Source organism: Carassius gibelio, chromosome B13, assembly GCF_023724105.1.
Source record: "Carassius gibelio isolate Cgi1373 ecotype wild population from Czech Republic chromosome B13, carGib1.2-hapl.c, whole genome shotgun sequence".
NCBI lineage: Eukaryota > Metazoa > Chordata > Actinopteri > Cypriniformes > Cyprinidae > Carassius > Carassius gibelio.
The window spans coordinates 21,884,379-21,950,141 of NC_068408.1; the positions used below are offsets into that span (position 1 = coordinate 21,884,379).

The window sequence follows — 65,763 nt, forward strand, 5'->3', positions numbered from 1 at the left end:
TCAGAGAAGGGAAAAAAAAACGGCAGAGCTGTAATGTTGGCACGGGACCCACACCACAACCCCATCCCCCTCACCAAGCACGAGGCAGCCTGGCACGGTGCAGAGCCCAGCCAAGAATGGAGCTCCTCGTCGCCTCACGCAATGTGGTGCACTGAAATTTCCTGCAGTAAAAGCCTGATTGGGAAGACACCCATTAAAAACGTGTAGCGTGCGAGTGAGAGGAGGCACGGGGCGCAATGAGGAGAAGCCAAAAAACGAAACCAATTCCAATCAAAGTTGACTGCTTATGCTGCCGCTGTTCTTTCGCCTTTCCATCTCACATTATTTCCTCCCTGCTTTTTCTCAAACCCTGTTTTGATTTAAATTGTGGCAGCGCTCCCTCTCGCTCTATGTGTTTCCCAAACCAAGAGCTATTTCCTGATTCACTCCCTCTTTTATATAATTATTCCACAGTCTTGCTTTCTTTTTTTTATTTTAGGTTTTTTTTCTGCACATTCACTTCAGAATGACGTCATGGCCTCCATAGGTTCCTTGTGGCTTGGCATGAGTCTGCAAAGGGCAAAGTTCAACAGGAATTTGGAAGAATGTGGCAGAGACAGAGATGAAGGGAGGGAGGGAGAGAGTTGGAGAGAGAGAGAGAGAGAAGCTGCCAATTCAGTTCTGGTTCATTGAGAATTGCATGCATGGTTGTTCTCTGCACCAGCGCCCACAGTCATGTCCTCAAACAGCTACCTAGTAACGGTTGCTACTCAAATCTATAATACATCAGAGCAAACCCAGAATTACATCATTTGGTAAGTTTTCTGTTATTTCAAAACACTCCTGTAGTAGACATTGACAGCTAGAGGTTTAATATATTCAGTTGTTTAATTACATTATTATTTACACACTGTTTAGCTGGACTGATATGAGGATTGTAGTGGCAGAGATTTTTACTGAAGCTGATTGCAACTTTATTTCTTAAAATTTAGACTTTTTTATCTCACAGTGTGACTGTATATTATAATTGCAACTTTATATCTCACAACTGGAGATTTATTTCGAAGAAATTTGCAACTTCATGTCTCACAGTATGACTAAATCTTGGAATAGTGTCTTTATCTCTCCATACTGCATTTTTTCATGTGGTGTTGGGTCTTACAGAGTGATTGCAGCTTTATATCCCAAAATATGTGACCATATTTCTCAAAGTGACCATATCTCGCAATCCCGACTTTAATTCTCCAAATTGCAGCTTTGTTTCTAAAAATACGTGACTACATTTAACAAAGTGACCATATCTCACAATTGCGACTTTAATTCTCTAAATTGCAACTTTGTATCTCAAAATATTTGACTGCATTTAACAAAGTGACTATATATCACAATTGCAACTATTTCTTACAACTAAGACAACTGACTCTACATTGCAGTCTTAGTTAGACGGGCTACAGTCACTGACCTGATTAATATAGCGCGTGAATCCAGAAAGCACAGTCGTCAGCGCAAATATTTTTGGCTAGCTGTAGCAAGTACCAGCAGTTGAGGTGTAAAAGTCTGTCTGGAAACGGGTCAGTATGTTGTGCTTACAAGTTACCAAACTGATTCAATGTGCTTGAGGGACTAATCAAGTGACATTAACAATGTTCAGAGTTTGTTTGAGGCACTTAATAGCAAGTGAACTAGGTGTGCAATTATTTAAATGAGTCAACTACTGACTGTAAACTATTTTGGATAAACCCCTAAATGGCATGTAAAAAGGAAACAAACTGCCTCTTCCTGTCTAAGAGGTTCTTGGCCGGAGTAAGCTGCAATGTGGACTAGATTTTATGATGAAATTTGAAAGTCTGGCTACACTAATCTACTGTCAAAAACCTGAAACAAAGGGCCTGTTGTTCTCATTTGGAAAAAAAAGGCTTATTATAAACATAATGACATTTGGATTATGTAATCAGGCTACAGAAAATAAGTACTTGTAGTTAATTGTATTACACTTTAAATGTACTATAGTTACTTTTATTGATTCCATGATTACATCGTAATCATTTATAACTGTCTGATTCTTCCTAATTCTTCTTTGTCATCATACAAGTGTTCCTTTCTAAAATATCCGACCAGTTTTCCGGTCTTCCAGTTTTGTGGACATTCATTCACACATTCATTTTTATTCCAATTATTACCCAGAAGACTATTTTACCATGAATTACTATGTCTTTGAAAGATTTTTGTCTTTCAAACACAATTATTTTAAAATGATTTGTTTTGAATATCGAAAATATTTTAAATTTGACTGATGTAATTAAATGTAGTTTCATAACAGGGTTCGGGGGGAGCACGTCAGATACTTAGCCTAATTAGCACAGGTGGAACCACTTAAGATAATCAAACTTAGGGTATAAATACAACTGAATTAGCCTACCAGTCTCCATTGACGGTTTATCAGCATCTCCCCTCCACCCCATCTCCTTCAGTTCATTTTACACTTTTATATACGGGGTGGTACTCTAGGTTCGGGCCATTCCCGAGCTTGGAGCCCCTTCCCCGGACAGCATGCCAAATATGCATTATAAAACTTCAGCTAATTATATGTAAGTGTGAACTCTTGAAATATTAGACAGATGACGTGTGTGTGTAAATATGATTGTAAGGCTGCTTGCTTTAGTTGTGAGGGTGCAGCTGTGGTGGTTGGCACGATGGGAGATTTGCACAAAAATGAAGATGCTGTTCTAATTAATCCTGCAACCAATGAGTACCCACAATGACACATTCTCTGTCCCTCTCATACACACAAACATCACACACACTCTTACTCACCGCAGAGGGCTGTGCTGTGGCTGCAGTTTAAAATGGCTGACAGTCACGCCATACCCTGGTCCTCTGGGCTGATTTCACTCTAATGTACCAAGGGCTTTTGAGGGTGGAAGAAATTATGGCCTATGTTCTTTAAATGAACTTTGTGTACTGGGAATGTTTTCACTGAGAAATAAACACAATTGCACACGTTCTGTGAGCTACGTGTCTGTGCGTGAACAAATGTAACACATGCATCCTGTGATTTTCTTGGCATGTCTTCATCATGCTCGGTCTTCTTGAAAGCCATTTCCAGTAGTGTTTGATATTATGTGTGTTTATGCATGTGAATATGTTTTGTGTGTGGTCGTGTTTGTGCGTGCTTCAGGCTAAGATCTGAGTCACAGCATGAAAAAATAAAATGTCCAAACAAGCAGTCCCTGATGGAGCGATGAAACAAACCTACAACGACCCACAGAGCAAGGACAAATGCTATCACAAGCAAAACTAGGACTTGCACAACTACTCGTTTTTACAAGTTCTGATTGACTAATTGCCCAGAAAAAGCCTGATCGGTTGCCAATCCTGTCAAAATTGTTTTAATGCATTTTTATGAACCTATATTATAAAACGTATTAGATGTCTAGACTGGGAGAAAATGTGAGCAAATTGGGACCAAGTTTTCAAACACAACTGAAATCATATGATCCATGATTAGTTTGTACAGACCCAACATGTTGAGCTGTGACAGAAACAGAAGCATCACCAGCATAAAACACTACATTTGTGAAACTTTGTTAGAAACGGAGGTTTATTTTCTGCAGAATATGAAGAAAAAACTAAATATACAGTACAAAGATAAAGACAAACAGCTTTACTGTAACCCAGAACAATTTAATAATCAAGCTTCATTCATCCACACAGGTGGCAGTATAAACACTAAGACCTCTAGGATGAAGAAGATCCAGCAAAATTGTGTGTGTGGTAGCACAGTAACTGCAGTGTACATCCCACAATGTGAGGAAACTGTCAAAATGAGAAAACGAGAGATCATCTCTCAGTTTATACAGTAGAACTGGTAACCACAATGTGAATTTTGGTCTTGAAGGATCCAATCGTTGTATTCTTCATTGCCTGGTAAACAAAGCATGCATTTTGACGCCGCAGTTTGAGGGTGACCTTTGAATTGGGACAGCATTTATCGTGCCACAGTAGCTTTTGAATGCATCCTTCAAAGGATGCAGCCCCTGAATTGGGACAGAGCTTATTATTGTTGCTAATGATTTTTTACAAAACCCTTGCACTAAATATAAAACGTTGATATGTAACTCAACCATTGTGCGTGCTATGGACAGAAATTGCTTGTTTAAAGAAATGGGCTTTTTACACAAGTAAAAAAAAAAAGATCTCCCCTTTTCTGTTTTGGAAAGTTCCTGAAAATGAGCCGGAGCTGGCGTGGTGTGTGTGTGCGAATTGTTGGCAAGTTTGTCTGGCAGGGTAGATTTGCTGCGGTGTTGTCTGAATGCCTGTGAGCGACGGTGGTATCCTGTTTCGTGCAGTCCCATCTGAGATCCCGTGGAAGCACCTGTGTTTCTCCTCTCTCTCCAGACAGCTTCAGACATAAACTGAGAGGTCAGCACCGCTGGGATGGGTGAAAATTCCACTATGCCACTCAATTACAGCATTTCATGCCCCAGACACAAGCATATGGACAACCCTAGCGAACCTCAGCAGACTATACATCTGCTTTCCCTCTCGCTCCAAGAGAAAAGTGTATACTTTGTGGGAGGGGGAACGCAGACAGCTGGATAATTGCCTGTCTAGCTGCAGAGGGAGCAGCTTTTATAGGCTAATAAAGTTCTCCTTTATAGATATAAACCTGTTTGTTTTCACACGAGTCTCCATTGATAAAACTTTCTCTTTCACCTTGCACACGAGTCTGTGTTCTCATACAAACGAATGGGAGAGTCACCAAGGAGATATATGTTGGCACGACACAAATCTGTCCAGTAGTTTAAAGATATCTGTCTGATGTCAGAGCACTGACGTCTTTCACGAAGACCATGTGTGCGAGACTGCACGAAAATGACATTTCCACAAACCACAAAAACAACTGTAATCAGTTAAGAACATTCAGTCTCCAGTGCATTAACAAGCCATTTTCTGTTTATTTTTTTGCTGGCCAATAGCAGTTTTCAAATATCATTGTAGAAATACCCTATTCTCCCAGGCATGTTTGTCTCCCTTGAGGAGTTTATTCCCCAACTCAAAGGGTGTGAAAATTGGGCGGTGGGGGGATTACCAATATAAAATGAGTGATATTTAGAGATGGTCCTAACTGCAGAACACAAGATAAACACAAGATAATTCCTCCCGCCTTACATGTACCTAAACCTACCAATCTCCACCCCCTAGATGTGGATCCAACCCCTGGATCTTGTGTTCTACAGAGGGGCTACTGGATATTTCAGTGGTCAAGTGATTTTAACATAGCAGACACCATAAGGGCCAACTAAGGGGTAAAGTTTGGCTGATAGCATTACTTAAATAAGCAAAATATATATTGTTGATATTTGATCAGATGTTTTTGTAACAAGTGATCAATTATTATAGTGTATTTTATTTTGTTACATTGGTATGATAGGAATCCATTGTTGATGGAATGAAACAATATTTTAGACACCATTTTAAACATATTTGTCAAAAGTAATTTACATTTGTATATGGCTAATATATTTTTTGGTAAATAATGTACTCTTTCATATCTTTTCAAATTGTAGCTATTTCCTTGGTAAATGGAAAAAAGGTAAATCTGTTTCTCCATCACCCTGTTGTTTGTGTGCGCGCACATATGCAGACATGCAAGGCACCAAGACAGGGCAGAGAGTGTTGGGTTACATTCCTTCCATCGGGGCTGAAGGATAGCCAGCCAGGTCACTCTTAGTTCAGCCACAGGAAAAATGGGAAAAGAGAAGTTCCTCTCTGAGTATCAATAAAATGTTACATGCACATGTATGCTTGTGTATTTGTGTATATGTGCAAGTCTGTGCTTGTGAGTGAATGGTTGTGGTTAAAGTATGGGCCTCACAGGCAGAACCTCCTCCCAGTTCTGTACCGGGACTAGTCTGAGTCAGAATTCCTCAGACTTTTGGAAATTCCCAAAGGCCTTTGGGGGGGGGGCGGGGGATGGGGGGGGTGGTGTTAGGGGGCAGGCTGACCACAGCGTTCAGGGGGTCTGCAGAGTTTGGCAAGTCCCTGTGATTCTCCAGCTCTGGGAACAGGCCCTTGGGCTGACCCTGCCTGCTCATACACACCCATCTGCTTCCTTTTCTTTTCAGCTCTTTCTTACACAAGGCTTGAATGCTTAACAGCAGCCATAGACGTTAAGCATTAGTACAGCAGAAGCCTTACTAATTCTACTCTGTATAAACAGCACAATGGTTATATATGACAAAAATAAGAACGTTAACGTGTGCTTTCATTGTTTAGAATTTACATGTAAGTATCTTTATCTTTCAACTTTAAAAGAAATAAGAAAATAAATTATAAGGAATATTTAAGATAGTAGCCAAATTTAGATCGATAGACGGACGGACGGACGGACGGACGGATGGACGGACGGGCGGATGGACAGACGGATAGATAGATAGATAGATAGATAGATAGATAGATAGATAGATAGATAGATAGCAGACAGACAGACAGACAGATAGATAGATAGATAGATAGATAGCAGACAGACAGACAGACAGACAGACAGACAGACAGACAGACAGATAGATAGATAGATAGATAGATAGATAGATAGATAGATAGATAGATAGATAGATAGCAGACAGATAGATATAGATAGATAGCAGACAGACAGACGGATGGATATAGATAGATAGATAGATAGATAGATAGATAGATAGATAGATAGATAGATAGATAGATAGATAGATAGATAGATAGATAGCAGACAGATAGATATAGATAGATAGCAGACAGACGGACGGATGGATATAGATAGATAGATAGATAGATAGATAGATAGATAGATAGATAGATAGATAGATAGATAGATAGATAGATAGATAGATAGATAGATAGCAGACAGATAGATATAGATAGATAGCAGACAGACGGACGGATAGATAGATAGATTTTATACTTTTAAGTATACTTTAAATATAAAAGTAGCCAACCTTGAGTGCACAACTAGTTTACCTCTGTATTTGTGGTTTGTACTGCAATTAAGTGAACTTTTAGGTATGCTGATAGTTTACTAATTAAATATTTTGTAAAAACACTTTAATGTGTTTCATAAAAAATAAAGAAATAACATTTTGAACTAAAAGCTGAAAAAAAGGCTATGAATTGGATTCAGAATGATAATCAAAACGTAGATGGAGTCGATCAACACCCCAAAGCTTGACTGTAATTATTACCTCTTCATAGGTCGCCATTTTATTTCATAACGTTACAGTTTTGATGCTGTTTCATGTCAGATGATCTTGTTACATGTGTTAGTATCTGCTGTTTCTTTTTTCTTCTTGTGGTTTGTTTTTGGAAATTCTGTACAAAAGATGTGTGCCAGCGCCCTCTACTGTATAATAATGAAAACACGAATTGTAGGAACACAAGTAAAGCTCAAATATATTTAGACTTTTTGTAAGTATATGAAAAGTATACTTAAATCTAAAATTAAACATTTAGCAGACGCTTTTATCCAAAGCGACTTATACAGTGCATTCAGGCTATCAATTTTAACCTATAATGTGTTCCCGGGGAATCGAACCCCCAACCTTGCACTTGATAAGGCAGTGCGCTACCAATTGAGCTGCAGGAATGTCAATTTAATTGAATGTCATTTTAAGTATATTTATTAGTAGTACATGAAGCCCATTTTGAAGAAGTGCATAAAACATAAACTAAAAGCATGCTTTGCTATTTTTAGTTTAAAATAAGTATATTAACAGCACACTTGAATAAACTTATTTTTTGTAAGGGTCTTCAGTCTGGTCTAGCAGAACCAATTTGATCCTTCATGCTTGACAATGCTTGTTTTCTGGAACACACTCTCATGGCAATTCATAACTATTTTACATTTTAGCCAAATGGAGGTGAAATTGTGTGAGTTTGTACATTTTGATTCATACAACAACATACAGCCTTTTGAGAAAAGTACAAGAGCTAATAATGATAATCAACATGACTCCAGTTCATCAATTAACACTGTGTACATTTGAAAGCTGTATGTTTGTAAGAAACATTCTGACGGCACCCATTTACTGCAGAGGATCCACTGGTGAGCAAGTGTGGTGTAATGCTAAATTTCTCCAAATCTTTTCTGATGAAGAAACAAACTCATCTACATCACGGATGGCCTGAAAATGAATTATTTGTGTGTGTGTGTGTGTGTGTGCGTGTGTGTGTGTGTGTGTGTGTGTGTGTGTGTTTATTTATTTATTTTAACTAATAATTTTACTATAATATGCAGCAAGCGGAATAAACTATAGTGGGCTATTTTGATCACTTTTAATTTTGTCTAAAATATGAGGTGATAACATAACACATCACATGTTCAAAACATAAAGTAATCTAAATATGCTATATTCCCAGATCCCAAATATTACTGAATATGTATAGTTTAAAATGAAACATCAGTTTGGTTGTACTGCTTTGTGCTCAAGAGGACCCAGAGACCGCCACCTCTTGTCTATTAATGTTTACTCCCTCTGGTGGTGGAAATAGTCAATTACAACTTTCTTCTCAGAATTCGAAGTCTAATATTCCAAAATTCCAATATTATTATTCAGTTGTCACTGCATCACTGAGAGTCAGATTTATTAGGAACATTTTTACTCACAAAGACTTATCCTTATTATGTCAGCAAGCTAAATTCATTACAGTTTTATTTTTACAATTCACACTGACAGTAACAGGTAGATAGTGGGCTTCAGCACAGGGTGAGAGGTGTGACCGCTCTATGATGTCACACTAGATATCAGTGAAAAAGCAGAGTTGGGTTAGGACGGGGGTCAAACCAGAGAGAGTTTGAAATGGACACAGACAAATCTCAGCAACAGTTCTCTGAAAATTACTCTGAGGTCACCGTTAGCTCAAGTGCAGGTAAGAACTCCTTTGAAATATTGAGGAAAAATATTTACAATTCAGTAATTTAGCTGTTAAGCTAAAGCAAATTACAGCGTCACAAGAATTTTGACATTCTGCAATGGCAACTTTCAATAGTAGCACAAAAACTAAAGCTGATATAAAAGTGTTCAAGAGAAACCAGAGCAGCAAGCGTCCAAGAAACTTTGTGGTTTTAATAAATAATATACTTATATCAGGCAGTACTTTTTGTTTAGTATTTAGATGTTTATTTTATTTTATTATCTAATTTATTTAATTATTATTTCTATCTGACGTGAAATACAATGTTTCAGTTACTCTTTTCGAGGTGTGTTTTTTAAAATCTATAGGTAGAGTCAGGGTTATTATCGTTTACAAAAAAAATTAAAAATGAAAATTATCACTTGAAATTTTTTTTTATATAAAAATAAGAAATGTTGACTTGGCAAGCAGCTTTAATAAAATTAAGTCATAAAAAAACCAATCAAAATGTAATATAAAACAAAAACAAACTAAAACAAAAACACAAAACAAATATATTATAGTCTATAAACTATATAAGTGATACAAAAAAAAAACTGCACAATATGACGTTCAAAAATGTATTTTTAAGGTAAGTTTGGTGCACTTCCTCTCTTTACCCTAATGTTCTGCATAGGTCCTGGAAACCAAGAGACCCACAATTTGACAAATTAGTCACTTTTTTGGCCATTGTTTGCCTAAGCTGAGTGTAATCCTCAGGGCTCTGGCATGCCTCTCTCTCACGATATTGAGTTTAGGTGGCAAAGCCTGCTGTCTTATGAGTTCCTGGACATTTGTATAGGAAGCACTAAGGCTCTTAAATCCTCCGTCTTCAGTGAACATCATTTGAGAGATGTTTACCTACGAATCCAACATCTCAGAGGTGTCAACGGTTGATGAAACTCTCACTGTCAGTAGGAAATTGCTTTGTAACTAGAGTGAGAGAGCTGAGTCAAGACTCTTTCTGTTCTTCTCATAATGAATGTGGCTCTTTGAATTTCACCCTATTTAATGCAGATGTTCATAATCGCCCAAGAAAAGAATCTGGGACATCTGAGAGCGTCCGGGGTGAGGGAGGACGAGTGAGACCGTACCCCTCACCATCCCGCAGGAGACACCGAACTACCTTCAGCAATGAGCAGCTGGAACAGCTGGAGCTAGCTTTCAGACAGAACCACTATCCTGATATCTACTACAGAGAGGAGCTCGCCAGAGCCACCAAACTCAACGAGGCTCGCATACAGGTAACTCAGCTGATTAACCGCTAACATGCTAATTAACCTGCTGAGAATGAAATATTCCCAGGCTTAAGTTACACTAACCAGGGGTGTTGAGACTGTTCAACACTGATTTACAGTGACACAGCAAACGTGTGAATGGAAACCCAGCAGAGACTTCATAATGCTTGCTTCATTCATGGACAGATTCACAACAATCTTCTTAAGACAGACATTTCTTGAGAAAATAGTAAGAATGTAGCTAAAAACGACATCCCTATTTGAGGAAATTTTTGTTTTGTTTTTGAATTTCAAATTTGGCAAAAAGTCACAAAAGTCACTCATAATAATAACCAATGGCCTACTTGTTTACAATACTGATCACTGGTTTTACTTTTGCCCATCCCTAGTAGACTGGGGGGGAAAATACTGCTGAAAAAAAAAAATTCAGAAATTGCTAGTAAACTTTTAATATATATATATATATATTTTACACTAATAATTACAAAGAATTGTCAAGTTACAAGTTGAACTGAACAGTCTTTTGAATTTTCTAATTTTGAAGTAGGAAGACAAAAATCTTTGTTTTGTTTGTTTTATTTACAATTTCCAGCAATTCACTTTTACAGAGTAGTAGTAGTATATATATATATATATATATATATATATATATGTGTGTGTGTGTGTGTGTGTGTGTGTGTGTGTTTGTGTAGCCATAGTGTGGTAATGCTTAGTAATAATAAGAAAATAATAAAAAAAATTATATATATATATATATATATATATATATATATATATATATATATATATATATATATATATATATATATATCACACACACACACACACATTATTTGACTCATTGATTTAAGATGAGTAGGCTTATTCGTTTCGTTTTTTTTTTTTGTCTTGTTTTTGTTTTTTACTTTTTTTTTAGGAATTTTAATTAATACAGTTTTGTTTTTATTGATCAAAGTCTTAAGGAAAAAATAGAATGTTCTTAAAGGGATAGTTCACCCTCACGTCGTTCCAAACAAGTAAGACCTCCGTTTATCTTGGGAACACAGTTTAAGATATTTTAGATTTAGTCCGAGAGCTCTCAGTCCCTCCATTGATACGGTCTACTGTCCATGTCCAGAAAGGTAAAAAAAACATTAAGTAGTCCATGTGACATCAGAGGGTCAGTTAGAATTTTTTGAAGCATCGAAAAAAATTCTAAATAAATCAGTTTGTGATATCCAGTTCGCGAACGAATCATTCGATGTAACCGGATCTTTTTGAACCAGTTCATCAAATCGAACTGAATTGTTTAAAATGGTTCTCGTCTCCAATACGCATTAATCCACAAATGACTTAAGCTGTTAACTTTTTTAATGTGCCTGACACTCCCTCTGAGTTCAAACAAACCAATATCCCGGAGTAATTAATTTACTCAAACAGTACACTGACTGAACTGCTGTGAAGAGAGAACTGAAGATGAACACTGTGAGGGTTAGAAAAATAAAAAAGCAGATATGAAAAATTTATTTGTTAACACTTTGTTGCTTATTAGCATGCATATTACTAGAAACTTAGCCATGTATTAGTGCTAATTAAGAACATATGAATGCCTTATTCTACTTGACCTAATTCTAAATCCCTAATCCTACCTAATACCTAAACATAACAACTATTAATAAGCAGCAAATTAAGAATTTATTGAGATAAATGTTGTAGTTAATAGTTAGCAAGTGTTACCTATTCTAAAATGTTACCATTTATTTATTTTTGGTAAAAACATTTTGCACCTACAGTATGAAAATTTATTGGTAAAGACATTTTGTAACTCCGAAAACTTTTACTCACATTTAATAATTTCTGACTGGCTGCAGGTGTGGTTTCAGAACCGGCGTGCCAAGCAGCGCAAGCAGGAGCGTGTCCCTCAGAAAGCGCTGCCGGTGAGCATGATGCCCGGACGAGGGCCTCTCTTCAGCAGCATGTGCGTGTCTCCCTCCGCCTTGAGCCGGCAGTACCAGTGCCCTCATTCACTGCCGCATCTGCCCCGATTCTCATCAGTGCTGCCCCCTGGAGGATACCCGCCCCAGCCGTCAACACACGCCTCCAGACAGCCTGAAGACTGGTACAGTCAACTGCGCAACATCGGACCGGCCACCACCACAGTGCTCTCTGTGTCCACACTGGAAACCGCTAGTCACTGGAACTAGAGCAAGTGCTGTTCTACCACCGGTTTATACACCAGAATGAATAAATCTTTTTAGTGACAAAGAAAGATTGTCTTTATTACTGTTGCAATCACACAGAACAGATTGTTTCAATTATTGCTGTATCTACCTAGGCAAAAATAACTACATTTATATTGATTTCCTTTGTTAACACTGAACTGTGATTATTAAACTAGATTCAGTTCATATCGACATACTGTAGACTTTATAGAAGGACTATTATGAAAATGTAATTCTCAGATCTCAGATGAAATGTACAGTAGACACTATGAACACTTGAATTACATTTCCATTCAAAGTCATCACTAACAATTTACAGATTTGGTAGAACTCAATTACACACTGTTTTTGTCAAGTGCTGTTTTACTTGCCATTTTATGTATGTTAAAATAACAGAAACGGGTCAGTGAAAGTATTTAAAAAAAAATTATTAGAATTTTTTTTTTTTTTTAGTTGCACCACACGATTTGATGGACATACTGTACGTTTTTCCAAATATTAATTAGCAGGGATTAATTTTTTTTTTGCTAAAGAAAAACAAAGATGATGCCAAAACATTTTTTTTTTTTTTTGCTTTATGAACTAAAATAAAAATAAAATAAAAAAACATCATGGTCAAAGAAGCACATTAAAGTTTGGAATCATTAGAATATGTAGTTTTTTTAACTTATGCTCACCAAGGCATTTGTTTTTTATTTTTTACATAAAGAAAACTAAATGCATTAAATTCTCTATATGGATAAATGACATTTTAAATGTATTTCCTAAAAAATTCAGGCAAAATTTGCATCCTCTCACTGACCCATATAACATTTTGTGTACATTCAGACTCTAATAGCAAGCTGAAAATCAGTGCACCATTATATTTCAGAGGACACAATTCCTATTCCTGTTTTTCTAATAATCTGGTACCAGTTTTTAATGTCAAGCAAATGAACATTAGGGCTACAGAGGGATTCATTAAGATGTACAGGTCCAAACAGGCATACGGCCCATTTATATATAAATCTAGATAATCCCAAATCTAGATCGGTAGATGCTTTGTGCTTAACAGTAAACTATTCAGTCACTGCAGATGATTTTGAATGGGTATTTTTGTAATGACAGTAACAGTAATAATCCCTTTAAGGCAGAAAAAGCACGCATTTGCCATCATTTATCAGCACAGCAGCAATTAATATTCCACTTTACCAATGTAGCTCGTTTACATTGGATACATTTGGCAGTTTATACATTAAGGTCCATTCTGACAAGACATACGCAGATGTGAGTGAAACAACTAATACATGTTACAATGATGGCATACATACAAAACATCTCATGTCACTTCATCATGACCCTCACCACTTGATCGTATGACATTTATTACAGGTTAGACTGAAGCACGAATATACTGTGCCTGTGAAAACACACACATGAAGGAATGTGCTGGAGATGTGTACATCAGAGGTAATCTGCATTCACAGTAAGGCAGCGGCTCTTCCTCTCCTCTTTTACTCCAGAGACCTCGCGAACTCTGCATAGTCAATGTAGCCATCATTGTTTTTGTCGTCGTCTCGGAGAACCTCATCAACGAGGTTAATGAGATGCTCTTCCTTCATTGGCTGGCTGTTATCTCCTCTTTCCTGGAAAACCAAGACCAGGTGACAGTATTATAGGAGTAATTAGGAAAGAAATACATGACGAATGATAGAAAGAGAGGTTGAAACAAGTGTACTTGTGATTATAAAAAGTACATTTAAATTCAAATCCCATAGAAAATGTAAAAACATTTACATTTGTCATTTAATATAATAATAAATTATGCGTAGGTGTGTCCGAGCGGTGAACTGGTATAAAGTGGAGCTCAAAGCTGGAGCCGTCACCTCTCTGTGAACATGAGTAATGGCGGAGGCCAGCTCGAGTCCGTCCAGCAGATTGTTGCCATCGTAGTCGTGCATCTTGAAGTAGTGAAGCTGAAGCTCTTGAGGAGTCATGTCCGACTCAGGCTTCTCAATCACTCCTTCTAAATGCTCCATGATGTGCCTACAACAGAGCAGAAGAAAGCTTTGATTAAAGACTCGTGGAAGAGTCACTATTCAACTCAGACCTCTGGTCGATTACAGTTAGTTCACTGGCGAAGCGACAGATCTTTTCTTTCGTTTTGTGACGTATACCCAAGGATTTGGTTCTATCCACTGATTTTGTGGTTTGATGTTGAATTACATGTATATTTCTAATTATTTCTATACAGCTTTGATAGAAATAAATCAGACACGGTTTTGGTCAAATGCTGTTCTTCTTGCCGTTTTATGGATGTAAGATTAACAGACATGACAATCTTTAAAATGTTTTTGTTGTTAGAAATCAATGCTCCCTGTCTGTTACTCACAGTTGTGAAAAATCTTTATACCATTTTCAAGAAAGATTTGTGTGTTTTCTGTATATTAGTTGCACCACACAATTTGACAAAAGTGATTCCAGATACTAATTAGCAGCAGTTTTGTTTCTAAAGAATAACAACTAAATATTATGCCAAACCACTTTCTAATGAAATTTATATTTTTCATATATATATATATATATATATATATATATATATATATACACACACACATACATACACACACACTGGTTATGGAAATAATTCAGACCCCCTTAAATTTTCACTCTTTGTTATATTGCAGCCATTGAAGTTCTTTTTTTCCCCCTCATTAATGTACATACAGCACCACATATTGACAGAAAAACACAGAATTGTTGACATTTTTGCAGATTTATTAAAAAAGAAAAACTGAAATATCACATCACATGGTCCTAAGTATTCAGACCCTTTGCTGTGACTCTCATATGTTTAACTCAGGTGCTGTCCATTTCTTCTGATCATCCTTGAGATGGTTCTACACCTTCATTTGAGTCTGTGTTTGATTTTACTGACTGGACTTGATTAGGAAAGCCACACACCTGTCTCTATAAGACCTTACAGCTCACAGTGCATGTCAGAGCAGATGAGAGTCATGAGGTCAAAGGAACTGACTGAAGAGCTCAGAGAAGGAATTGTGGCAAGGCACAGATCTGGCCAAGGTTACAAAAATAATTCTGCTGCACTTAAGGTTCCTAAGAGCACAGTGGCCTCCACAATCCTTAAATGGAAGACATTTGGGACGACCAGAACCCTTCCTAGAGCTGGCTGTCCGGCCAAACTGATCAGGGGAGAAGAGCCTTGGTGAGAGAGGTAAAGAAGAACCCAAAGATCACTGTGGCTGAGCTCCAGAGATGCATTCTGGAGGTGGGTGAAAGTTGTAGAAAGTCAACCATCACTGCAGCCCTCCACCAGTCGGGGCTTTATGGCAGAGTGGCCCGACGGAAGCCTCTCCTCAGTGCAAGACACATGAAAGCCCCCATGGAGTTTGCTAAAAAACACCTGAAGGATTCTCTGGTCTGATGAGACCAAGATAGAACTTATTGACCTTAATTCTAAGCGGTATGTGTGGAGAAAACCAGGCACTGCTCATCACCTGTCCAATACAGTCCCAACAGTGAAGCATGGTGGTGGCAGCATCGTGCTGTGGGGGTGTTTTTCAGCTGCAGGGATGGGACGACTGGTTGCAATCGAGGGAAAGATGAATGCAGCCAAGTACAGGGATATCCTGGAGAGGATAACCTTCTCCAGAGTGCTCAGGACCTCAGACTGGGCCAAAGGTTCACCTTCCAACAAGACAATGATCCTAAGCACACAGCTAAAATAACGAAGGAGTGGCTTCACAACAACTCAGTGACTGTTCTTGAATGTCCCGGCCAGAGCCCTGACTAAAACCCCATTGAGCATCTCAGGAGAGACCTGAAAATGGCTGTCCACCAATGTTTACCATCCAACCTGACAGAACTGGAGAGGATCTGCAAGGAGGAGTGGCAGAGGATCCTCAAATCCAGGGGTGAAAAACTTGCTGCATCTTTCCCAAAAAGACTCATGGCTGTATTAGATCACAAGGGTGCTTCTACTAAATACTGAACAAAGGGTCTGAATACTTAGGACCATGTGATATTTCAGTTTTTCTTTTTAATAAATCTGCAAAAATGTCTTAAATGATTTTAGCAAATGGCTGCAATATAACAGAGTGAAAAATTTAAGGGGGTCTAAACACTTTCCGTACCCACTGTGTGTGTGTGTGTGTGTGTATATATAAAACAAACCCTTGTTTCAAATTTCTGAAATATTAAAGTTTAAAATATTTTCTATATGAATATATTTTTAAATGTAATTTATTCCTGTGATGTAAAGCTGAATTTTCAGCATAATTTCTCCAGTCTTCAGTGTCACATGATCCTTCAGAAATCATTCTAATATGCTACCTGGTGCTCAAATTTTATCAGTTACTACTAGTGCTCAATTATTAATAATTACTAATAAGAATAATTATTAGTTATTCTTTCTCAATATTGAGAAAAGCTTTTCTGCTCAATTTTTTTTTTTGTGGAAAAACAGTATACATGATTATTCGATGAATGAATAGAAACTAAAAGAACAGCAATAATTTTTTTAAATAATATTATAAATGTCCTTACAGTCAAATTTTTTTTAAAAATCATTTTAAAGACTTCTTGCTAAAAAAAAAGTAGGCCTATTAATGTTTTTTTTTTTTTTGTTACACAAGTTATTGAATGGTAGTGTATGATGATTTCTGAAGACTGGAGAAATTATGCTGAAAACTCAGCGTTGTCATCACTGGAATAAATTCCTGGAAAAATACATTACAAAAAATAGAAAACAGTTACTTTAAACTGTAATAATCTTTCACAATATTACTGTTTTTGCTGTATTTTTGATCACATTAACAGCGTTGGTGAGCGTAAGAGACATCTTTCAGAAACATAAAAAAAATCTTAATCTTTCTACACTTTCTAAGTTCTGAGGATGGTTTCCGTATGAGCTTTGTGTTCCTGGCATGTTGTTAGCTGGACGACAGACAGACAGGTGGAGATCAGGAGTGCATTTTAGAAAACAATCAAAGCTAAATCAATGAATACTATCGACGTATGTATCAGATGAACAGCTTCACCGATCTGGATATGAGCACAGGTTCTAAAACAAGTTTTGAAGTCATGAGGAACTAACGTTACTCACTCTTTATCCTGAACCATATTCCTGTCCAGCCGGGTGATTGGGGGAGGCTCTTGATCTGAAGCAGCTGGTTCTCCATGCTGTCCTCCGTGAGCACATACACACAGCAGACAGCTGGAGCACAGCAGGAACCAGCTCCACAGTCTGAGCTGCCCAGAGCTGTCCTTCAGTCTCATCACACTGAAATCACGCGAGAATTAGAATGACGACTCCACTCATTACAACCAAAACTGTCTCTTTTACTACTGACGAACATTTGACCAATGACAGCGCAAACACACGAAAAAAAAAAAACACAATGATTAGATTATACAAAATACCTATAATTACAAAAATCAGTACATATTTATCCACAAATCTGATGGTAATGAGAGATGGGCGCATGAGGCGTGACATATGGAAGAACTTGAAGAATGAAAGAAATCAAAAGATAACATAATTACTAAATACAATCAACGCTAAGCATGTGAAAGAATAAAAATAGATAGATATGAATCCTGCAGTATTACAGGAAGACCAGTCTAGACGCTCAAACGACGGTTGTAATATTAAACGTTGCTCGTTACAGTAAACTGAACGCTTTTCTGCGTTCCTCCTAATAATAATTAATAATAACACATCTTACAGCGATATAACAACACACACCTGCAGATTTCCTCACCTCCTGTGGATCAGATCTGACGGGGGAATATTCGATCTATTTGTCCAGCCACAGAAGAATAACAGTGAACTCCTGCTGATGTTTACTCAGCGCCGCTCTTTCTGTCCGCCTCAGCTTGCCGTAGTGACCTTTCACCTCATGGACACGACAGCTAAACTCTGATTGGACGCGACAGACACACACACACACACACACACACACACACACACACACACACACACACACACACACACACTGTTTTATTTATTATTATATTATTATCAATCAATTACTATATTAACAATAATAAAATAATATGAACAATCATAACGTTAAATTATGTTGCTTTTATGTACATTTACATATATTCATTTAGCAGACGCTTTTATCCAAAGCTACTTACAAATGAGGACAGTGGAAGCAATCAAAAACAGCAAAAAAAAAGAGCAATGATATATAAGTAACATGTCTCAGTTAGCTTAACACAGTACAAGTAGCAAGTGCTTTTAAATAATATAATAAATAAAAAGAAAACAGAGGAATAGAACAAGCTAGTGTTAGAGATCTTACACACACACACATAGAATACAAAAAGATTAGAAAGGTAGTTTGATTTTTTTAAGAATATAATTAGAATAGTAAGTGCTAAAGTTAGAGGGTCAAATAAAGATGGAAGATATGGGTTTAAATTAAGCCGATTCTTTGAAGATGGCTAAGGACTCTGCTGTAAATAAAAACTTTTTAAAATGCTTTAATTTAATTGAAGTTTGTTTTATGTGAACACAGTAAAAATACAATGTGTTACATATTAGGATGGAAGGAAAAGTGCACTATATTAAAAACTATGGAGAGTAATAATAAACGTTACAGTATATTTTGTCCTGATTAAATTATTCTTACATGTAAAATCTTACTGAAAAGTCACACACAGACACACACACACACACACACACATATATAGTGCTGTCAATTAATTGCATATGAAATAACAGCTTTTGTTTACATAATACATGTGTGTGTACTGTGTACTATAGCCTATATGTGTGTATATATATATATATATATATATTGTATGCATTTAGCAGACGCTTTTAACTAAAGTGACTTACAGTGCATTCAGGCTATCAATTTTTACCTATCATGTGTTCCCGGGGAATCGAACCCCCAACCTTGATAACGCATTGCTCTACCACTTGAGCTACAGGAACACTATATATATATATATATATATATATATATATATATATATATATATATATATATATATATAAAATATGCACAGACACACACACAGTATGTATTTTGAAAATGTTTAAATGTATTTAAATGTATGTGTTTATATTCATGTAATTTATATTACATATAAATATATCTAATATATAAACATATTTCTCTTAAATATATATATGCATATGTGCATATTCATTTATACATAATAAATATACACGGTACACACATTTTCATTTTGGATGCAATTTATCACGATTAATCATTGGACAGCACTAAATATGTAATTGATATAATATTTTTAATATATTATTTATTATATATTTATATTATGTAATTATTTATTGATCATATTAAGCCTAAGAATAACCTTTTCAAATTTCAAAGCGATATCAGAGCCTGTCTATGGACATTAGACATTCTCTGGCAATATCAAGAATAAAAATAAATTAGAAATTAGATTCATTTTTTTTCAGGTCAGGAGGCTGCACACTGATTGGATGAGATTAGCGTGTCATAAAGCCGAGTCTAGCGCACTGGTCAGTAATACCAAAATCCTTTATAGAGCATCACAGTCCCGCCCACAGCCCGAGAGAGCTTAGGTGCCGGAAGTAAATTTCCCATTCATTTCTCCCATTAACTTTCGGAAAAATCCATATCTAAAGAGTTTTAGAGCATGTCTGAGGATAATCAGCTATGGCTGGACTCATAAGCATACAACATATCATTTCGAGTGAAAAAATTAAGAGAAAATCCAAAAAAGGTACAAGACTGTACATATTTTCATTTCGAGGGAAGGAACTACTCATCCCATAAACCACCGCGCCTCACTGAATTCGACTGAAGCCACAACCGCGAACGAGCCTCTTGAGCGACTTCCAAATCTGATGACGGCCACACAAATTTTTTTCCTCCAGTGAATTTTATTTTATTTAGTGAATGTGCAGTTAATAGCAGTTCTTTCAGTATTAATCATGTAAATAAATAGTGTTTTATATAGGTATTGTGTATTGATTTTTATATTTATCATCGTGTATTTTATATATTGTTTGCGTGTGTGAAAACGGCTAACGATAACATCAGCAACATGGTGCAGTGCTTTGTTGAGTCAATCACCGATTGTTGAGTTTGTTGAGTCAATCAACACATGTCGTTGCCATTACACAAATGTTCAGTACTAGTCCTAGGCTAAATATTGTTTTGACAGTGGCATCATAAAATGCTTGATATGACGCTACAGTAGCCTAGCTAAAGTGGATGGTAATGCTAACTAACGTTACCAACCTCCCTGCAAAACTCACCAAAACTTTGTAGGTCTTGTCCCTCATATTGGCCCTTACAAAACCCACAAGCTGACCCTCGTACACACTACACTGAACTAACGTTACATGACCCTATCTGAAGTGGTTTTCACCCCTTTGAACACTTTTGAAAAAAGCCATCATGGCAGCCATGGAGATCCTGATTGCACTGATAAGTCTACTGTGCAAAAGCCCAACACAGGTTTTTAATTTATTTTATTTTTTTATTAATGATCTTCAGTCTTCACGGACCTTGGAACTTTTACTGTCTATGGGTTTAAGTGTGAAGTGTGAAAGTGACATTCAGCCAAGTATGGTGACCCATACTCAGAATTCGTGCTCTGCATTTAACCCATCCAAAGTGCACACACACAGAGCAGTGAACACACACACTGTGAACACACACCCAGAGCAGTGGGCAGCCATTTATGCTGCGGCGCCCGGGGAGCAGTTGGGGGTTCGATGCCTTGCTCAAGGGCACCTAAGTCGTGTTATTGAAGGTGCAGAGAGAACTGTACATGCACTACCCCCACCCACAATTCCGTCCGGCCCAGGACTCTAACTCACAACCTTTCGATTGGGAGTCCGACTCTCTGACCATTAGGCCACGACTTTTATTGTGGGACAGTTATTGTGGGATTGTTCAGGATTGTGGGTAATGAAGTACTTACCCAAGACATTGCGAATTAAAGGCATTTATCTCAAAGCAAGGTTAGTGCCCCATGAACCGTTGGCGTTTATATGAGCATATACTATCCTTTAGTACAGCCGTAGCTGGTTTTAAGCCTACCATGTATGGTTAAGTTTTTATGGCTTATACCCCAACTGTCAATACAGAAATTGTATTGAATTTTTACTTCAGGCACTGGCTGTGGGCGGGACTGTGATGCTCTATAAACTGTCTCTGCACAGCGGAGGAATGAACGAGCTCTCAGACCTCTCAGATGAGGATGATTCTGACTGGGCCTCGTTAATCAGTCACCGCGGTCATCAATATGGCAAACTTCTGCAAAAAAATGAGAGAGCCAAAGCTATTTTCTGACGGCTGGTTCGTTCTTGGTGTCGTACAAATGATACTTTAGGACAGCCAATAGGGCATGATGTTTCCTAGCAGCCGTAGCACTCCAAGTATTGAAGTAGCGTTAGGTGGATAATGGAGATTTTACAGGCGGACGATGAGTGATTGATTCATTGTTGTACTTTATGGGGTTTATAAAACCCGTGTTATTTTGATAGCTGGAAAATAAATATATACAGTTAATGCACCACTTTAAAAAGTACTCTGAATGTGTTTTTGGCATAAGTTGTTCCTCATATAAATAGTGGAAAAAAGTAGTCTTATGTCAAATTCAAGAGTTACGCTACAAGCATGCAAATTACTTCAAAGCTAGCAGGTGTGACATTAAGGCAGTAAATTAATAAGTTAGTAAGAACATTCAAATGCAATCCATTGTGGGTGTACAACACCATACATGGTGTACACGTGTCGCTCAATCCAAGCGTTGAAGCTCAGTTTTTTCGTTCACTAGATGGAGCCACTGTTTCGGTGGGTTGAGGACTGGCGTCTATTTTTATTACCATTTGCATTCTGTGGCAGGTGTTTGCATCAAATTAGTCAGTATTTTCATCTAACCAGACCCATGACTTGGTCTCATTCCAGACTATGATGGAAGCAGCTCTCTCTCTTGATCTGATAATTCAATTACAACAAGCCCTGCAAATAGTTACACAATAAAATTGGTTAAATAGATTTAGTCATCCAGCAGTGGAAGGATTTCAGGAAAATAGCCATAGGACATATGCTAGTCATCAAGGACAAGGCCTTGCTTTGAAAAAAAAATGGATTTGAGACCCTGGACCACAAAACCAGTCCTAAGGAGATTTATACATCATCTGAAAGCTGAATAAATACACTTTCATGTGTGGTTTGTTAAGATATGCCAATATTTGGCAGAGATACAGCTTTTTGAAAATCAGGAAACAGAGGGTAAATATATATATTTAGAAAATCTCCTTTAGACAGGGACAGAACATGGAGTTAGACTTTTCACTAATCTGTGAATATATGAGGGAATATTAGAAAAGGAATATCCAGGATTGAAAATAATAATAATAATAATAATAATAATAATAATAATGGAGAGTAGGCAATTTTATAGAAATTTTCCTCGGCTCTAAAATTATTAAAAATAAAGGCGCTTGAAAGGTTCTTCACAGCAATGTCATAGAAGAACCATTTTTGGTTCCACACAGAACCATTCAGTCAAAGGTTCTTTAAAGAACCATCTCCTTCTCACCTTTTTGTTATTCAGATGTTAAAGGTTCTTTATGGAAACATTTGGGGGAAAAAAAGACTCTTCTATGGCATCAGGAAGCACCTTTATTTTTAAGAGTGTAGCCTATTTGTCAAATGCCGGGACGTAGCCACCACATGCAAAAACAAAAATTTTGCATATCCTTAGTGAAAATGGGAAAATTGAGCTATTTGCATAAAACCAAACTGATTCCATTAGCTAGGTCTGCATGTCACCGACACGTTTTGATTCCGCAAATCAGTTCATTTGATCGAAAGCAGACAACTTGATTAATATTTATGAGCTCAACATACTTTTGAATATTAGATAAGACATTATACTCATTTCTAGGCTATAATTTTAATAATATAGGCTATTTCATATTTTGTTTTCACAGATAGTAATATGAATTGAGACTTTTCATTCATAGCCTACTTACCTAAACATTTTTAAAAACGTGAATGATGTTCAGCTATGCGATATAATATCACGATATATTCTTAAAGTTCTTTCAAATGTACTGTGTACTAAATAGAGACTGATGATAGCTTATTAGAATAGGCTATAATAATAATAATAATAATAATAATAATACTAATAATAATAAAATATATAAATTCAGTCATGAGGGAACGCTGAGTAAAATTGTATGTGTTTTACAAAGTTTGGTGCAACTGCTGGAAAACTCGACTAAATGTAGCGTTAAGAGAAATGATAATATTCCAACTTGTACTGAATAATTACAGGCGAGTGATGAATATTCTTCAGTCACTGATATGGGCAAAGCTCTGTAATGTGTGTTCGCACATGCTCAGTGAGTTTGTCGCTGTCAGTCGGCTCGGCAGTCAGTGCTCTGCTGTCTGCGGAGCGTGGTCACGGAGACGCGTTCCGACCGGGATGTCCTCGCGGCTCTCCTTCTCTCAGTACCGCTTAGAAGCGGAGGTCGAGCGCTGCCGCGCGGAGTGTCAGTGGGACAAGATACCGTCCTTACTGGAGCAGCTCGCTGCCGCGCGCCTGCATGACGACGGTAAGTGCGCGTGCCACAGTTGAATAGAATAGAAGTGAATAGAGGAGAGCCAGAGGAGAGCCAATAGTGATGAGTGTGAGAGAGTTTTGTGTGTCTTGTTCCGCATGAACTTTGCACCTTGCTGTTAAAGTCTACCCATGTTTACTAACGTGCTGATATCAGGTGAAGAAACTCACATGCTCTTATTGAAACTTCAGTTTTTTCGTTTAGATTTGGTTTTTTTTCAGTACTCTCTTAGAGAGATAGAGAGAGACTAACTGACTGACTGTGTGTGTGTTTGTGTGTGTGTGTGTATAAAGCAGGTTACTCATGTGAATCAGAGATGTAAATGCATGCACACACCCTTCAGTTAATACTGGTAGAAGCCACTTAAAGCAGTAGTGTCATAATTTACTCACCCTCACATTATAGGGCATGTACTGAATTTGATTGTGCATCGGTCCTCCGGTTCATCTAAGACCCTTATAATGTAACAAAAGATTAGTCTTTTAATAAATGCTGTAATTGCTTTCTATTGATCAAAGGAATATTAGAAATTAATTTTAAGAATATATATCTTTTTTAACATTGATGATGAAAAATCATTATTGAGGACCAAATCAACATGTCATAATCATTTCTGAAGGCTCATGTGACACTAAAGACAAAATTCAGCTCTGCATCACAGGAATAAGTTGTATTTAAAAAGAAAAGGAGAAAGTAGTGAGCAATTCTTTTAAATTGTAACGCGATTTCAAAATAGCTGTTTTACTGAAAGTTTGATCAAATAAATGCAACCTCGGTAAGCATAAAATACTTCTTTCAAAACTTTAAAAAGAAAATCTTACCAACCCAAATATGCTTTCATTGTAAGGAAAACTGTCTGAGAAGAAAATCTCTCAGTTTGGTCTACAGTTGCATTTCAAGTGTAAATAAATGTTACTTTTTAAAAAAGTTTTTTTACTTTTCTCTTTAAGATTTTAGAATTCAAAACCCAGTCCTTTCACTTTCTCAATTTCACAAAGGTGGTAAAAGATAAACACGCTGCCTAAACAAGTCTCATGTTCATTAAGTCAACAGCAGTAATCTAGAGGTTAACACACAGCACTCCCAAGAGGTGTGTCCACCACTGTCCAAATCCGATCTCTGACCCAGCACGCCTCGTTTCGCCACTGCAAACACTCAACTCAGTCAGTAAAAGGTGGCCACAGAACACAGTATTGAGTGTATTTTTCAAATGCTACCAAGGGTTTTTGAGTGATGTACTGTAATTTTATCCAGTAATTTTATACTTTAAGAATTTTATCCTTAAAGTTACCCAAAGGAACGAGGTAGTAGGTACCTAATCAGCCGGCATCAAGCATGCTCTTTCTTCAACCTTTGCCCAGCTTCCCTCTCTGTTTGTCTGTAGATGATTACAGGACGCTGCTGCTGGCAGAAGCTCTGCTGGAGGAATGTCTGCTGGAGAACATGACCTTGCTGAAAAATTCTACGTTTCTGGCTGAACAGTCACAGCCCAAACTAGCCCGAGCCAAAGCTCACCTCGACAGCATCCTTAGCAGAGGACGCCTGGAGGTCTGGCACAGCACCTACCTCTCTCTGTCTGAGTCTCTCTGTCAAATAAGCATCACTGAGATAGAGAAGAAAGGGCTTAATGACTGCAGAAGCACTTTTGGGGATTTAGTTCAGTTCTGTGTATTTAAATTCCATCAATGTTACTAACTTAGATAACAAAATCTTAAACCAAAAAGTATCTGCAAACAATGGGTCAACAGTTTTTTCCCCCAAAACAGCACTTTTTTTTCTTGTTGTGCTTAAAAAAGAACTTTATTTATTTGTACTGTATTGATTTGTACATTTATTAATATGATATTCTTTGATATATTATAATTTAAATAAAAATATTCCCTTGTTGTTTGAAGAAAAATTTGAAGGATGCAAAAACCCTAGCGTAGTTCATGCATGTCATCTATACATTTATTCTCCATTTAAATTGTCAGTAGGGTTGTGCAATTAATCAAAATAAAACCGAAGTCGTGAAATGGCTTAATGCAATTCAGAATTTCCTAAGATTGGTACCTAATTAAATAAAAATATACATTGTTTTTCAGAGTGAAGTATGGCACTGTGTTCATTTATACGTGAGCAGCTCATGATCTGCTGTTTTCAGCGTCTCAGAGCAGTTCAGTTCCACACAAACTCATCTCTCTCGCTTTAATGCACATTTATGAAGCGCCAACCATCTTCCCACACTTATAATGAGAAATACTGGTTAACAAAAGAGAAGCTTTGTTTTCTGTCCAAACAAAAGTTTGGTAAATTCATAACTTTTTTTATTATACATTTCATTTGTATTTAGTCATGTATATATTTTTATACCATTTTATACTTGTGACGAGTGGGGCGGGGCAGAGGGACGTGGGAATGAGGTGTGAGGCCGTTGGAGTGATTGGAGATGAGCTACACCTGTGACCCGCCGCCGGTCTCAAGTCCCACATAGGAGATGGAAGGATATAAAACTGGAGCGACGATAGTGAAGGACGAGAGAGGACCAGGCCTGGGCTTTATTTTATGTTTGCTTTTTATTTGTGCGCATCAGTCGTCCGTGAGGGGCTGATGCGCTGTTTTGTGTTAATTTTGAATTATTAAAGTTTCATTTTGATTGTCCGCCGGTTCCCGCCTCCTTCTTCCCGATGATTATGGAGTTTTTATCATTACAGTGGTGCCGAAACCCGGGAGAAGGAGGGACGTGCTACTGAAGATCCCTCGCCGCTGTGGTGAATCTGCGGTGCCCTCGAGCTGGCGAGGAGCTGATGCGCTGTTTTGTGTTTATTTTTGTAATTAAAGTCTTCTGTTTGATTGTCAAAAAAAAAACAATTCCGGTTATAAAAAGCAAACATAAAATAAAGCCCAGCCCTCTCTCGTCCTTCACGGTCGTCGCTCCAGTTTTATATCCTTCCATCTGCTATGTGGGACTCTAGACCGGCGGCGGGTCGCAGGTGCAGCTCATCTCCAATCACTCCAACGGCCTCACTCCTCATTCCCACGTCCCTCGGCCCCGCCAACTCGTCACAATTCTATATTGATTTATAATCACAAACATTTGGCAATAAAAAAATAAACAAGCCCTATAAACATTTTTAAAGCGCAATAACAATTTTGTCACGAAGGCACACAGGAAACGAGAGATCCAATAGCAGTGTTTAAAGGGAAATCCAAAATCAAATCCAAAACAGGCAGGAGGTCAAAAACAATGAAAGCAGTCCAAAAAACAAGAACATGAAAAACACTAGGGAGCACGAGAAGCAGGGTGACATAAAACAAGGACTTCATGAAACTGATAGAGACAGGCTGGTTTTTATGGACAGGTGAAAACGATGAAAGTGGAGACAGCTGAGTGCAATTAACAGGTGTATGAATGGGACAAAGGCTTGTGGGAAATGTAGTGCCTGCAGTGGGGTGACTATGGGGAAGTGAGACCACCAGTGGACACCCAGGGAAACACAGACCAGACACTGTGACAAATTGTTATCATAAAAATCACAATTGGATTTTTACCTCAATCATTAAGCCCTAATTATCAGTGATTTTCGGTGTCTCTTCCCCTGTAGCCGCACTACCTGAATGAAGCGCTGCTCCTGCTGGCTAAAGTGCACTATGTTCAGGGACACTACAGGGACGCCCAGGGCATGTGTGCCAGAGCAGGAGTGGATGACTTCACCCGCAACGAGAAGCCCGTCTACCAACTACGCATGCTGGCGGAGGCCTTTGTCATCAAAGGTATGAACAACTGAGAAATCACTAATAGCTCATTAATCCTCCCTCATTATTATATAATTAAGTCATGATGACAAAGTAATGAATGAACATACTGTATACAGTTATATGTGAAGTCTAAATATTCAGCTAATTATAGAATGTGTTTGAGCTTCCTGCAACCGTTCAGCATTGACACAACCTTTTTTTTAAATGTTGGCAATATTGAGGTGTAGTGGCTCTTAATTGGAAAGAATACTTAAATTATTATTTAGTCCATTAGATGCTTAAGTTAAAAGATTAACTGCCAGAGCGTTTTTAATGTGTATTTATAGAGCTATTAAGTAACTTCCATTGCTCCATTCCACTGAATATTTGCTTCAGGCGTGCTTTTATTGGATTCATACACTGAAAGAAAGGTTGGCATTTAAATCATAGAGAAGTGTGTGGATAGGAGTGTGTCTTTTCTTTTATTATGTCCTTGGACAGAATGTAACCAAAGGGAAAAAAGAGGCAGTTTTACGTCATTGTCTACAGGGAAAAATCCCCAAACCAACAGGGTGCTGTCAATTATGTAATAATTATGTAGTAATTGTTGGAAGTTTCAAGTTACTTCCACAGTCTTTCTGACTGCTTTTTATATGTACCCTGCCATCTGAAGCCCCACTACAGCAGGTTCACACACAGACACATATTATCAGAGCGCAGGCCGGGAAAGTGTAATATTAGCTTCTCTAGCGCAGGAAGCAGAAGCCACCCAGAATCAGTCCCTTGAGAGACTCACCAGCCACAGCTTGTGGCAGCCGTTCCACGCTGACAGACCTATTATGAATATCACAATAACGCACTGTGTTTACTAATAAGTCAATGATGTAGTTCCTTATACAGTTCAAAAGCCAGTTTCACTTGCATTAGGCACTTGTTGAGTGTTAATTATGGTTGCTGTGTACAACTCTTCTCTTCAGATTTGTATAGACGGGGAACTCTTTTTAACAGTAGTGATGTGGTAAAGTTACACCAATTGCATAGTTCCTCATTTTTAGTTCTCCTCTGTGTACTTCCTTATATTTGGATGGAACTAGTGAGTTCTGGGAACACTCTAAGTCTTGGTAAATCTGAGACATCAAAGCATTTTCTAGGAGGTTCAGATATGTTTGTCCATGGCTATTTTCTGCGTCTTGCCCCGCCGAAGCTCTGGATGAGACCCAGACGCAATGTTCTAGACGGACTGGATAAATGATGAAAGTCAAGCTAATGTCATTTGAAAAGACCTGTTTGTTTGATTAACAGATATTTGCTCTCATGGTGTTTCTCAATTATATGTATTAATTGGCATATACTGATTACGAATAGACTGTACCAAGAGATCCGTTCTCGTTCCACATGCCTAATTAAGTCTGATCTGCAGGACTGTAATTGGATATGTAGTGCTTTGCTGTATTCGTTTTGCATGTCTTGGCTCCATGCTTAAACTATATTTCATTCTCTCTAAGTGAATAAGTGAATCTTAACCTAATTGTTCACCATGAATGTTCAGGCTTGTCTTTGGACCATCAGTCTATGTCAGGTGCTTCCCGTGTTAGACTGTCCGAGAGAGAGGAAGAGTGCCTGTCCTGTTACCTCATGGCCTGTGATGCTGGCCTGCTGTACCTGCAAGAACTTGACAAGGTCTGTGTGTGTTTTACATCTTGTTGTGGGTCGGTTCACTCAGAACATGTTCATCTGTGTAGACATGTCTCTAACATGCACGTTTTTCGTGCATGATTGATTCAAATTTAAAAAGACATTTTGCTTCTATAAGCACTGACTGTATTATATGTTGTATATAAAATCTAAAATTGGTACATTTTTATATTCATCTGTGTTCATTTCCAGCCATCATTACCTTGCATTTGCGTCTTGTTCACTAGATTGTTTGCACACCAAGTTCCAAAACTGCTAAAAGCGGTTCACCTTCCCCAAATTTGGACTTGGATCCAGGCTTCTTTCTGCAGGCAGCTCTTCAGAGCGCATACCTGTCACTGCTGAGAAAAGGGTGAGTGTGTATGTTACCACTCTCACAATCTGTTCCCACAATTCTCTGCCTTTTATATTGAGAGCCCATGCAGCCATGCACACACATAGTATTCACCGCACAGCTTGATTTAATAGATTTCTGGACTCCATGTGAATAAACTGTATGACTTGGACTGTCTAAACACACCACTGGGATTCTTGTCAACGTGACCAGTGTGTGGTGTGCCAATCATGTCCAGCAGGTGTCAGTGTTATAAAACAAGTGAATTTATATGAGGTCTTGTTTTCATTCACTCCAAAAATTGCTATGTTTGAAATGGCATTCTGACATACTAAAACTTTATGACTGTTAGTAGGTTAAATGAGCAGATCATAAATATATTAAACAAAATTATATTTTCAGATCCAAAAAAGAAAAGAAAATAACATGTAAATTGCGTCAGTTTGTATGTATGATATTGAATACCTGTGCACATAGCTTTTAATATGTATGTGCAGTATAGTCTATAAAGACACTGAACAGAGGTAGATTTCTGCATAGTGTTCTTTAGTTGTCTCAGCTGCCCTTCTCTCTTTTTCACAACAGTCCAGTGCTCAAATAGAAATCTGTGACTGTGAATGCTATACAGGTGCATCTCAATATATAATGTTGTTGAAAAGTTCATTTATTTCAGTAATTCAACTCAAATTGTTTAAAAAAATATTAAATAAACTCAATGCACACAGACTGAAGTAGTTTAAGTCTTTAAGTCTTTAATTGTGATGATTTTGGCTCACATTTAACAAAAACCCACCAATTCACTATCTCAACAAATTAGAATATGGTGACATGTCAATCAGCTGATCAACTCAAAACACCTGCTAAGGTTCCCTGAGCCTTCAAAATGGTCTCTTAGTTTGGTTCACTAGGCTACACAATCACGGGGAAGACTGATCTGACAGTTGTCCAGAAGACAATCATTGACACCCTTCACAAGGAGGGTAAGCCACAAGCATTCATTGCCAAAGAAGCTGGCTGTTCACAGAGTGCTGTATCCAAGCATGTTAACAGAAAGTTGAGTGGAAGGAAAAACTGTGGAAGAAAAAGATGCACAACCAACCGAGAGAACCGTAGCCTTATGAGGATTGGGCTGAGTCTGGGGTCAAGACATACAGACGTGTCAAGGAATTTGGCTATAGTTGTCGTATTCCTCTTGGTAAGCCACTTCTGAACCACAGAAAACGTCAGGGCGTCTTACCTGGGCTAAGGAGAAGAACGGGACTGTTGACATTGGTCCAAAGTCCTCTTTTCAGATGAGAGCAAGTTTTGTATTTCATTTGGAAACCAAGGTCCTAGTCTGGAGGAAGGGGGGGAGAAGCTCATAGCCCAAGTTGCTTGAAGTCCAGTGTTAAGTTTTAAAGCCGGTGATGATTTGGGATGCAATGTCATCCGCTGGTGTTGGTCCATTGTGTTTTTTGAAAACTTCACCCATTTACAAAGAAATTTTGGAGCACTTCATGCTTCCTTCTGCTGACCAGCTTTTTGAAAATGCTGATTTTATTTTCCAGCAGGATTTGGCACCTGCCCACACTGCCAAAAGCACCAAAAGCTGGTTAAATTACCATGTTGTTGGTGTGCTTGAATGGCCAGCAAACTCATCAGACCTTAACCCCAGAGAGAATCTATGGGGTATTGTCAAGAGGAAAATGAAAAACAAGAGACCAAACAATACAGATGAGCTGAAGGCCACTGTCAAAGAAACCTGGGCTTCCAGACCACCTCAGCAGTGCCACAAACTGATCACCTCCATGCCACACCGAATTGAGGCAGCAATTAAAGCAAAAGGAGCCCCTTCCAAGTATTGAGCACATGTACAGTAAATGAACATACTTTCCAGAACAACAATTCACTAAAATGTTTTTTTGTTATTATTATTTTTTTATTGGTCTTCTGAAGTATTCTAATTTGTTGACCAAAGACTTAAACTACTTCAGTCTGTGTGCATTGAATTTATTTAATACACATGTTTCACAATTTGAGTTGAATTACTGAAATAAATGAACTTTTCCACGACATTCTAATTTATTGAGATGCACCTGTATATTTATCAAACTGAAAAAAAAAAAACAGGGGAAAAGTGCACACACACACACACACACACACACACACACAAAATCAATCAACAGCAAATTCACAATAATAAAATATAATATAACTAGTATATATAAAATATAATAACTATAAAATCTAGTATAGTGTTAATGTATCACAATTCCGGTATAATATAATGTGAATGTAAAATAATTCATTCAATTTTTGGTGCTGTTGAAGAACTTTAGCCTATGGAGATATGTTAGACAAAAAAAATTAGATACCTGCTGTTTCTTAAAGTGTAATGCAATGGACATGACTTGATCATGCATTTGATAATCCACAAAATAACCTGTTGAAAAATCAGCTGTGAATTTTGAAATCTTCATGACATTTTTCAGTTGTCAAGTTATCAAGATTTAAGAACAACTTTAAGGTCAAAATAAAGTTAATACTTTTGTTTCGCAAGGATGCATTAAATTATGTAAAAACAAAAATGTGTGTGTGTAACCTACTATAAATGTGTGTAACCTACTATAAATAGTCATACTGTAACATATTACCAGGGTTGCCAGGTCTACATAACAACTATTGATGCTCAAAACTAGCCCAGTCACATTTCAGAAGTGAAATGGCTATCAAAATGGCATTTTTTTTAAATAATAATAATAATAAAAATAAAACACACACATTCCTGGGGGTTTCATTGGGTCAAAATTACATACCGGGTGGTCAGAAGATTACACGTCAACCCCAGGACTGAAAAAAACAGTTATAAAAGTATAAAAGTATAAAAGTGGCCTAATTCCTGTACTATAAGAAATATTGTAAGCAATATCCACTGTGTACTGTAGAGTCTGCAGTGAGCAGGACACTGACACGTCATTAAAAACTAAAGTTTGTCACAATCCATCATCATCATCATCCACCCCTTCTGTCTCTCTTATTAATAACTGGAACACACTCACATGTACAGTAGTTGTGATATAATAATCATTAGTGTTATAATGTCCATCTGTTATCCAGGTGTCAGTTATCTTATTTTTCAATCATTTTACTTCCCACAATCAATCGTGCCTATTTGTGTTTTAGTCACTTGGCTCAGGGCACTCAGCAGCTGCGGCGGGTCATGAGGGCTGTGGAGAGTCGGGGCTCTCAGAGTTTTCGTAAGGTGAGATCTGGGTAAATGAGATTTTTGATGCTCACAATCACACAGCAGGAGTCGGAGGTTGTTGTCTGTTGTGTCCTGTTGTTCAGACAGTAGCGCGCAGACTTGCAGAAGTGTTGCTGGGCTCAGTGTGTGAGGAAGCGTACTGGGGTCCACTGTCTCCTCCACCACCCGGCTGGCTGAAGAGAGAAGGAGCCACACACCCCAAAAACACCATCTACCCCTCGTCCGGACCGCCACAGCACTACAACACTGAGGGGTCAGACTCTCTCTTCAGTCCCATTCTCTGTATCTTCAAACTCGTTTATCATGTAGAAAACAATATATCTAAAGCATGATCAGAATATAAAAGCATAACAAAATTATTTTTAATGACCTGACAAATTTAAAATAACTTTTAAAAGCTTGAAGTTTAAATGTATTAATGAGATAAGTCATGAAAGTTAGGACAGTAAAATAAAAACTAATTAAAAAAAAAAGTTATTGTTAACATACAGTTGCCGGCATATTCTTAGTTTTTAGTATTTTTTTTTTTATCATGTTTAAACATTTTTTTACACATTACCATGTTTATAGCATGTTTTAGCATGTTTCTAACACATTTTAGCACATGGTTAGAATTGTTAAACAGCACGTTTTAGCATGTTGATTGCAAAATTTATCACATTTTAAGCATTTTCGACATGTTGCTAACATGTTTTATCATGTTAATATATCTCTAGTATATCCAGTCACATTGATAGCATGATTTAGTATGTTGCTAATATGTTTTAACATGTTGCTAGCATTTTATCACATTGCCATTATGATTCAACAAGTTAGTAAAATGTTTTAGCAACTTGCTAGCATAATTTAGCACATTCCTTGTATTTTTTAGCATGTTTCTAGTATGTTTCTAACATTTTTAAACATTTTGACAGTTTACCATGTTGCTAGCATGTTTAAGAACTGCTAGCATGTTTTAACAGTAGCCTATGTTATTTTTCACCACATTGCTAGCATGTTTTAGCTTGTTACCAACATGTTTTAGCACATTGCTAGCATGATTTAACACATTGACAGATAGGTAGACAGATAACGACACAAATACAGGAGAACTGTAAGCCTGATCAGTCATAAAAAAAAATATAGCATACCATCAGAACATCCTGAAAAGTTGTCAAAAGAGAGTTTGACAGATGAGTTACTTTTAGAACGCATGTCTCAAACAAAGAAGAAGAAAATCTTAAATAGTAGATCATCAGCATGCTTTGTCAAGCTAAAATAATAACTGTTAATTTTAGCATTTTAATGTAAATTCAACTGGACAAGATAGACAACTAGAATCAGAGAGCAATGAACGAGGAGACGAGCAGAGGACAGCGCTGGGGTTTGTTTGCCTGCTTTAATATTCAGGACACGGCGGAATGCTGTGTTGTGAATAAAACATACTGTAACTGTACCTGTGGGTCTGCAGACGCCAAGCAGAGAAAGGAAAAATACAAGAGAGAAAGATGGACCGACTGTTGACAGTCCGTCTGAAGAACAGAAAAGAGAACAGATGAAAGGAATATTCTAGTTTACCATTCCTGGTAGAGTTCAGTAACACACTGGGATGGGACTCCAGATGCTGGAGGGAAGAAGGATAAAGTAATGAGAGAGGAAAACAGGGATGAGAGAAAACAGAGCCTGTAAAGAAAGACCAAATTGTTCAGAATACCAATAAAACATGTTTAAAATGAGACCACTGTGAGAATGGATGTGAGTACAGAGAGCAGACTGACATATGTAACTAGAGACACACACACACACACACGCAAACACACACACACACACACACACACACACACACACACCTTGGTGACGTGTTTTTTCCTTTTCCTGTTGCCACCCTGCAGAGCTTTCTGTCCACAGGACGTGGTTGAAGAGGCGGTGCTGGTGCTCCTCATCACAGAATCAATGGTGAGACAGTCTTCCTCACATTCATTCTTCATTAACATGCGTGACGGATCTTCTCTTTAACTGCATCTTGAGAACTAGAGCAGAACTATATTATGAAGTAATAGGAAAATTCGCCAAACCTGTGGTTTTGTTATTTGTTTTGTGGAACACAATAGGACGACTTCTCTCTTCCACACTAAGATTAGAGTGACCTCTAAATTGTCCTTTGGAGGTGGGACTATTTTTCTAGGTGGATGGATTTGGATGCCCCAGTATTAGAAATATACTTAATTTGGCATTGAAACAGTTTGACACATAACAGATCATCTTCTAAATTTCTCATGAGATACACTACTGTCCGAAAGTTTGCTTTGTTTAAAGAAATTAATACTTTTATTCAGCAAGGATACATTGAATTGATCAAACATGACAGTAAAGACATTTATAATAACTTTTGAGCATTACGTTCATCCAAGAAACCTAAATATATGAAGAGTTCAGATGCAAAAGCCTCTAAATGCCATCTGAAATTTTCATCTAAAATTAGGATTTTTATCAAATTTCTATATTTATGTTCAGTTATTTCACTTTAATAGCCTGGAAAAGGATCTGCACATTGCCATTAGAGTAAAATTTCTCAACCAAAGCATAGGAGCTGGTTAAAAATCGTAATTTTAGATGAAAATTTCAGATGGCACTTAGAGGCATCTGAACTCTTCATATACAGTATATATCTCGGTCTACACAAAAATATTAAGCAGGACAAATGTTTTCAAGATTGATTATAGGAAATGTTTCTTGAGCGGCAAAACAGCATGTTAGAATGATTTCTGAAAAATCATGTGACTCTGAAGACTGGAGTAATGATGCTGTAAAAATGATGATAGTTTATGTTGTTTATCAAGACATAAAGCACATTTTGAAACATGCAGGATTAATTTATGGCCATTAGACATTCATTTGTGTGGTTTTTGCTAGTTGTTACTGACCATGGTAAAACTATGCATTTATTTGACATTTTCTGGTAAAACCGACCCTCACGTTTTTACTAGAATGTTTTAATATAGGAAAATGCAGAAATTAAATGACAGGAATGATTGTTTAATAAGTTAAAACAACAAAACAACCATCATACAGGTTTGGATCACATAAATAATACATTTCCAAGATTTGGACATTTTAACTCAGGGCTTCTGAAGGCCCCTCAGAACTGCATTTTGTGCCTGTCCGTATCTGACACCCAGTTCAGTTCTCGAACACTTTACTAATGAGCTAAAGAGCTGAATTAAACATGCAAGGTCATATTAAATGTGCCGTGCTGGAGGTTCTCCTGGACCAGGAGCGGGACACACAGCTTTAACACATTCCTAACCCTATCTCTGTTGTCCGCTGTAGGCCAGTGGTGAGGCGGTGATCAGCCGCACACCGGAGCATCAGGAGGCGAGGGAGAGCAGCATGCAGGACGCCTCCTCTGTCTATGACCTGCTGAGCATCGCCATGGCCAGGAGGGGGCAGTACGCCATGCTGTCAGAGGTGAGATGATTCAAACCCAGATCCCTCTCGACCCCCGCTTTGCAAACATGCAAGTGACCTGGATTTTACGTAGTAGCTTCTTTCTCTTTCTTTGTCACAAGTTTCCTCTTTCAGTCTGTTGATCTCTCTCTTCTCTTCTCCCAGTCGTATGGGTGCTTATGTCCCCTTCCTTCTTCGTCCTGTCAATCAGGTTGTTTCGGTAGTTGGGCCGTTGTGTGATGGTGAGACTTTCTCAGGTGAATCTAGATCTTAGTTCAATGGTTTCAACTGAATCCATGTCATTTCACTGGTAACCCACTGCCTTTACTTGTTTTCGCCAACACATACCTGCTTGTTTGTCGAATATAAATCCCTTTCTCATCAAATTTAGGCTCACTTTCTTTTGCATGCGCCATTATGTTTTGTGTACAGGATACACACAATCCCCGATCTGTGCTGTAAACAACAAGATCCTTCCTAGAAATAACTGGTTGTGCTCAGCAATGTCAGCTGCATTATCTTTTTCTAGGAAGGCTGATTCCCTGATTCAAAGTTGTTTTCTGACTGTGATGTGGTGTGTGATTGTTTGTCATCAGTGTTTGGAGCGGGCAATGAAGTTCTCCTATAATGAGTTTCATCTTTGGTACCAGCTTGGCTTGTCTTTGATGGCAAGTGGGAAGGTGAGATTCAAGTCCTATTGTCTTCATCATTGTTCCTTTAATTTTTTTAGTCCTTAGTCAATATAATCGGCTATATATTAGTTTCAGTTAAATAAATATGTTTAGCGAAGAAAAAAGATAGCGAAGGTTTTATCTAAGTTAAATATATATTTAAAAATTGAAAAGGCCTATGGTATTTCACCCAAAAATTAACAATCTGTCATTATTACTCACCCTGAAGATGTTTCAGACCTGTATGAGTTTCTTTCTCCTGTTGAATAAAGAAGGTATTTTGAAGAATGTTGGTAACCAAAAGGGTTAGTTCACCGAAAAATTAAAGTTAGTCCATGAATTAAGGCATCCTTTGTGTATATGACTTTCTTCTTTCTGACAAATCCAATCGGAGTCATATTTGAAATGGTCTTTGATCTTCCAAGCTGTTTAATGGCAGTCAGTGAAGTGAAATAAAGAGCATCCATTTATTATTAAAAAAAAAAGTGTCTCACATGGCTCCGGGGGGTGAACAAAGGTCTCCTGTCGATGTTAAGCTACATTAAAGTGATTGTTACATTTTGAATATGGATATTTTCTTACAAAAACACATCAGTTCGCTACAGGAGGCCTTTTTTTCAGCCCCCTGAGCTGTGTGAAACACTTTTTAATATGAATGAATGCTCTTTATTTCACTGCAGTTAAGCAGCTTGGAAGCTCAAAGACAATTTTTTATATTATTCCGATTGGATTCGTCTGAAAGAAAGAAGTCCTATACACCTAGGATGCCTTGAGGGTGAGTAATTCATGGCCTAATTTTCATTTGTGGGTGAACTAACACTTTAATGTGGTATTTAAAAGCACAGCGCTGCTTTGTTTACAGCAGTAACCAAGGAACTGCTTTATCGCTGCTGCTCCATAGGCGCCACCTGGTGTCAGAGAATGAATTTGCGCTCTCATTTAGCCCGTCTTCTGTTTCTGTTTTGTGCAGACATGTTTTATGTAGCATTATTTGACAAAGCTGTGGACAGACCATTGTGTTTTTGCTTCAGATTTTGAAATTATACAGTTTAATTTACATCAAAAACTGTTTAAGCTACATGTAGTTTATATAGTATAGTATGGTTCTTACATGCACCTATTGTTGTGAGACATTGATTCATCTGCTGGGGTCGTATGGATTACTGTCATGATGACTGGATGTGCATTTTGAGGAGCCAACATTCTGGCACCTGTCACTTCATGATCACAGAGATGGATTATTTGCCTAAAAATCTTCATGTTCTGTTATAAGATCAAGAAAAAAGAAAAAAACATACATCTGGGACAACACGAGGGTGAACAAATTTGAATAATAATTAAAAAAAAAACATTTGGGTGGGCTCTCCCTTTAGAATTGTGTGAAATAATGCAGTGCTGCAAAGTTAGAACAAGTGGTGTTGTAACAGACCACCAATCATAAACTGCCTCTGCGTCTGCCTCATTGAATATTCATGAGCTTTGTACAGATGCTGGGGCTTTAACATGCTAGATTCAGAAATTGGTTAAAATATCAGAAGGTGATGGAAAATCCCCAAAAGTGTTAAGTCATTGTTTTGTATTAAGTCTTACGTTTAACCAAAGCAAATACTGTATTTGTGACAACATCTCCACACATAGACAAGCAGTTATTAAAACAGGTCATGCTCTTGTTGTGTAATCTGCTTGAACAGTCAATGTTATTAACCTTGTGAATATGCAAAAGAGAATGTTCATCCAGGGTTTACGGATGTGATAAGCCAAAATGGCCCTGCAGGTTAAAGATTTAGGTTCATGAAGTGAAGGTTCATGCTGCTTCTATTCTGCATGTCAATGGATGCCGAATACTTATATTAACAGGGTTTGTGTCACTGCTATATTTTGAATTACTCTGCTATCTTAGATATGTGTTTGAAAGCTGTATTATTAATGATATTTTTATTAATGATATTTTACAGAACGAGAGTGCAGTGTCAATGCTTAAAGAGTGTGTAGCAATGAAGCCACAGGACCCGATCCCACCTCTGCTTGCTGCAAAAGTGTGCATTAACCAGCTGCACTGGGTGAGAGAAACACAAAAAGCAGCACATGTGCACAATATGCACATTCATTCAGCAAAAAATAAAATAGAAAATAAAACACTATTTATATTCATAGCAGTTACAGCCTGTAAAAAACAACAACAACAACTAAAAAACCAAACAAATATATATAATATTAAATAAATTAATACTTTTATTCAACAAGCGTGCATTAAATTTATCCAAAGTGTCATTAAATACATTTATACAAAATAATTATTTTAAATAAATCTGTTCTTTGGAACTTTTTATTGAACAAAAATCACCAAAAATATGTCTCAAATTCTCCCAAAATATTAAGCAGCACAACTTCAACGTTGATAAGAGAAAAAATGTTTCTTAAGCATCAAATCAGTATATAAGAATGATTTCTGAAGGATCACACAGCACTGAAGACTGGAGTAATGATTCTGAAAACTCAACTTTGCATCACAGGAATAAATAACATTTTTAAATATATTCAAATAGAAAACAGGTGTTTTAAATTGAATTAATGTTTCACAATATTACTGTTTTTACTGTTTGTCTGATTAGTGTAAGAGACTTCTTTCAAAAATATTAAGAATCTCATTGACCCAAATTTTTTTAACCAAAGCGTGCAACATCCCAGCAAAAGGAATAAGAATGCTTTATGCTATGAATGAAACAAGCAATATACATTTCAGGAAAATTCATTGGAAATATTCACTTTGGCATCCTTAAATAAATCCATAAATCTGTAAATCCTAATCCCAGAAATCCTGTATAATCCTAATGTATTTATATTTAAACTAGCTATGCTCATAGCATTATTAATTCAGAAGTGATTTTTGATCCAGATCAAACTAGAACTGTACGAGAAACATTAAATCAGTTTTTTCAGACTTTTTTATAATACTCAGTCTATAGTATATACATCGCTCAATCCTAGAAAAGATCTAGATTCATATCTCTAATGAACTTATGCATTAGTAACATTGCTATACTAGTACTATACTAATAAGACACAATGCAATGTACTGTACAGTCACAAGACTATCAATCAAATACACACTGCAGCAGTTGCCAGAGATTATGGCACATCTGTTGGAAGCGCAGCGCTGAATACAGACAGCACGCCATAAGAGGCTTATAGCACAATAGAGCCGTATAGCCACAAAAACGTAATGCACAGGCTTTGATGTCAGATAGCACGCCATCCCACAGTCACATTTCAAACCGGCCCAGTTTCAGCCCAGCATCAAAACAGGGCATGCAGGGATTTGTCCTCTAACAGTCGTCCTTGATGCTGATTCATGTCAACATGTCTGGCATTTCAATTGAAGAATATTATACAATATTAAATCATGATTAAAAAAAAAATATATATATATATATATATTTGTTGCAATTTCACATGATATGCTTGGCCATTTGACATGAACGTTTTCTGTTTATACACTACCGGTCAATTTCTTGTTTTTGTTTTTTACGTTTCTCTTTTCTTGTCAAAAATTAATACTTTATTTGAATATATTTATACTTTATACCTGTGATGGCAAAGCTGAGTCTTCAGTGTCACATGATCTTTTAGAAATCATTGAAATATGCTGATTTAGTTCTGTGAACACAGAAGAGACTTCTTTAAAAACATCACAAAGACTTAATTATTGAAGACTATTGACTAGTAGTGTACATGCAATTTTTATGACTTTATAATAATTGAGCATCACATTTTAATCTAAAATCTTATTATATTTTTTTTTTCTACAATTGCATGTACATTTATTCTTTTGGCAGATGCCCCCCCCCCCCCCATTTTTAATCAAAAGTTTTTTATTTAGCTTAAGCTTTTGTTCTAAGTGAATGAATTGTTCTTTGTTGGGTTTGATCCCGTAACCTTTCAGTGTCCAGCTCAGACCTTTAAACCTCTACACTACACCAGCAGTATATCTCATTGTAAGCTGAGAGCACTGATAATAATCATCCAAACATCTGATGCATGTGTAAATGTGTGTGTGTCAGCTGGAGGATGCAGTGTCCCTCTCAGCAGGTGTGGTTGCTTTAGGAGGGGGTGCTGGAGAGTCCCTTCCTCGAGCTCATCTGGCCATCGGACTCTGCCGTAGTCTGCAGGCCTCTGACGGTAAGCCCAGCCTTTAACCGCGGTTATCCTTCTCTGAACCTTAAAAATGATCCAGGCCCCCAGCTGTCCTCAGCTGCTCTCTGCTCCCTCATGTCTGCGGTGACTCAATCTTTAACTGTGTGTTTGCAGCTACGCTGAAAGCCGATCGCGATGAGTTCAACAGAAGAGCGCTGCAGTCACTACGGAAGTACGCTTGATGTTAACCTCTTATATTTCAGCATGTGTACTTATCACAGATTGTGTTAAGGAGGCTTCAGCCACCCACTTTGTGTGGGAATTGTTTCAGTTGACCCTTTGCTAAGTCTGGCTGATGTCAGACTGGTAATAAGGGGATGAAAACGTCAAACAGATAATTTTTTGTCTTTAGAGCACATGCACTGGACCCTGGGGACCCTCAGATCTCCTTCTACCTCTCTCTGCAGCTCGCTCTGGTTCGACAGGTTAGCATGCTAACACATCAATCTCACTGGATGCAGATGTCTGTTTGAAAATGTACATTCATCTCTCTTCCTATTTTGCTTGCCTGTGGATTTTTGTAGCTTTTGTTTACACATATGACTGTCAGGGTCACATGATTGTGTGAACAGTTCTTTATCTCATCATGTTCCTACCCAGAGCTCTTGTGTTTGTGGTAGGTGTCAGAAGCGATGGAGCCATTGCAGTCAGCTCTGAATATTTGTGGGGATGATCTTCACTCTCTACATCTGCTGACTCTACTGCTCAGTGCCCAGAAACACTACCAACACGCCCTTGATACTCTTAAACTCACCATTAACCAGCACCCGGACAACTTTAAGTATGTTTAATGTGTTTGTTCTACTTCAAACTTGATAGTTCTCCCGAAATGTTAAATTCTGTCATTGTTTACTGAACCTCATGTCATACTAAGATTACACTTGATAGTCCACTTTCGACTAATTGTAAGTAACTTGGCAACTACATGTCACAGCTAACTCACATTAAAAGTTTAGCAGACTGTTAGGTTAGGGTTAGTAGATTAAGTATTGGACGCATTGGACTCTTTTAGGATCGGAAATTTTTAGGATGACGAATACGAAAAAATGCATATGAAAATTTCGGACTCAGTGTGCAATGACCTTAAGGCTGTGTTAACGCTAGTGCATTTTGAGTTTAAAGAGCATGCATGACTTTTGCTACGGTTATGCCTGTTGTTTACACTCTTTTGACACTGCAGACCCCGTTTTAGTTTGAAAACTCCAATAAACAATAACATCATGCTCATTGTTGTGTCCATAGATATGTATAGGTAGATTCCGCTACAAGCGCACAGACGCGTCCTCCATCTAAATAATAGGGAACCTACCTATACATATATCTATGGTTGTACCTCCATGAATGGTCACGTGACATGCGTTTTCAGTTGTGTAGTGTGGACGGAGATAGTTTCTGAAATGTAGTAAAACACCTGTGTAGTAGAGAAGGATGTGTAAACAGTGTAAAGAGGGCCTACAGTTCATTTAAAGTGTTCTAAAGTTCCAAAACATTCTAAAAAGACATGCTCTATAGTTCCAAAATGTTGGTGGTAGCATTGACTTCCATTTGTATTCTTTCCCTTACTGTGGAAGTCAGTAGCTACCGGCAACTTGAACATTCTTCTGAATATTTTCTTTTATGTTCCAGACTAGAAAGAAACCTGTACAGGTTTGGAACAACTTAAGGTTGACCCTATAATGAAAAGATTTTATTATTATTATTATTATTGTTATTATTCTTGGACTATCCCTTTTACTGCATTAGTAAACAAAATAATCTGTAACCTTTTAGCATAGGGACCAATTCTCACTATTATCTAGTTGCTTATTAGCATGCATATTATTAACATATTGTCTGTTTATTAGTACTTAGAAAGCACATATTCTATATCCCTAATCCTACCTTAACTACCTAAACTTACAGTTTTTAAACCTTACTAACTATTAATAAGAAGCCAATTAGGAGTTTATTGATGCAAAAGTCATAGTTAATGGTTTGTTGATATTGAAAATTGGACCTTAAAATAAAGTGTGGCTAAAATATCAAACCTAGTGGCATCTGAACGTGATTGCAGAATTTTTCTGATGAACTGCGTATTTCTTTTTTTTTAATCAGCTGTGGTTGAAGTGATGTTAGACTTGAATGCATTGAGTTAGTTACTACATTTACAGCTTATCACATGATCCCAAACATTTGACTTAATTCCCAACTTTATCTACTGTTACATAGTTTTAAACCTAAATAGCATGAAATGTGCACACAGTGCTAATTGCATTCAGAATATTTCGGTTTTTACATCTCCATGTGGGGTCAGTGTTGCACTCGAGACGAGAGTGGAGAGAAAATAATTAATGGAGTTCATATAGCAGAGTAACACCCAGGCTCTTACACACAAACACACTTCACACACTTCACAATGGTTATATTGTCACACGTCTCATTTCAAGAACCTCTGTCTTTAAAGAAAACAAATCATCGCTTTATCAGTGGAAAAAGTGAACTCAGCTGTCTTGAAACGGTGTTTGTTGACATATGGGAGGAGGAAAAGTGAACCATGGTGTATGTAAACAAATCACATCTGAGGATCTATTTTACTTAATTAATCGGACAAAATTTCAGTATACTTTGTATATTCGAGTTTTAGTACTTTTAAGTGATCTGAGGGAGTATAGTGATTTTAAGTGAAATGAGGAAATGTTCTGCCCTGCCCTGTTTACACACACACACCTTCACATTCATCTCGCTTCACTCCTCCACCCTCCAGCACACACAGACGTCCACCCACTCACGTAACCTTGCTAAAGAGAGGGACAGGTCAGGCGAAGACAGCCCCAGACAACAAGAATTGCTAGTTTGTGTTAGAAACAGCTGAAGCATGAAGAGTTAGGGCTAGGGCTGAAAACTGCTATGTGTTAGCATCAATGTCAGCAGCTGGTGCTCGTCTGTGCATTCATCTCAGGAATTAGATACATTTCCATCAAATCATGGAACACAAGTAGATGAGCATTGCTCATGCAAGAACAACAAAACAGTAAACCATATAACATGTATTTTGTATAAACTACAACATTTTTAAATGGCAATTTATATATATATACAGTACAGACCAAAAGTTTGGAAACATTACTTTTTAATGTTTTTGAAAGAAGTTTCTTCTGCTCATCAAGCCTGAATTTATTTGATAAAAAAAAAAACAGAAAAAAATTTAATATTGTGAAATATTATTACAATTTAAAATAATTGTTTTTAAATTTATTATACTTTAAATTATAATTTATTTCTGTGATGCAAAGCTGAATTTTTAGGATCATTATCACATGATCCTTTAAAAATCATGCTAATATGATGATTCATTATCAAAGTTGGAAACTTTATATTTTTTCAGAACATGTGATACTTTTTAATGATACTGTGATTAATAAAAAGTAAAAAAAAAAAGAAGCTATGTTTTTAAAATATAAATATTTTGCAATAACAATATACACTTCTGGTCAGTAATTTAGGGGTCAGTAATTTTTTTTCTTTCTAATTTTTAAATAAAATCAATACTTTCATTCAGCAAGGATGTGTTAAATTGATATAAAGTGATAGTAAAGAAAATATATTATAAGAATTTTTTTTATTTTTATAAATGCAGTTCTTTTTAACCTTTTATTCATCAAATATATTAGACAGCAGAACTTTTTCCAACACTCATAATAAATCAGAATATGAGAATGGTTTCTAAATGATCATGTGATAGACTGGATGTTACACGTGACACTGAAGGCTGGAGTAATGATGCTGAAAATTCAGCTTTGCATCACAGGAATAAATTATTATTTTAAAGTATATTCAAATAGAAAACTATTATTTTAAGTTGTAATAATATTTCACAATATTACTGTTTTTTCTGTATTTTTGATCAAATAAATGCAGGCTTGATGAGCAGAAGAAACTTCTTTCAAAAACATAAGAAATAGTAATGTTTCCAAACTTTTGGTCTGTACTGTATATATACTGACAGTGTTATTTTAGTATCATTAATATACTTTATAGTATTTATTATTATTTTGTATGATTCTAGTTTTAATTTGAGTAATTTTGCTTTATGCTTTTGTCATATTTGTACTTTTTTCAATACTTGTATCTAATATTTATATTCTATATAATTTCAGTTTTATTTCAAACAACAAAAACAACTGATTAATTTACGTTTTAGTTAATAATAACACCACATAAAAGTATTAATAATAATTTTAAAAAAATCTTACTGGCCCCAAACGTTGGAATGGTAGTGAAAATGTATTTAACCCTGTATTATCAGGTTTGATCATATTCCATCAAATATACAAAGCAGAGCTGTTATTGTCTTTGTGTGTTTTAGTCTTCTCTTTACCAGAGTGAAGCTGGAGGAGGTTTTGCTGGGACCCGCTGCAGCGTTACAGACCTGTGCAGAAATGCTGCAGCTGTGGCAGAGCCGCTATGATCCGACCCGCCTCAGGTAACGTGCTGCATGAACCGTGTGAGAGTGAGTCAGTGTTGTGTGCTGTGATTTCATGCATTCTGCTTTCTGTTTCAGCGAGGAGGATGACACTAGCAGCATACCTCCTGATCCCGGGCCGCTGAGCAAGAAACCCGGCAGCGGCCTCCATCTCACGCTCCCAGACTTCCAGGAGACAGAGACCGGTGTGTATCACGAGTGTGTGTGTGACTGTGTGTGTTTATGTGACTGAGATGCGTGTCGTGTTGTGTCAGGGTCTCAGAGCGCCCCGTCTCTAGCTGTGTCCCGTCTGGAGCAGGCCATGTCAGAGGTGTCAGCCATCAGCTCCGCCCACAGGCACGGCCCCGCCTACATCTGGACCACTCTGGAACGCATCTGGCTGCAAGCGGGTACGGCTTAACTTCTTTTTTGAAAATAGTATTAAAGCCTATTATTTCTGGAACTTTTATTAACATTAACCAGGATTACATATATTATTATATATTTGTGTTATATTTTAGAAAGGCATACATAGCCATTTTTCTGTTCGCTGACATTACTTTTTAGTTGTTGACCTTAATACATTTGGGAAGTCCCTGACGTACTATGATAGTCTTTGGATGTCATTTTTGTGTTATTTATATGCTGCGCTGCATGAAATGTGTTTCCCATGGATCTCATACTGGGTGTTTGTGCCCTCTTGTTCCCATTCCCAGCATTCCTCTGGCATGGGTTAATTTCCTGTCTAAAATGGGACACATCCTGATTCTGTACAACTCAGTGAATGTGAGAGCACAGGCAGAGCAGCCCATTGACATAAAGAATGGGCGTGATGTCACACTGAGAGTTTAAAATAGTGAGGGCCCACCGAACGCATAATATAAAGTATTTTTATATGTATTATGTATTTATTATATAATTCAAAATGTGAAATTTATATTTTTAGATAAAATTAAATTTTTAATTTCATTGTTGTCATGTCTCAGCGTATGTAGTCTTTAAAGAATCAACACAACGCAAAATCTTGCAGCTATGCATGGTTAAATACATGCAATAAAGGCAGCAGGTAATTATTGGAAAGATGACCAAATATTACAATAAAGCCTTCATTGTCTGTAACATTTTGAATGATACACTGCAGCAAAATCAGTGGGACATTTGCAGCTTTCACTCTGAAAATCCCAAAAGTATGAAATGTGTTAATATTTGCGAAATTTTACAGGCAAGAAAGGTCCATTATTTATTGTCCGTAGTGTAGCAATGTCACCTTCAAACCAGTATTATTTTAGTATTAATGAAATACTATTATATTATTTAATAATATTTTGAAATGGCTTTTATTAAAATAAATTATGTTTAAGCTATATTTGTGACCCTGGACCACAAAACCTTGTCTTAAGTGTACATTTTTCAAAATTGAGATTTATGCATAATCTCAATGCTGAATTTTTTTTAATTTTTGCTATATTTACGGTAGGAATGTACATATTATCTTCATGGAACATGATCTTTACTTAATATCCTAATGATTTTTGGCATAAAAGAAAAATTTTGACCAATACAATGTTTTTTTTTTTTTTTTTTTGGTTATTGCTAAAAAATATCCCAGCAACTCAAGACTGGTTTTGTGGTCCAGGGTCACATTTTAGTTTAAGCTTCAGTGATTTGTATTTTTGTAATTTTTGACTGTTTTTCATTTATTTATTTTTTATTAATTTTTTTATTTCAGTACTTAAGCATATTTACTTTAGCTTGTCTCCAAGGCAGCAAAAAGATAAAAACATTCCTATTCCTATTATATATGTGTACTATGCAGTTCAGTCTGAAATCATTTAGAAAAATTCACGACATTACTGTCCAAAAAGACACTATAATGAACATGTTAGCCGTTTCCAAATGTTTATAAACCCTTCTTTCTTGGTGTAGTTGTTCCCTAAATTGTCCTACCAGGGATTCTGTGTAAACAAACACAAACACACAGCAGACAGCAGTTGATATAAACACACATTTGCCGTGGTGAGTCCTGAATGCCAAAGTAGAGCTGCAGATGCTTACACAGCGCTCCGTACATAACCTTATTTAGACATGACCATGAATATCCCTCTGTGAGCATGTGTGTGAAATTTCGGGTGGAGGGGGAGGTCAACATGTATTTACAATTGCAAATGTTGCCAAAGCTGCATTTGAAATCATCTGGACAGAACAAAATGCTACATGCGTGCTATTCAGCTTGTCGGAAATTCTGGAGCACGTTGGTATTCATTGCTGACTCTGAGCGAGTATTAATGCTGGGGCAGCAGATACATATTTGAGAGAGTTTATATTCCAGATGGCTGTGTCACGCCTGTGAAGTCCGAGATGTTTCATAAAGATGAATCATCATGCACTCGATGATTTCAATAAGAGAATCTCACGATATGACAAAGCAGTCGCTGAAAGAGAAGAGTTGTAACTGCAATACTATGATTTTTAGTGCAGTTATGTATCTCATAATGTTGTTTTGTGTTTTGTGGTGTGGTGCCGAGCAGGAGAGTTGTTCATGGCTGACGGGCGGATGAAGGAAGCTCAGTTCTGTGTGCAGGAGGCAGGAACTCTCTTCCCCGCCTCACACTCAGTGCTGCTGCTCAAGGGCCGCGTGGCCGAGCTCAGGGGCAACGACACGGAGGCCAAGAGCCTGTATGATGAAGCTCTCGCCATCAACCCCAGAGGACACCACATACTGCTGCACCTGGTGAGTGACACATGCTGTACATCACACACACACACACACACACACACACACACACGCACATGCACACACACACACACACACACATACACGGACTCACTCACAAACACACACACACAGACACACACATACACGGACTCACTCACAAACACACACACACACACGTGTGGGCACACACACACACACACACACACACACACACATATATATATGTATATATATATATATATACACACACACACATACAGTGAGTAGAATAAGTATTGAACACATCACCATTTTTCACAGTAAATAAATTTCTAAAGGTGCTGCTGACATGCAATATTCACCAGATTATCAATTTTATTATACTTTTGCTATGTACTACTATTTTTGTACATATAAATTCACCTTCATTTCAATTATCAAAAATGGCTTTAGTTCTTGTTTTAGTTGACACTAACAACAGTGGCGTGGGCTCAAGATGTTAGAGTGTGTGTGTGTGTGTGTGTGTGTGCGTGTGTGTGTGTGTGTATAATGTTGCCATTGCAACTAAATTAAATTAATATTAAAGTACTTTAGTTTCTAAAACAAAAATAAAATAACATTGTAACAATAATGACAAAAGCACAAAACTTAAACTAAAATTTAAATTAAAAAATAAAATATTCTGTATATGAAACACAAAAGTCGCTACTATTATAGTAGTATACTATTATAATACTTTGTGTTTTTTGTTTTTTTGTTTTATTTAAAAAAAAAAAAATATTTTTGTAATTTTGTTGTGATTTTGTCATTTTTATTTGTCATTTTATTGTCTTTAATGTATTGCTATTTCAGTGTTAGTAAGGCAGCAATTCAAATTTTCATGTTTTTCATCTAATATTTATATTTTATTTTGTTGGATCTTTATTTAAATTGAGAAAAAAAAATATTTTAGTTTTTGGGAAATCCACATAAGCAGCTTTTATCTACGTGGGGATTTTTTCCGAACTCGTCGTTCCTGAAATGACTGTCTAGTAATTCAAATTGAAATAAAGCTGAAATAAAATACAATACAGATAATAAAAAAAGAGAAATGTTGCCTTGGCAACCATCCAAAATAAATAAGTTTAAACTGAAGTGCTAAAATTGCTAAAACTAAAACTGAAAAACAAACCTAAATTGAAGCAAATATATAAAGAGAGATTTTTTTGTCAAATGTTTTATGTCAAAATGTCAAAAACGAGTAGCAAATTTACTAAAACTAGTAATAAAATATATTATAAGGCAGAGTTTATTCAAAATACTGATAATTACAGACACACTTTAATTTAAGGTTCAATTTTCACTATTAACAAACCATTAATTACAACTTTGTCCTCAGTAAACTCCTAAGTTGCTGCTTATTAATACTGTAGTTAGTAAAGTATGTGTTCAGTTTAGGTGTAGGGCAGGATTAGAGATCGAGGTCATGCAGAATATGTATTAAACAGCCAATATGTTAATAACAGGCATGCTAATAAACTAGTTATTAGTGAGAATTGGTCTCTATACTAAAGTGTAACCATAATTATTGTAAAAGTATATAAATAACACTAAAATAACTGGACTTGAATCCAACAGTCTTAGACTACAATGAAATTCTGGTATTTTTTACTCAATGAATTGTGATCATGTGAGCTTGTGTACAGCCAGTGAGATGTCCTTGCTTCCACTGAAGCTCATGATGTTCTTCTGATCATTCTCAAATCATGTTTGACACAAACTTGCATGCTGCCATCATTAAAGCAAAAGAGAGACGAACCAGATATCAAGAGATTATAAATTCATATTAATGAATATTTCATGGTAGTCAGTCAGCGTGAAAAATCTTTGAAGACCACTGGTGTCTGGGGATATGGAGATTGAGTCATTGCATATGCAATTTACTGTACATACATACAATACAGTACGTACATCTTCACAACCCACAGTGATGTGTGCTAACATTAGCTCTGCCTCCACTCTCTGCTCTCATTGTGACTGTATAATGTCAGGCCCTTCATTACTCATCTTCACAGGAGTAACCGGAGTGATGCTGGGCCATTTTCTCCCTATATCTGGCCAATCAGAGCACACATCCCCGCTATTTTTGGACAAAAGACGTACAATATCAATTCCCTGAGCTGATGAGAACTAATTCTGAGCTGGCTGGTGATGCCCTGCATAGGCACACACACACACACACACACACACACACACACCGCTGGTCTTCATCAGAGCATCACAGCACTGATTTCTCAGGATTAAGCAGATATTATTGAACTGAGGAGGAATTCATCAGCTGGATACAATGAGGAGAGGTTAAACATTTCTGCTCTTCGTGACACCTGCGACTAAAGCAGCAGCGCTCTCATTACTTCTGTCCTTCCTCTGAGACAATTTATTTCCGAGCCTTTCCAAAACTGGAAAATGATGACAATTTACTCACACGCTGTTCCGAGACCATGTAAATCTCATGGAAACATTTCCCAGTCACCTTAAAGTTGTGATGTAATTAAAGTAGAGACAGATCTTTACTTCCATATTGTGATGGGCATTATTATTATTATTATTATTATTTAAAAAGATTATTGAAAAAGAAAAACAAGTAGGGCGGGGCTTGATTAAATCAGTTGATTGTTGATTGGATAGAGGCAGATCTGAATGTGAGCTTACAGTCGATTGTAAGAAAGGGGCGGAGTTTAAGTGGACTAATGCGGTATATGTCACCAAAGATACATTTTAATGGATCATATTATGATACTGTGATTTAACATTACAAGATCAAATAAAAAAATAAAAAAATAGAGACCATTGTGAATAATTTACAAAAATACAAAATAGCATGCATTCATGCAGACTTTAAAATTGCAGTAATGCAAATGAAAATCAATCTTTTTAGTATCTAATATTAATTCAGGTGATGCATCTAGATGTTTTCCTTTTTTTTAATTCCCATTTATTCTAATTAGAGATTTAATTACAGTATTTTGTAATACCTGAAGAAAGCTATCTGTTATAATTCTTTTTAGTTAGTCTAACCAGTCCAAAGTACAACCAATTCTACCACAATGTAAAATAATTTAAATTGTATTTTTTTAAAGAATTAATAAAAAATAAAAAAATTAGCATTATACTAATAATAATGACTTGTCATTATGTTACATAGAGGGGCATCGTTAAAATTAATAAATATAAAAAGTGGTACTACAAATAGACATTAAGTTTTCAGATTCACACACCCAAATAAATATATATATTTTCCCTTTATTTCATTAAACACAAAAAGATTTAGCCAAAATATGGGAGAGGCTTCAAACACTGATCCCCATGAGCCAACAGCTCCTGTATGTACCACTGCGCCATAAAAGAACACCATCGTCAGTTTTGAGGAGCGTCTCCTTTAAATAAGGGTGGGAGATGGCAGGGTGCAGCTGAGGACAGAGGAGAGCAGTTCAGTTCGGCCCATTTTTATACAACTCATTTGGTCACGTCATGAAATCTCACACTTACAGCATATATGAATCTGTGTCTGTGGGATCCACATGGACGTGTGTTTGAGTCATTGCTCAGGGCACCTGGTTGGGTATTTTTCATGTCAAATGAGGTGAGTCAAACATGTCATATGAGTTTAGTGACTCAGCAGCTCATTTGGTTCTATTTCTGCCTATACATGTGCTTTTTCATATCTCTGGGTCTTTTCTCTGTTTTTTATGACTCTTTCCCTCCCTCTTTCTGTCTCTCTTCCATTGGCCTGTCAGTTGATTAGAGAATGCAAATTCATTGTTTATAACACTTCACTCCTTCTCAGACCTTTATGGGATGCCTAGCAACCAGGCAATTGTATCATACAGTGCAAGAGAGCTGATAATGAGACATAGAAGCAGTGTTAAGGCCATTTCAAATGAGACGTGGCATGCATTAAAATCAGTCAAGGCAGAGCACACTTCACGCTTGCACAGGCTGATGTTGCTTTGGTCATCATGCATTTGCACCAAGTGCTAGGATTGCTAGGATCCTTTAGGATGCATTATTGTATTTTATACTTTGGAAACCACTTGGTTTGTTTGCACATTCATTCCCAAACTCACAAGCCAACAAAAAAAAATCTAATCTAATAGCTTTGTTTTTGTTGGAATAATATTTGCAGTTTAAAATGCATTTTTAAAAGGGTTTACAGTTTGCCGCAGGTTTTTTTTTTTTTTTTTTTTTTTTTGTAGGGATGCTTTGCACAATTTGGCCAAAAAGGTTGTGATAATAACTATAAAACAACAACAACTATTATTATGCAAAGTAACAAATATGAGTACTGTAATAATATTAGTGTAAATTAAAAAGTGTATTTAGAAAATTTTACAGGCAAAAAAATACAATTTGGTGAAATTACAAGTCTAATATTTATGTTTTTAATTTCTTAATTTTCAAATGGGAGAGGGGGATCTAACTGAGATTGGGATCAAATTTGTGATTTAAAATGTATTTTTAAAGAGCTCCAGGTTGCTTTGTTTTTTTTTTAGGTCTGCACAATTTGGCCACAAAATCTATTTATATTATGTCAAAATAATAATAATATGCAATATTAAACAAATGAAAAAAATATTTTTTCATATTTCAATGTACAATGAAAAATATAAATGATATAAAAAAAATCTTAGTTTGATACTTCTGAGAAGTTATGCAGGATATCAAAGAAAATACCTTTAATAAAGGTAAATACAACATAAATTGGGAGTCAAAATTCAGTCACACTACTTAACAAACAAGAACGGACACAGACTAAGAGAAAACAGAATTTTTTGGGGAGGAACTGATGAGATAATCAAACATAGGTGAACAAAATTATAATTAGGAGTAAAGAACTGATGAGATAATCAAACATAGGTGAACAAAATTATAATTAGGAGTAAAACTAGGTCACAGGCAAACAGGTGAACTGAAAAAAAAAGAGAAAATAGAACTAGAACTAAAAATAACCCTAACATAACTCCCCCCTCCTGGAAGGTGTGTCTCGTACCATAACAGTACCATTGGGGAGGGAGGGTGGGCTCCCTGGAGGCTGGTGCAGGACAGGAACAGGGTGGAGACAAGGAGCGCCTCCAGGTTAGGGATCTCCGGTAGCCATGGCGGATTCTCCGTGGCCTTGACTGGCTCGGTCACGGGTACAGTATATGGCCCTCCAAAAAATAATTATTGGGGAAATCTAGGAATCCTGTGGGGATTCTCTGGAGGAGCGGGGCTGGCTAACACTGGGTGATCAGGAGAAGATGGAGGGCTGGACGGGACCAGCGGAAGCAAAAGAGACTCCGGAGATGATGGAGGGCTGGGGGACCAGCTGAGGCGAAGTAGACTCAGGGAAGTGCCCTAGAGCAGATTGCATAGCAGTGGTGTATCTGTGTTTGTCTTCTTGAAAACACATGAATTAGTGTATTGTGTGTGTGTGTGTGTATTGTCTGTCTAGTAGCTGACACTTGATCAGCTACGATGACACATATCATCGTAGCTGGTCCCAGCTGGATGGCATCAGTATCCCGTTGGATTACACAGATACAGGCCTGTGACACTACATCAGTTCAAGTGGCACATCTACATCACTACATAAAACTGAGCTCTTTTATGTCCACATGTCTGAGCATCAAGTCCATTTCCACTGTAAAACCACCAGCTTGTGCTTGTGCTTTGCTGTTCAGTCCTCCAGGCAGAATCACCAGTGCAGCCTCTTGCTGAGCTGAGATTGGTCCACTTGCCTGTCAGTCAGTGTATTCCTGCAGCTGTGTTATGATCGTTCTTTCAAAACATGCTCTGCCTGTGGCTGCTTCTTTCATTTGTGTATGTAAAAGCCTCATTTCCTGCCTCGCTTTTCCCTCCTCGCTTTTTCTGCCCAGCCGAGTCATTCTCCTCTCTGATGTGCTTTTGAAGTGCCTGCATAATCAGCAGTCATGTGCTGCCACCCAGAAATACAACTCTGCACTGGTGTGTGTATGTGTGCTGAAAGAGGGAACGATGAAATGTAATTGCAATGAGTAAATCATGCTGTTGTTTGCAGGATTAGGGAAAGTAACACAATTTAACTCTAGGCACACACACCAACATATACTGCTGTTCTAAACACACTTTTCATGCCATTCCATTAATTTACAATATAAATTATTATTTCAGATTCAAGAAGCTTTATTGGCACGGGGGAAAAGGCTTCACATTGCCAAAGCATTAGTAAATATGCACATGCACTTTTACAAACAGAGTGCAGTCCATGATTTATTATAAATGGTTTTAGTTCATTTTCCAGGAAATGAAGACTGTACATTTTATAAGTGTAAAAGTAAGCTGCAAGGATGTTTGTACGTGCACTGTATGTGTAGGCCTCAAAAAAAAAAAAGAAAGAAAGAAATTGCAGTAAAGTAATACAAACATTTTTTTATGAATTAATAACAATTGATTTTTCTTTCCCTTCAGTTGAACCTTCTTTTAAAAAAGACTCTTTTACACAAGTTTACAACTAAATATTTAATAGTTTAAATTTGTTTAGTTTTTGGGCCCTGTCAAAGTGCAAGTTTTTGAAAACAAACCATGGCTTTGTGAATCCTGTGACGTCATATGCATGCATTTTATGTGTTCAGCCTATAGCAATGCATAAGTTTGCAACTAAATATTGAATAGTTTAAATTTGGCTATTTGTGTGTTTTTGGGCCCTGAAGACACAAACATTTAAAAATAGGCCTCAAAGTGCAAGTTTTTGAAAACAAACCATGGAATTGTGAATCCTGTGACGTCATATGCATGCATTTTATGTGTTCAGCTTATAGGAATGCATAGGTTTGCAGGGGCATAGTGTTGCTTTATACAAAGTGACATCTCCAACTATTGGCCTGACATGAATACAGCATTTTTTATTTTGTTGTGACAGTTGCATGGTAGTTTACATGGCAATGTTAATGTGTTTGGTCTTGACAGAATAGATCTGCTATGCTCAGCTAGTGCTGAGACTTGCTACTTCCAGCACATACACAGACATGCTGCTGTGAGCATGTAAGAAATACTGCTGCTGCACATACAGTGTAACATACATGAAATTACCTGTTGCAGATCTAGACAGGTGGAGCTGGGGAAGGTGAAGGGATTTCTAAAGCGCTCTATTACTGCTACAGCAAGCACTAGCCAAGTATTTGAATATTGAGCAGCAAGCTAATAGGCTGCTGATGTGAAAAAGAAAACAATCGGCCATCCCTTGTGAATGATGATGTAATTATATCAGAATGATTCAGAACCTATTGGCCTGTGACTTCTAGAGTTTCATGACAGAAGTTTGCATCCTTTTTTGTGGATCTGTGTGAATGGAGATATTTATGACAATGTTGTCATCTGCTTGCGAAACTTTTGCAAAAAATGCGAAGACATTGTTTTCACATTTGTGCTTGGTGTGAACAGGTCTTAACACTTTACACTTTACGTATAGAGTTATGTGTTACATCTGCACACCATCACAAACTCCCCACGCTCATGTTTTCCTTGCCCACAAAACAATTAAAATGTTCATTTCTGTAAAAATTCGTTGTTACACAACAGAAAAAAGTAAGCTTTCTCCCTCTCTTCCTGTCTGCAGGGGAAGTTGTTAGTGCGCACAGGCCGCATGGGTCTCGGGGAGAAGATGCTGAGGGATGCGATACAGGTGGAGAACACAGCACACGAGGCCTGGAGCAGTCTAGGGGAGGCGCTGCAGAGCAGAGGCAGTGCACAGGCTCCCGACTGCTTCCTCACCGCACTGGAGCTGGAGTCCAGCTGCCCCATACGGCCCTTCAGCATCATCCCACGAGAACTCTGACATATCTCTCACACTCATACACGTGTGTATGAATGACAGGAGCGAATGCTGGTCTTCAATCACTTTAACGACACATACTGTATCACAATAACTTTGAACATTTAGGCTTTTTACTCTAATGAAATGGAATGATCTAAAGGTGTGGTCACATAAGTGAAATATCTGCAAAATTTAAGGGATAAAAACAGTCTGTTGTCAATAGAGATGTATAAAGCATTGATCACCCAGATATTTTTTTCAAAACAAACTCAATTTTCACATGACCAACTCAAATGTGAGTGGAAACTGGGTAGGGAACTTTTTCGACTCTTTTTCCAGTTATGAAAATAACTGGATTTCGCCTGCAAAATTTCACAAAGCAACTGTAAATGTGAACACTCATTGAACACATTTATTCAGTAGCTAAAGGCACAATCACATTAGCTAATTTTAATGGCCATAAAAAGTCCATTGTGAATTGTGTATGAAGCACTGTTCACCCAGGAATTACCTTTCAAACCAGTCAGCTTTCCATTGCTTGATGTGGTGAATTCACATGAAAAACTTGAATCTGAAGAGAAATCTGCATATGGGTTGTTTTTGCCGTGGTATAAAATTCTTACATTTCTATTAAAATGCCTATGAATTTAAACCAGCAACAGTAAGTGTGACCTTAAACACAATGTCACTTTCAAACCAAGCAGCTTTCTGTTTGTCAACACAGCATGTTTGCATGATCAAATTGAACAAAAGTATAATACGCATAGGTAACTTTTTTAGTGTTTTTTTTTCATGAACCTTCCAGTCAAACTTCCAATTGGATTTCTATTATAATAACTGGATTTAGCAAACCCTCTTTAAGCATAAGAGAAAAGTACTCTCAGGAATCACTGAAGATGCACAGCGAATGTTTTTATTTTTAATTAAAAAATTTTTATTTTTACAATTTATGGGAGAAGATAATTTAAATTAATAACGCAACATGATTTACTAAGGTATGTGTTAGTGAATTTCCTGCTTTCATTTGCGGCATTATTTAACGCCCCACAAAAGCATTTTGCTGTGATTGTTGCTGCCAGTAGGAGGCACTGCAGAGAATAGCGCGTGAAGTAGAAGGGAGCACTTTTGAAATGCCAGCGGATTAGCATCGGCTCAGCTTGTTTACGATTTTATGCTAATTTTTCTGCTCTTGGTAGATTGCTTTGGTGATTGTGGAAATAAAGCGTTGCGTCTGTGTTCTTCATTTACAACATTTTCAGTAAATCACTTACAGAATTTTCCACTCCCATTTGTGCTTTTTCCTGTGCTAATTTGCCTTGTTTAGTAAATCTGGCCTTCAGTCTTTTGGAAGCTAACCAAATAGCTAACATGTTTTGCAGCTCCTTTAAGCGTAATGAAAAACATATAAGCCCAGGGTTATGTGTAGTGTAAAAAGTCTTTATTATTATATAATACACTGTACACACAGCACTAAAATAGCGCCGCCCTTGTGACCAAAATATAAACACAACACAGAATGACTGAACACAACTCATTTTCTTTCTACCTGCAAACATTTTTGAAAATATGCTGCAACATATTCAGATACCGAGTCTTGTTTCTCAGGGACAAAGCTGTTGAATTCTTGACTCTTTAAATTCTTTAGTATTTATAAACCTAATAATCTTCTGTACTGTACGTTGTTTAAAAATTCTTCTCATAAAGAGTTATTTTGCAATCCCAGTTTCTCTTGTTTTCATTGCATATCAGTTCCAGTCCTGTAGCTCCCACCCTTAAGATCTTATGTAATGTTTCCAGTGCTGCTGGTGAAAGCCTCGGTCTTCTTTCTCTTTCCATGGTTTCTATGGTTGCTTAGCAGCCGAGCCTTATGTTTGAGTTTCTGGGGAGGCTGTTGGATCTTCAGCACGTGGGTCTAAAGCCTCATGGAAAACAGCGCTGTGCTATTTTAGCTTCTTCTTTTTGATGATGGGATCAAGATGTTAATTAGGGAGAGCACTGAACGAACGCATAGACCACTGAGTTGAGTTATGTAAGCGTTATAAGTGGGATTCTTGTTTACTTGCACACATCTACAGTATACTGTACATGCATATGTTTCTGCTGGCTCAGATGAACAAGTGTTGTTTAAATTAGATTTCTGTCATCCTCCCATTTCGATTGTTTGAAACCGGTCCTCTGGCTTCTCTGTTTGTTTTGATATGTGGAAGTGCTTCAAAACAATACAATTTTATAGAGCTTTGTTTGTTCACTACTGCTTCTGCAGAACAATATATGTGTTTCACAACAGGTCCTATTAAATGGGTCAATGGCATGATGATTCTGTCTGTTATAAATACATTCGTATACAATTCAAAACTTACATCCACACCCATGTTGAGAGTTTAATCTGAAATTATGAATTTGAGCATTTCATGACATGGAAGAGTTTGTGCAGGCTTTCTAATGCTAAAACCCGATTTAAAAGAAAAATGTGACAAAATGCCCATGCTTTATGTAAATATTTAATTAAATAATTGACCGTTATACCACCTGATTTTTTTTGTTAAAGATTGCATTGCTAGAATATTTTATTAGTACGTACCCAATTGTTAAAAATGTGTTCAGAGATTTATACAAATAACATGATGGGGTACATAATAACATGATATTGGCTAATGTTGGCTAATTTAACATATTTTGTCATTAAGTATTTATTTATTTATACTCTTTCTGTTAGCGGTTGTGTCCTGCAGTCAGTGTGGCAGTGGTGATGTATGGTATTATTTGGAGAGGTTCTGACCAACGCTATCTCACGACCAATTCGTACGTATTTTAAGAGGTGGCTTATTCGTACGAATTTGTACGACCTCACTCGTACGATTTTATACGACCCCAGTGACGGTTAGGTTTAGGGGCGGTGTTAGGTGTAGGTCATTCGTACAAATTCATACGAATTGCGCAACTTGTAAAATACGTACGATTTGGCAAAAATTGAATGAATTTGTACGAGTGTGGTCGTACGAATAAGCCACCCAATGAAAAATGTACGAATTGCCATGAGATCGAGTTGGTTCTGACTGATAAAGTCAAGCTATTTATCTCCTAGCATTATGATTATCCTGAGCAAGTCAGCCGAGTGATCCCAGCATCCCTTCACATAACAATGTTCCTGTATGGCTCACACAGGAGAGCTGGGCTCATTATGGTGCATGCATTTTGAAAGAAAATCAAAAGATTAGATGGAGGCATTTGAAGTTGAAGACTGACCTTTGGGAATTCCTTAGTTAATCGATTAATGGAGCAAAACAACAGTGTTCTGGAAATAAAACTCCCGATCATGTTCTCCATAGAGAAATAGATTAAGTACAAACATTTTAGGACAGAAGTACCATGAGCTCTGAAATTGTTAAAGGGATAGTTTACCCACAAATGAAAATTCTGTCTTCTTTAATCCCCCTCTTGTCATTTCAAACCTGTATGACTTCCTTCTTCAACTGAACATAAAAGATGTCGCCACCAGTTTTAATTTCCAAGAACTTCTATTTTATTTTTGAGTTGCACAGAAGAACGTCGTACAGGTTCGGAATGACATGAGGATTCAGAAATTTTTCATTTTTGGCTGGAGTATCAATGTGCCTTCACTTTTCTTTAAGCAAGCATTTCTTATTTATGGACTTTGCTTTGTGCCAAAGTCATGCTGGAGTAAAAAAGGGTCTTCCTCAAACCGTTCCCACAAACTCGAAAACATGGTAAAAAGAAGTAAAATACTTAAAATACATTTATTTCATACTAAGTATAGTTCAAATCTATTACTGAAATATCGCTCAAGACTTGAGTAATACTTGTGTACAATGCACATTCTGTGTATCATGATCACTGATGAAGATCATGGTAATGTTTTTGAGGGCATCAGCACATGCAGGTCACTAAAACATGTTTTTACTGTTTAATTAAAGTACTGACAGTTTTATAATAGTGTTCTTTTTAAACCATAAAAAAAAAAACTTTATATTTGCGACCCTATTTTCTTCTAATTTTTTATTTAGTATAAGTTGATGCACTAAAATAGCTTAAACGGAAATACAATTAATATAAATGTAAGAAAAGAGACAAATTTAGATGTTTATGAACTAAACTAAAAAAATTAAATGAAAAAGTAAATATAAAAGTAAAAATTAAAAAATATTAATTTAAACCATAAAAGTGTCTCTAATTATAAAATAACACAATCTGACCAAACAATTGTGGAGCAGATTTCAGAATGAATAATTTTTTATTCATCTAAAACTGCGTTTTCAAGGTTGTAACCTTGTATTCACCCTCACATTCGGAGAGCTCAATCATTTGTTGTTCTCGGTATGGACAAAATAAGCTGTTACACAGTTTGTGCCGTTCATATTTCAGAAACAAAAACACCACTCCCTGCTGTCCTGATCCCATACCATCCTTTTTAAAGAATTATGAGTCATATAATAGACCTTCGGTGTAGTACCAGCACCTGACCATTGCAGTGTAAAATGATACAAGGCCTCCAACCACTTTTGTCTTGTGTGATATTGACTCTGAACCTGACCCTGTTAGAAAAGACTTGTGACTGCATGAAGCCTCTTTCACGTTCTATTTTGGGAAGAATGGAAATGGTCACAATCTTAGCGGCGCAATAACACTTACTCACTTATCTTGGGGTTATACAATTTTGTACTTTTGACTTTGTGCAGTTGTTGATTTGACACCAATAGTTTTGGTTTCCTTTACTGCTTTTATAAAACAGTATATATGAGCATTATCTCAAGTAGCTGTGTGATATGGCACTTTATCAGCATAGCTGTGTTATTCGGCCATAGACACGAGATGCATGCATTTTACTAATGTTTCTCTATCTCTCTCAGTATATAACCCACACGGAGGCTACATTCAGTATCATTAATATCAGCAGAATTATTCAGGACCTCAACAATGAAATTAATCTAGCTATTGGTGTGAGAGTGTTGTAAACAGCTGTTTTATTGTGTGACGCTGACCTCTTTGTTCAGGCTGAATGATTTATGTGAGTGAGAGTCATCACAAAGCTTTGTGCATTATCCATCTTTTTCCTATATGCCCCATGACACTTTGCGCAAATTATGGGAGTAACTTCCATTTGCACTGTAAACAATCAGCAAAAGGTTGGCACTGTGTAGCTACAAAATAATAAGCTATTTCAAAAACTGGGTACAATGAGGTGACATTATTTTACTCACCCGCCAACCAGTCATCATTAAAAGGAAATTTAAAAGTGTAAAAGCATTAACAAATTACTTTTGATATACCATGAATAATTTCTAAAGATCCTCCTTCTATCCACATCAGTATTATGCATGGGTTAAATATCATTACAGTAATGTATGTTTATATTTCGTAACAATTACATTTTACAGCATCGTTGTGAAAACAAAACTGGAAAGTTATACAGGTTCATCTCAATAAATGAGAAAAGTTCATTTATTTCAGTAATTCAACTCAAATTGTGAAAATTGTGTATTAAATAAATTCAATGCACACAGACTGAAGTAGTTTAAGTATTTGGTTCATTTAATTGTAATGATTTTGGCTCACATTTAACAAAAAACCCACCAATTCACTATCTCAACAAATTAGAAAATGATTTGGCACTTGCCAACACTGCCAAAAGTTGGTTAAATGTAAAAAAAAAAAATGTATTACACATAATTAATTTTCAGTTAATCTGTACCCTTTTTAGAGGCAACCAAGCCAGCATTTCAACAATTATTTACAGGTGAAGCAACATCATGGATCAAGAATGAATCTATTGAATTTTGATTTTATTATTCAGATCGAATCAATGTATCTTCAATATTTTGTAAAAGTGCCCCTATTATGGGTAATGCAATGTTCATATTTTGGTGTTGGGAATCCCCAACAACATACATGCAACGTCAAAAAACATTTTCATTGTGTTATAAAATGCTTTTATTTTTACCTTACTTGCTCTACGACTCCCAAACGATTTGTTTAACTTTTTATTTTCCAAACCCCCTCCTTTGCGTGACGCTAATCTGCGGTGATTGGTCCGATTAAGTAAAAAAAATGCTTCCTGATAAAGCAGCGTTTGTGAGCGCAGTGCTGTTTTGTGTACAGCTTTACCGGGGAAACCGCTATTTTTACAGCTCCAAAATCTGCACCTTGTGGCAAAGAATGAATTAGCATTTTGATTCAGACCAACATGAAAAGACCCACAAGTGGGCGGGCAATGAAATCAAACATTAATGAAAAAAATCCAAATTAATTAAATCGACATTAATGTCCCCATGAAATCAAAATGAAAGATTTCTGGGTGTTAGTTTCAATATGTTAATCTTGAGGTTATATATATATATATATATATAAGGCAGTGAGTTTCAAAACAGTGACAAACTTCGCATTTAGGAGATATAAGCATTAAAAGCTTGCAGTTCGTCACTTCCGCCAAAACGGATCAACAATTTTTTTTTTGTCACATCGTACTTCATCATCTCATCAAATCTTTGGAACAATCAAATGCTCTCTAAAATCTCCACTAAATAGGTAACGATTTAGACAGTGTAAATAAGCTTTCAATTGGTGCAAATGAGGCCTGGTTTCACGTTGTTTCACTCAAACCATGTCAGTGCACACAGTTTGATCCGGACTTTGGCTCCGGTCCATCACACAGAGTGGATCATATGCGCGAGTTGGCATATATTAAAAACTTTTACAACTACACAACCTCAGCATGATTCTACTAAGAGTTTCATATTGAAACTAGTGAGTAATCTATTAGACTGTGGCTATCAAATGCGGCTTTACCTAGATCAGCGGCTCTTGCCCAAGCAGATGTAAACAAAACGCTATTGGCTATTTCAAAAGGGGGCGGGGCTGCTCGATATGTCCCGCCCTCTCTTCCTGTTTCAGTTGAAATACCTTTTTTTTTTTTACAGTTCCGAATTGATGTTTTTTAGTTTTTCTTCCAATGTTAAAACAACAGCTGACATTATTGTATTTCAACCACATTTCAACACTGAATGCCAGTCACATGCCAACTGGAAATTTAATCCCAAAAAAGCATTTCATAAATATTAGCTTTAATGCATAAACACCAACAGGCTTCTTTATATGCTTTCAAAAAACACAGTTGAGAAGAGACCTGTGCCTCAAAAGCTGTCTGCTAGCATTATGTATAATCTGAATCCACCGGTGGCCTCACTTGTTCCAGTTGGCCTGTGCTGTGGTGTGTGTGTGTGTGTGGCAGGTTGAACTGTGCCGGAGGTGTTAATGCTGGGCGCAGGGAGATCGCTTCCCTCTGCCTGCTTGCCCATGAGGTCAACTTCCAATGGTTTTAGAGCCCTCATACCATTGCACTCTTCTTCTATGGGACGGCCAGCCAGCTCGACATTCCCCTGGATAAGAGCGGATATCTGTGCCATTTTGCACATGTCTGTAGAGGCACAGAGCTATTATTTCATTAAGGGTGTTAGTCCTGTCCGGAAGAGCCAAATTCAACACGCTCCACCACCAGCTATTCACAACTTAATGAAAAATATGATATTAGTAATTAAAAAACGGTTTCATTTTAATTTCAAATTTTGGATCTATGAAGAATCACAATAAGGTCTTTATAGTGTCTCAGTAGTTCTTTTAGATATCAAAGAGGTTAAATGAAGAAGAATGTATTCTTAAACATTTCCCCCGATAGAAATACCCTGGTAATTTCTAAAGTCCACTCTAGAGTTTTAGAGAGAAGATATCTTTTTCTAGATATTTTTCATCAAATAACCTGAATTCTGCTATCCACATGTTGTAACTTTATATGCTTACTTTATGCCACAAACTGTCTTACTTTTGTCTATTTTTATACCTCCTAGGAAATACCATCAGAGAGTTCTGAGATTAGCACACATCCTGATATTACAATTGAATCACTCTGCTTGTATGTTTTTGTATGTTGCAGACAAACTCACTTACAGAATAAAAATTTCCTGATAATTTCACCACCTCATGTCATCCAAGATGTTCATGACTTTCTGTTTTCAGTGGTTTCTTTACAAAAAAAAAAGAAAAGAAAAAACTCCGGCTAATTTTTTCCTCCAACTTCAAAATCGTCCGATATCGTTGTTTTAACTTTTTTTGTAAAGGGTGTATGACTTTCTTTGCACATTTGCTTTTAAAACACTATACGCATGCTAGTGCAAGACGAGCATTCATGGTTAAAAAGTATATAATTTTTATTTATTTATTTATTTTATAAAATGATTTCACCATGAGGCTCTTTTCGTGTCGATCCCTTTGAAACTGCATTGAAGCTGCAATTTGGATCTTCAACCAGGCGGCAAGGAACTCGACCGGAAGTTGAAGTCGGGTGGGGGCTGCCATCTTTTAGCAGAACTTCACTTGCGTTAGCATTCCCATTGACTCCCATTCATTTTGGCGTCACTTTGACAGCGAACAACTTTACATCTGAGGCGTTTAAAGACTCCGTTTGTCCATTATTTATTTCTAAAGATACACGACAATGTATAAAGGGCTCCATTACCTTCTATGTTACATTATGGCCCCGTATAAACAGTTTTTGTAAAAAATAGACTAACGGTTGCGTCATAACCACTCGTCTCTCTGTCGCATTACCGTACAGACAGGTGGAGAAGCTCGCAGGCAATTAACTTAATATGGCGTACTGGCGTTACATTTTAAAATACTATACAAAATAATTAATCACAATACTTACTCCTGCTCACTCACGACAAAGAACTCCCCGCTCGAGCTCGCCGTCTCTGCAAGATTAAACGATGGCAGTTTGCACGCACAGCTACTAGGAAATTTCCATCTGTCAGACAGGTTGCTGATGTCGTCAAGCTTCGTTTGAGTCTGCGCGTCAGAAACGGAAGTGCTAAAAAACGATAAAACTGGGCTTCATTTGTCTCAATTGAGTTCCAATGGGGTCGCTGTGTCCATTTCTTCTACTGTCTATGCCTTCAACTCATCAGCTCCCATTGAAGTCCATTATATGGAGAAAATCCTGGAATGTTTTCCTCAAAAACCTTAATTTCTAATCTTTTGAAGAAAGAAAGACATGAACATTTTACAGGGGTGAGTAAATTATCAGGACATTTTTATAACGTAAATGAACTAATCCTTTTGATTCATTCATGGACACAGTGGTTAATTATGCTTTTGGAACTATTTTTATTGGCAGAACAAAAAAGACCAAGTAACTGATTTGTGTCTAAAATGTAAGTTACTCAATAATAACCCCTTTTTAACTGTTAATATAAAAGAAATATCAAACTCGGTTGTGTTACTGTTTTGATTATCAGCAGGGATGTGTTTACCCGCGGCCGAATCAGATCAACAATGCTCTTGTTCATGTGATATTCTGAAGAAACCAATTGAAACCCTTAAAAAAGACTGAAATACCTGACTTTTTACTGATTTTTCTCTTCTTCTCCAATTTACAGCCTGGGAGTTTGGAGTCAATGTTACCTACTGAAAGTCAGTCTGCAAATTTTAGCAGAAAGTTGTGCAGTGTATGAAAGTAAAAGCCTTTTTAGACAAACAGATGATTCAGACTGTGATTCCATAAAGTCAGAGGATATCAAA

At 36.9% G+C, this 65,763-nt stretch overlaps 3 protein-coding genes and 1 long non-coding RNA gene across 5 annotated transcripts; 3 read left to right on the forward strand and 1 right to left on the reverse strand.

The window, feature by feature from the left end:
- Positions 1-8,204: 8,204 nt before the first annotated feature.
- Positions 8,205-12,393, forward strand: LOC127970151 (homeobox protein prophet of Pit-1-like). The gene is made up of 3 exons (XM_052572439.1): positions 8,205-8,883; positions 9,925-10,151; positions 11,996-12,393. The coding sequence occupies exons 1-3, from the start codon at positions 8,814-8,816 to the stop codon at positions 12,326-12,328; spliced, it is 630 nt and encodes a 209-aa protein (XP_052428399.1). The 5' UTR covers positions 8,205-8,813; the 3' UTR covers positions 12,329-12,393.
- A 1,076-nt stretch (positions 12,394-13,469) lies between these two features.
- Positions 13,470-18,256, reverse strand: LOC127970150 (multiple coagulation factor deficiency protein 2 homolog). 2 transcript variants are annotated; one of them, XM_052572438.1, is made up of 4 exons: positions 18,109-18,256; positions 17,451-17,627; positions 14,212-14,371; positions 13,470-13,971 (listed from the first exon to the last, which is right to left on the reverse strand). In XM_052572438.1, exons 2-4 carry the CDS (start codon positions 17,621-17,623, stop codon positions 13,840-13,842), a joined length of 465 nt encoding a protein of 154 aa, XP_052428398.1. In that variant the 5' UTR covers positions 17,624-17,627; positions 18,109-18,256; the 3' UTR covers positions 13,470-13,839. The 2 variants fall into 2 exon arrangements, with proteins under 2 accessions (XP_052428398.1, XP_052428397.1); XM_052572437.1 differs by having other exon boundaries at positions 18,093-18,241.
- Positions 18,257-23,722: 5,466 nt separating this feature from the next.
- LOC127970149 (tetratricopeptide repeat protein 7A) lies at positions 23,723-57,889 on the forward strand. Its single transcript, XM_052572436.1, has 20 exons — positions 23,723-23,936; positions 25,327-25,490; positions 27,527-27,695; positions 29,209-29,339; positions 29,582-29,706; positions 32,851-32,929; positions 33,016-33,185; positions 34,804-34,867; positions 36,242-36,379; positions 36,955-37,038; positions 38,985-39,089; positions 41,091-41,208; positions 41,338-41,395; positions 41,576-41,648; positions 41,844-42,004; positions 45,569-45,685; positions 45,764-45,870; positions 45,940-46,074; positions 48,193-48,395; positions 55,975-57,889. Exons 1-20 carry the CDS (start codon positions 23,807-23,809, stop codon positions 56,191-56,193), a joined length of 2,550 nt encoding a protein of 849 aa, XP_052428396.1. The 5' UTR covers positions 23,723-23,806; the 3' UTR covers positions 56,194-57,889.
- Positions 49,511-54,758, forward strand: LOC127970152 (uncharacterized). Its single transcript, XR_008156538.1, has 2 exons — positions 49,511-53,203; positions 53,256-54,758. It is a non-coding gene; the product is annotated as an uncharacterized LOC127970152 (long non-coding RNA).
- Positions 57,890-65,763: the final 7,874 nt, after the last annotated feature.

Coding starts and splice junctions, on each gene's coding strand:
- LOC127970151 (XM_052572439.1), top strand. CDS start 8,814: ATGGACACAGACAAATCTCAGCAACAGTTCTCTGAAAATTACTCTGAG. Junction 8,884..9,924: donor CACCGTTAGCTCAAGTGCAG/GTAAGAACTCCT, acceptor TATTTAATGCAG/ATGTTCATAATCGCCCAAGA. Junction 10,152..11,995: donor TCAACGAGGCTCGCATACAG/GTAACTCAGCTG, acceptor GACTGGCTGCAG/GTGTGGTTTCAGAACCGGCG.
- LOC127970150 (XM_052572438.1), bottom strand. CDS start 17,623: ATGAGACTGAAGGACAGCTCTGGGCAGCTCAGACTGTGGAGCTGGTTC. Junction 14,372..17,450: donor AATATGGTTCAGGATAAAGA/GTGAGTAACGTT, acceptor GCTCTGTTGTAG/GCACATCATGGAGCATTTAG. Junction 13,972..14,211: donor TTACTCATGTTCACAGAGAG/GTGACGGCTCCA, acceptor TTGGTTTTCCAG/GAAAGAGGAGATAACAGCCA.
- LOC127970149 (XM_052572436.1), top strand. CDS start 23,807: ATGTCCTCGCGGCTCTCCTTCTCTCAGTACCGCTTAGAAGCGGAGGTC. Junction 45,686..45,763: donor TATGATCCGACCCGCCTCAG/GTAACGTGCTGC, acceptor TTTCTGTTTCAG/CGAGGAGGATGACACTAGCA. Junction 45,871..45,939: donor CTTCCAGGAGACAGAGACCG/GTGTGTATCACG, acceptor GTGTTGTGTCAG/GGTCTCAGAGCGCCCCGTCT.